Raw genomic sequence first — 60948 nt, 5'->3', positions numbered from 1 at the left:
ATATAATGCATGTTAACCTTAAGTTTCTATATAATTTGATGCAATCTGCATACTACTAACACTAGTCACACGGTCTATTTGTAAAATATGAAATTTACAAAATTTAAAATAAGAGTTGACCCATCATGTGTGAGTAGAAGATGTTGGAAATACGGTTTGGGTCACCCATGTGGATCAATCCAGATTCATTAGACTTAAAATTAGAACCAAGAATAACCGTATGAAAAATCATGTACATTACCAAAAAGTGAAAAAAATCCAAAGCTTATGTACATTGATCAAACGATATAACTACATAAAGATGTACAACTCTTCTTAATAGTTACATGCATGAAGTGATGCAACTTTTGACCAAAATGTGCCATAACTTATAAATAGCCAAGTTTTATCTTCAATATAAAAGTAAGAAAAACACATACAAAAGTGTTGTGCAAGTGATTGTATATTGGCATTACTCTTGACTCTTTAGAATACTCTTTTTTTATTTATTTGTAGAGCAATTGGTTGACGCAAATAAGTTGCACATCTAGACTGTGAATTAATCGATATAGTTCATATTATTCATGTGATTATATGGTAGACTAATGAAAAAAATATAGTGAAGATCTTAAGGTTGCATAACATGGGTTAGGATCCATATACATGAATTCATGTGTTGGGTCTTTATAATTTTTCTTCAAAATAAAAAGTACAAAAAAAAAATACTAACATGATATCTAAGAATGAAATAAAAATGATTTCACAATTTAGAAGGTTTCCTTATTTTTTTCCTTTTCAAAAAATTCTCCATTATACATAGAGAGGTATTATTTTAGTTAACAATTAATAAAATTAATAAAAATATTTTAAAATTTAAATAATAAAATTCAAATTTTAAAAATTCATTATGAATATCAAAAATAAAAATGATTGATATATTAAACTAAAGATTAAAAAGAGAGAAATAATATTAATGAGTGAAAAAAAAAAGAAAATAAAAAACTTTAATCATTATTGATTATATTAGAACAAACTTTTAATTTGACTCATCCAAATTCTAACTTGTAGTTAAAATAAAATTATTACTTTGAATTAAGACATTACAAATTTAAATAGAAAAATAGTTCAATAAAATATAAAAATTTTTAATTTTAGGGATCAATTTAATTTTAAATCTATAATATCATATTAAAAAATTATTTTTCACAAAGTTAGGGGCCATGGCCCTGGCCTTCCCCCTTTGTAGTTGCAGTAATTTGTTTCGCTTTATTTTTTATTTATAATTTAACTAATCATAAAAAATTATAAATTTTAACTAAATATGATAATATTAAATTTTTTGTATCATTTTTTTAAATACTTCATAATATTCCAAATAAAAAGAATAAATTTTGATGGCTAAAAGTCGCTTAAAATTTTACTTGAAAAAACACTAAATCACATAATAATTTTTTTTTTTAATCTTTTATTCAGAATATAAAATTTTATAAAAATTTAATTTTAATTAAAATTTTTAATTAATTCTCATATTTCGAATAGAAGAATTTAATATTTTTAATTTAATAAATTTTTTATTTAAAAAAAAATAAAATTCATGTGTGAGAATGATTTTTAATTTTTTTATAAATAATTTATTTCAAATAAACTATGATATTATCCAAAACTATTAAATGCACATGTGTAAATTGACACACCTTACGTGTTTTGGAGTTGCTTAAGAATGACTTAAAGGAGCACTTTTCTTCAAACTTAATCAAGTAATTACACAAAAATAAATAAATAAATAATATAAAAAGTCAATCAAGATAATACTAACAAGAAAAGAGAGAAACCAACTCCACCAACAAGAACCATAAATAAGTCCTCGAGCAATCAATTGTGACTTGAAAGCAAAGCAAAGGCAGTTGGTTACTTTTGAAGCTCTTTATAGTTTATATATCCTTCTGATCTATTCACTTCCACACAAAAGAAAGCTATAATCAAGAAAATGGTGCAAGTAAAGGCCATATTCACTGTCTTTGTCCTTTGTTGCTTTCTGGTTTTCACTTCTGCAATAAGAATTCATTCGGGTCCTGTAGTTGCTGGAAGAAATCAAGCTAAACAATCACATCAAATCACATGGCAGAGAATGAATCATGGAAGCTTTCGTGGGCCTAGAAAACACATCGTAAACCCATCAATAAAGCATCCATTTCAGGTTCCTCAGATGCCCGTATAGGTTTTCCCTTTATTATTTCTTAGCGGTGATATTGTCTTGATCTGGGTTTCTTTCCTTTTGTTCGTTTTTCTTTTTTTTTTTTTTTGGCATATTTTTTAATGTTTTATGTAATAAGCTAAAGTCAAAGTTTAAGATCTTCAGAACTAAGATGTTTGAAATTCAAATTCTCTATCTATTAGGAGCTTATGCAAATTTGGTTGACCAATCTAAAGCTAATCTACCAAACAAAAAAATTATTATTTAATTATTCTATTTTAGAAAAGTTAACTATTTAATTTTTTTATTTTAAAAAATATATTAATTAATTTATTTTTATTTCAGTTTACTCTTTAATCTTTCTTATTATTTTTTAGTGTTAGTGTAAATTTCATTCGTTCTACAAATAAAATTATATAATCGTCTGTTTTTAAAATTTTGAATTATTTAATCATTATAAACTTAATTTTTTTCTCTTTAAATATATTGACTAATAAAAAATTTGATTTAAATTAAATAAAAAGATTAAAGGGTAAATAGATTAAAAATATAGAATAATTAATTTTTTTAAAATAAAAAATTAAATAATTAATGATTTTAATACAATTAATTATTAGAATTCAAATATAAAATCACACGATCTTACATGATAGATGATTATGCAGTTGGGATCAAATTTGTTAAATTGGAAAAATTTTAAAATACATGATCATTAGTTATGGTGACTTACATGTGAATTTCATTATAATTAATGACTACTATATATCTGTTACATATATAATAATTGTATTGAATAAATTCAATACAAATTTCATTAAATAAATTATTATAATATATTTATTATATATACAATAATTACATTGAATAAATTCTTCTCAAATTAGGTTTTTTATTATTATTTTTTTCTGCTGTAAGTGGCAATGCTAAACCACTTCACCTGATTGCCTCTTGGGTTTGGTCCCCCATTTTAACCCACCCCTTTAATTAAAATTTTGGGGTTTGCCATTGTTTCTTTAATTACATCCTATAGAAAATTTATCAACAATCATCCTTAGATAATAAAAATAATTTTTATTTTATGAATAAAAAAAAGTAAACTACAAATAAAATATTTAAAAACAAAAATAGTCATAAAAAAACTCCTAAAAATATTAATATGTAGGCAGTAAGAGAAAAAAATAATTTAAAGACAATTTTATCATGTCTCAATTATATTTTTCTAAATTATATATATATATATATATATATATATATATATATATATATATATTATTTTAAATATATATTTTAATTGTAGCTTTTTTGAGAGAATATTTTTATTATAATTTGATTTTATAAATATAAAAGATTTCTTTATTTGTAAAAATATACAATTTGCTACATTGGTAATTTTTTTTTCTTAATATTAGTAAATAATGTTAAAATTTAATAGTTTGTGCAACCACATGACAAATTGCAGCTCTTTAACTTGTATCAGAGATGGCCTACATTGATTTCACTTGCTATAAAAGCACAAAACTTACCACAATTCATCCATTCTGCAGATCATTACAAATCCATTGTTCTGTTCCAGTAAACAAGAATAACAAGTTTACTTTTAGATAATAACAAGCAGTTTTTTATTTAAAAATATATTCATATTTTCATAATTAAAAAAATTAATTATTATAAAATATATTTAAAAATATCTAACTTTTCAAATTTTTAATGTTTTATTTTTTATTTATTTTCTATTAATATTATTAATTTTTGTTATTATAAATGATTATTGTTCTAAATAATTATTTATTTTTAATTGTGAAAATATTATATTATAATTTTGGTGATAAATTATAATCCAAGTTGAACTTGGAAATACTCAAGTTTCAATTCACTGAATTTAGATATTCATCCCCATCTATCTGAATTTCAAATCCTACTTTAATTGGACTTGCTCTATGATAGAAACCTACCATTCAAATAAGAGTCTTACTTAATGTCTATACAAGGGGCTAAAGCCTTCATACTCAGATTCGTTGTTCTCTATAATCAATTTTATATTTTACTCAGTTCCAATTACTAATTTAGCCATCGGGTGTTCTCTTTTTTCTTGCAATCTTGCAGGTCTATACCCGCAAGAAAAATCTAAGAACAACATCCCTCAGTAGTATCATATATTACATAAGCGATACTAGAAAACCATGAAACAGATTTCTAAATAAGTCAATGCCAAGGACATACTTTATTCGCAAGAGAGCTGTTAAATTTACTTATTAAAAAAAATTGTGGGCAATATCCATTTTTCTTTCCATAAATCATGTGGAAAATACACATATCTAAATGGTTGATAATCCAGGATATAAAATAAAAGAAGTGAGAAGTGAAATTATATATGGAAATTGTGTCAAGCTGCATATTCCAATCAGAAATCAATACCAGGTTTTAGATCCCAGATGCATTACATTCTTCAAGTAGTTTTATCAAATTATGTTCAGGAGCACTGATGGACGGTAGGATCAATCTATTGCTCTGGATTGGCCGCGGCTTTGTCCCAGGAGACTCAGATTCAAGGGCCCCACCTTCTTTCATAACAGGCAAGTCAGCTCTCCTCCTCACAGTTGCAGATACTCGCTCCTTCCATAGTCTTCCATCCTGACATTTGAAGAAGATGATACCAAAATTTATAAAACATGGCAGCAGTAACCTAAAAGAATCGAGCATGTGCAATGAAAAGTGGAAGTCTTTTATATCAGCAACAAATTCATCCACAAAAATACCCCATGACGCAAAAGTGAATACAGAATCCACTCCATTGGTTCTCTCTGTAATATTCTCATTGGATATTTAATTTTCCAATTGCTGCCAGTTCTCACTTAAGCCATGACTGGCTTATTTCACCCGAGTACTGTTAGGCGAGAACTTTATGTTGGACACAGAAGAAATCACCCTAAAAAAACCATAATGATAGGCAGCATTTTCCTTTTGTAGCAAGTCATTCAGTTAATCCTAAATGAAAGTATGATGATAATCCACAAGCTAGTTCAAATAATTACTCCCACAGGAGGCCAAGCATAATGAAAAATATTGAACAGCTCGTGTGGATGTTTCCCTGTGTAGCACGGAAACAGAAACAGAAACAGAAACGCAAAATGCGAAAATGGACCTAAGAAAATGCAAAAATGGACACAAGAAAACGGTATTTTAAAAAATATAAAAAACGGAAACGTAGGAAAAATGCGTAAATATAAAAATTATAGGGGTAGATTTATAAATATAAAATATATTTATATAAATATTATTTAAGATCTAATAAAATAATACAATTTTAAATAATTAAAAATATATCTAAAATTAATAATATTTATATTTTTTAAAAGGTCTCATCTTTTTATTAATAAATTAATTAAAAATATGTATTCTATTTTTCAAGACATTTCATAGCCACATGTAACATTATAACAAAAAAATGAAAAATAAGAAAAGCATAACCTTACTCTGCCTAACCCCACTTAAATATTGCGAAGAAAAAAGCAGTCACAAATCCCAAAGCTTCATTTACTTGTGCATCCCTCCTCCTCCTCCTCCTCCTCCTCCTTGTTCTTCTTCTTCTTTTTTCTTCTATCTGCGACTTTGGTCCAGCGTTTCTTAAGAGGAAAAGCATGTCCACCTTTCTCTATTTCCAAACATAGCCCCGACACATTTCTTTCTCGTGTCCTGCCGTTTCCATTTCAGATACGTTTTAACAGGGAAACTTCAATCCATGCCGTTTCCATGCTTCACAAGTGTTTCCAGCATTGTACTTCAAAGAATATGTTGAAAAATCCACATACCATTATAAGTCTTCTACGATTTATGTTATGTTTAATTATCAGCAAGTATTTAATGTGGTGTGCTGTTACTAGATTTAGCATACTATGAGCAATTTACTTATAAGGAAAAACCCATTTTCAAGCCCCTAAGCTTTTATATTGTCTATTCAACCTCTGTTTTTCAATTGTATGCTACTAAGCCCATAAACTTTTCAATTTAAGAACACAGAGTACTTATTTAACAGCCAAAAATTCATTAAAAAGAGAGAAAGAGAGAGAGAGATCTTTCTTTTCTAACCTCAATAATTTCTACAATGAAAAAGTAGTTTTTAATATTTTAAAACATTGTTAACAATTTTTTTCATTTTTTTTTTAATTTATGCCAATAAATAAGTAACTAATGTTCTTAAATCTGAAATTTCACATGTTCAATAGCACACGATCAAAGGAAAGAGGCCCAATAGACAAAGTTCAAGGGTCTGGAAATGGGTTTTGCCTACTTCGAATGAGAAAACCATGAAAATCAGCTTTACTGTGAGTATAACAAATTGCTAACTAGCTGAATATGTTAAGAAAATTATGCTTGGCATAATAAGTTTTTCTTTTATTTATGTTGGTTTAATTGTCAATTGATACAGCAGTATTTTGATTCCTAGATTCAGTTTCAATAAACTATTTTTTTCTTAGAATGAAAGAACATCACCAACTCCGCCTAAGTAGTTTGCGCTTAGCCGGTCCCAAACCCGGATAAAGGAGAACGGTTGCAGTAGGTGACAACCAACATAAAAATTTCGTCACATTTTATGATATGGATTCAAATGATATAAACGTTGGGGCGTCCTTTGCTTACAACACGCTACATCGGAGCCCGGGTGCAGTGAGAAATATGCAAGGGTGTAGGGCGTTCACCGAAAGCGACGCGCCATGCCAGCACCCGGGTGTGGTGTTAAATGAGCAAGGGTTCCCACATGGGTGTGGGTAAAGAAGTTAGTCCATAGGACAGATAGTAGAACAGATAGTGGAACAGAACACAAGATAGACATAGAGAACAATAGAAGATATTATAGAAGGAGATCAATTAGGAAAGAACAAGATAAGATGAGAATCAGGATTGATATTTGGAATGTTGGATCACTTAGAGGAAAATTAATGGAGCTTGTGGATACATTGAAAAGGAGAAGGGTAAATATTGCTTGCATTCAGGAGACTAAATGGGTAGGAGAGAAAAGCAAGGAAGTAGGTCATTAAGGGTACAAACTGTGGTTTACTGGAAAGGGGAGAAACACGAACGGAGTGGGCATAATCATAGACAAGATATTTAAAGATACTGTAATAGCTGTGAAAACAGTAGGAGATAGAATTATACCAGTAAAGCTAGTACTAGAAGGAGAAACAATAAATGTAGTTAATACTTATGCCCCACAAATAGGACTAGATACTGAGAGTAAACAAAGGTTCTAGGAAGATATGGATGATTTAATGAAAAGCATACCGAATGAAGAGAATGTTTTCATTGGTGGAGATTTGAATGGACATGTAGGAAGTGATAGGCAAGGTTATGAGAATGTTCATGGAGGTTTTGGCTTTGGCAGCCGAAATGAGGAGGGAAAAAACATCCTGAATTTTGCTATGGCATACGACTTAATACTAGCAAATACCTACTTTATAAAAAGAAAGTCACATTTAGTGACTTTCAAAAGTGGACAACATAGAAGTCAAATTGACTTCCTCTTAACCAGGAAGACAAATAGAGCTCTATGCAAGGATTGCAAGGTCATTCCAGGAGAGGCTTTAAAAAGTCAACATTAGTTAGTGATCTTGGAAGTCAAGTTTAGGAACAATTCAAATAAAGTCAGAAGAAATAGTATAGCTCGAACAAAGTGGTGAAAGTTCAAAGGAGTAAAGCAAGTGAAGTTCAAAAATGAGCTTCTCGAGTCTAAAGCATGGAAGTTGGATATGGAGACAAATGGTATGTGGATACAGATGGCATCAAAGATTAGAGAAGTAACTAAAAAGTACTTGAAAAGTCTAGAAGACATGGACCACTCTCAAAAGAGAGATGGTAGTGGAATGAGAAAGTACAAAAGGCAGTGAAGAGAAAGAGGGAATGATACAAGAAATTACCTAAGTGTGATAATAATGAGGCATATGAACAGTACAAGATAGCAAAGAAAGAGATAAAAAAGGCATTTTGTCAAGCAAGAGCGCAGGCCTTTGAAAAGTTATATGAGAAACTTGGAACTAAAGAAGGGGAGAAAGATATTTATAGATTAGCAAGGAGGAGAGAAAAGAAATGTCAAGATCCCAATCAAGTTAGGAGCATTAAGGATAAAGAAGGAAAAGTATTGGTAAAAGATGAGGATATTAAAGAAAAATGGAGAAATTATTTTGAGGATCTCTTTAATAATAGTCAAAATGGTAATAGCGTAAATATAGACTACAAAGCAATAAAAAAGAATGTGAATTATACTAGAAGGATTATATCTTTAGAAGTAAAGGAAGCACTTAAGAGAATGAAAGTGGGTAAAGTCTATGGACCCGATGGAATACCAATTGAAGTCTCGAAGTGTTTGGGAGATATGGGAGTGGCATGGTTAACTACATTGTTTAATAAGATTCTAAACTCAGAGAAAATACCTGATGAGTGGAGAAGGAGTATTTTAGTACCTATTTTTAAAAATAAGAGAGACATACAGAGTTGCTCAAATTATAGGAGAATTAAACTCATGAGTCATACTATGAAGTTGTGGGAGAGAGTTGTGGAACATCGACTACGTCATGGTACTTCTATCTCTCCCAATCAATTTGGCTTCATGCCCGATCGTTCAACTATGGAAGCGATCTTTCTCATTAGAAACTTGATGGAGAAATATAGAGATGTGAAAAAAGATCTACACATGATTTTTATTGATTTGGAGAAGGCTTATGATAGTGTTCCAAAAAGATGTCTTATGGAGAGTATTAGAACAAAAGATGGTATCTATTAGATACATACAAGTGTTAAAGATATGTATGAAAGAGCAACTACTATTGTGCGCACAGTGGGAGGGGACACAAGAAATTTTCTTATCTCAGTTGGATTACACCAAGGTTCAGCTGTAAGCCCTTACCTTTTTACATTAGTTTTAGATGAATTGATGAAATATATATAAGAGAGTATCTCTTGGTGCATAATGTTTGCGGATGATATAGCTCTGATAGATGAGACGCGAGAAGGAATCAATAGAAAGCTAGAGTTTTGCAGAAGTACTCTAGAATCAAAGGGCTTTAAGTTAAGTAGAACGAAAACAGAATACATGCATTGCAAGTTCAGTGAAGGTCGAACTAGTGATAGGGAAGGAGTTAGTTTGGATGGAGTGGTACTGTCCCAAAGTAATCACTTTAAATATCTCGGCTTAGTCCTTCAAGTAAATGGAGGATGTGAGGAGGATCTTAGTCATAGGATTAAAGCCGGATAATTGAAGTGAAAACGTGCCACGGGAGTTTTATGTAATCGCAAGATTCCCAATAAGTTGAAAGGAAAATTTTACCGTACAGCCATATGACCGGCCATGTCATATGGTAGTGAGTGTTGGGCACTGAATGAGTCGTATGTGTCTAAGATAAGAGTTGCGGATATGAGAATGTTAAGGTGGATGAGTAGCCATACTAGACTAGATAAAATCCGTAACGAAAGTATTAAAGAAAAGGTAGAAGTAGTGCCAATTGAGGATAAATTGAGAGAAGGGAGATTGAGGTGGTTTGGTCATGTGAAGCGTAGACATACAGAGGCTCCAGTTAGATAAGTAGAACACATTAGGTTAGAGGATAGAAAGAAAAGAAGGGGTAGACCTAAACTGACTTAGAGGATAGTACAACATGACTTAGAAGCATTACACATTTCCGAGGATTTAACCCAAAATCGTTTAGAGTGGAGAAAGAGAATCCATATAGCCGATCCTAAATTTTTGGGATAAAGGCTTAGTTGAGTTGAGTTGAGTAGAATGAAAGAACATCACCTTGATGCATCACTGTGCCAAACACAAACAAATTAGTTGCGGATTGCTAGTTCCCCATATAACATCTAAGAAGTAGCTCAGAATCGCTAGCTCAAGGGAAGCTCACGAGCAAGGATTTATTTCAATAAGAATACTTTTTCATACATGTGCATGAGTCATAATCTTCCAAGTGTTTTGTGAATGACTGAAATCAAGTTGTTTACTAGACCTTTATTTCTCTTTCTAGTTAGCTTCTCCTCTTTCTTATTCCTCTTTCCTCCCTTTTCTCTTCTTGAATCCTCAGCAGTATATTGCCATACAAAATCCATTATTGATTCCCTAACAAAAATCATATTATGTCCTTACCATTTGACATACTAAGCTGAAATCTGTTTATCCTAGACTTTCCTCACCCAACCTTCTTAGCAGGAGTACAACAACTCTAAAGGTTGAGATTCTGTTCATCCTAGCCCTTCATCACTCAACCTTCCTAACATGACACCCTTAATCTCAGAGTTTCCAGGGCTGTCCTGCATCAAAGTGATATAACCTCTGTAATGCAGCTACATTGATGACAGAAGTGTTTTCATTTAAAATTGCTGCATGTACATATTTTAAGAATTAAAACCTGAATAACAATTTGACCATAGGTAGGATTTGCCATATTTTACTACTGTTGCTTTCATATAACCTCCTCCTCCTCCTCCTCCTCCTCCTTTTAACTATGTGATAAGTTAGTAGTGGAAGGAGCAAAAAGAGGGGGAAAACTTAAAATGACATAGAAGGAAGTAATATAAAAAAAAAAAAAAATTACAATTTTTGGTGTCCTCTTCATTAATTATGTGATAAGTTAGTGATGGAGCGAAAGAGGAAAGAGGAAACATAATATTCTTCTTCTTTAACTATGTGATAAGTTAGTAGTGGAAGCATTGAGAAAGGAAAGGGAAAACCTAAAATGACATAGAAGGAAGTAATTCTTCTTCTTCTTTAGCTATGTGATAAGTTAGTGGTGTAAGGAGCGAGAATGGAAAGGAAAAACCTAAATGACATGCAGTGAAGTAATATCAAAAGATTAATAATTTTTGGATATTAATGCGGAATTGATATCAAATCAAGTTGAATGACGCAAAAAGATCCATATAATCAACCCTAATTAGTTTGAAATTAAGACTTAGTAGCTGTTTGTTAATTTGTTGTATATCAGCACGCCAAACGCATGTTCATAATATATATGCAACTTGAACACCATAAGTTGAAAAAGAAATAATAATTAAAACCTAAAGATGTAAACTTGTGCAAAGAAGTAAAGAGAACCTAATCTTCAATTTGTTGTTGAATGCTCTATCCCCTCAAATGCATCACGTTTCCTCTCTATTCCACATGAAAAAAAAGCACTGCCTGATGGACCTTCATAGGTAGTCAAAAAGGAAGTATAGAGGGGAAGAGGAGGATTATAAAAAGAAGCAACTAGGAAGGAGACCCTTGATGTTTGGATAACAAAGAAAAGCAAGAATAGCATCCAACAGATTTTTGTTCCTAAAAGGACTAGAAGGGCTGCTCAAACTTGTTTTTATTTATTGGAAGAAAGGACAAAATAAGCTTTCAACCATTTCTATACTTTCCCTTCCCAATCTCTCCAATTTGGTAGGATTAGGAATTGAAGAATCCATTGAAAGGAGCTTGTTCTTTTCCTTTCCTTCCAACCAATCAAACGATTGAATCCTTCATCTCACATCTTTCCTTTTCCCTTTTCCTTTCCATTCATTCTTCTGCCCAACCAAACATACTGTTAGGCGTGATGCATCACTAAAATCAGCAGTCAGTCCATTACCTTATAACATAAACTTAAACTTCACTAAAATTAGTTGTCCTCAAGAAGAAAAATCTACTATTGCTATGATGTTGCCACAGAATTTTACCATATGATCACTTGAATCACTTGATACCACCTGTAATATGGGATGATGATAATAGTGATGATAATAATAATGCAATCAAATTATTCACGAGACAAACAGATTGGATTTCGTATATGCATATGAAGTAACCAGAAATCTGCAATAAAACCTTTATCAACCTATTTGTGAAGAAATAGAGGGAAAAGGGGGAGGAAGGCAGGGCAGATCAATCTCTTTCAACCCGTAGAAATAGATTAGAACAGTAATAGAATAAAACGCCAATATGGTACATACAACACAAAATTCATAAACTATAGACATAAACAAATCAGTAATCAGTAATCAAGCTTACATTAAGTATTGAAGGTTCAGGTAGTGGGCACTGAATTGGTTGATCACTGTCGAAAGGCTCAGTTGGGTGCTCAACTGGCTTAAACTCTACTGCTACTTCAATCCCATGAGGAGCAGAAGCAGTGCCAGTGGCTGCCCTGGTAAGGTCTGCATTTGGAGGCAATACTTCCCTCTCATCCTGCACCATGTAAAGCCATTCATTAAGCAAATACATGTACAAATTAACAATTAGCATCCTAGAACAGATACATCAAATCCATTGAAAAAATGGTCACAAAATAAGAAATTGGAGAGGGGACCTAAAAATGAAAAAGGAAGAAGAAGAAAAAAAGGCAAAATATGACCATGGCAATCAGAAGACCAAAAGTCTGAGATCAGGCAATCCTCCGCTGGACATAATAAAATGCTCCAGTGTAAATCAAATAAATTTAAGAATAACCAAATACATAGTATAGCTAATCACCAAATCAAATCCAGCCTCAAAAGGTATACCCTGTTTGGAATCTAGAATTTTACAATAATTCAATTTAATTAATTTCCTTTTTTTTCGTCAATTTTTATGTTTGGAAACATAATAAGTGAAAGATTCAATTTCATTTTAAAAGAAATAGAAAGTGTGAGAATTGAATTGTTTTCTTGCAAATTATTTTACCATAGAGCAGAAGAGACAAAGTCAAGCCATGCAAGAAGTTTTCGACATAAAATTCACCACTATTGAAGATAAAGATTATAGAGATTCAAACAGTAACAGTTACCAATTGCATATAAAAAACAAAGAGGAAGAAAAAAGAACTGAGCAAAACCATAGCAATTTGTTCAATTTCTTCAAATAGTAGAAACAGACACAAAGGGTTCTTACAAGAGCACTCTGGGTTCGCCTATGCCCAACTCTACCAACAGAAAATCTTGAGAAAATACCCACCATTCTTTGGATGCAAAAGGGTATTCCAATCTCAGTTTTTGCTGTACAATAACAGATCGCAGTCTCTATTAATCTTTCTCTCTCTCTCAAAAACTATGAACATAAGCCCCAGAAAAGAGCTAATGAAACCACTGTCTTGATTGTCAATTATGAATTAGATTCTCTCTCTCTCCATAGATAAAAACAAAACAAGAAGAAGATGATAAGGTGGCTTAGGCTTGCTTGGCGTAATGGGTTTTGTCTGCTGTAGAGAATCTGAGTTGTCTTTTTGTAGTGAAATGTATGCTTTGGAGTCAGAAATCGATTAAAAAAGATTGTGCGAGAATCAACGAAAAAGATTTATTATTGAGAACCCATGTGGAAGAAACAAATCCAAGGCTTCAGATGGATCATAAAGAGACTGCCTTTGGAGACACTGTTGCGGTCCACTGACTTTTGGATCCACACAGCCATGCCCATCGACCTAGTGGGCGGAGCTGACATCACGCTCCACAATTGGTTGTCATACTTGTACGCCCCGCTTGTTTTTCTTCTGGGAAATGGTTAAAGGATGAATTTGACGTACATTTAATGGAGCCGTTCACTTATTGAATTAAACCATCGGTCGATCAATCCAATTCAACTCAAACATATTTTTTGGTTGCAATCCTAATTTCACGTTGGGTTGGTTAATTTTATTCAAATAATTAGTTTTTTAGTGGATTGGGAGAATTATTTTTTTAACCCGACTCTTAATTTCTAATCGATAACTTCTTTGCAATTTTTTAACTTCCACTATCAAAAGAAATTTTGCCTCGCATCTCTAAATCGCTTAGGGCTTTGTTCAAAGAAAGAAAAAATGGGATCCCAAAGATTCTTCATGTGTTGTTTAAGAATAGACTTTTCATTCTCGTTCTAGTTAGGCGAGACAGTGATGAGTTCACGTGGTTGCATGTAATATATTTTAAGGTTTATTGTGGATCTGAATTATGCAGTCGGGTTCTCAAATTGATATGAGATGTGCTATTTCGAGTTGCTAGGTCAGATTGAGACTAGATGGATTTTCAATTTCTTTTTTTCTTTACAATTTTGATTTTCTTTTTGATTATTCATTTATGCCATTGATTATTGGTGGCTCCCTTTGTTTGGCTGTTTGTTTTGAATAGTTTGCTCACTACTTTGTTTTGGTGGGTGTTTGGGCTTTTTCTCTGTTTTAAAATTTGGAGGTGTCCTTTTCCCTGAGTTTTAGACGTCTCTTCTTACTCTTATGGTGTTTACTCTTAGGTCTGATTGTAACATTGAATTTTTTGTGGGATGTTGGTTTCGTTTGCCATGACTTTGGCTATTTTGGAAGGCTCTCGCCTAGTGCTCTTCTGCCCTAGTGATCTTAATTGAGAATAACTGCTTTGGTTGGCCTCTATTAGCAAGCATTGGAGCTAGCTCAACTAGCTTTTGTTCTGTTTGTTTTTTATCAGTTTTTTTTTTTTTTTTTTTTTTTTTTGGGTTTTGTTGGACTATTAATTTTGTTGCTCTTTGGTTATACTTTTGCGAGGTTTCTCCTCTTTGCATTTTCTTTACTAAATTCCTTCCTAGATATTAAAAATAAAAACCTTAAACTTCAATTAGTTGACTTGACCAACCCGACCACTAATTCATTAAATTTGTTGTCGTGTTGGATTGAATATTTTAATAATTTACATTCACTAATCATCTTTTGGTTTGAATCAGTTTGAGGCAAATTTTAATTTAAATCGTCCCATGAACAACAATAATATTTAATATGAATAAATGAGTTTCTAATAATATGAAATGCCTTATTTATTTTTAATGTTTTTTGGAGGCAAAGTTTCCCTCTATTTTACACTCTTCCTTTCTTCTACAATTTTTCTCCAACTATATTTATTGATTTTTTAGCAAATAATAATAATAATAATAATAATAATTATTATTATGTTTTTATTTTTTAAGAAAAATAAATAAATAAAACTTTAAACACACACATATATATATACAATGCTAAAATCATTTCTTATTAGACTAATTAAATATATGTTGTGGTTAGTTAGGGTTAATGTGATTTACGTCTATATAAAAATTAAGAATATATATAAAGTCATATATCTTAGGCAAAATATATATTTAAATTTCTGAACTTTACTTCATATTAATATTAAACCTCTATACTTTGCGTTCTATATTTTAAACCTTTAAACTTGTAAATTTGTTGATATCATACATTTTTTAAATATCCATTTGCACGTGTAGTTCATTTGCGGTGTGTGGCGAGTTGAAAAGAAAAAATAATATGATTAGGAGAGAGAAGGAAAAAAATACTTGTAATTTTATTAAAGCAAAAGGATAAATTGTACATCCATAATTAAAAGGAGAAACAAGAGTTAATTTTTTGTTGTTGTTATTTTGTTTACTTCTACCTTTCGACCTCATTTTGTTTCTTTCTCTTCTATTTCCAAACCCTAGAAAGAGACACACACAAAATTGCAGAGTTTCAAATAGAAAAATCAATAAGAATTGAAATTCATTTCAAATTTGAGTGAAAAATCAATAGAATCAATCAAAAAGAGAAAAAATCGATCGTATTTCTAATGCAATTTTCTTTTTTCCCATTTCAGTATCCATTTTTTCTTAGAAATTTAGCTTTTCCTTGATTTATACATAAGGGAAAAGGATAAAAGAACCCATCAAATGATTTTGAATCCATATCTCTTCTTTTATGCTTGCATTGCAGAAGGACACACAATCATTTTGATGTTTTCAATTTGGGTAATAACAAGCAAAAGATCAAGCAAATTTTGGAGGAAGCATGTTTGGGTGATTTCAATATTGGATTTTGTTATTTGTTTTGTTTTGTTTGGGATTGGTTTTGGGTTACAGAGATCAAAAGATTGAAGGGTGTAAAGTGTTTACTATTTGCTGAGTTGGATTTCCATTTACTCTCAATTTAAAAATGGTATAATGTCAACAAATTTAAAAATTCAAGGACTTAAAATGTAGAATGTAAAGTATAGGGACTTTAATATGCGTTTTGCCTATATCTTATGGCACATTAGAGTCTCATTCTAAAAGTAAAATTTTATATATATATATATATAGAGAGAGAGAGAGAGAGAGAGAGAGAGAGTTAGCGTATATTGATCATATACATATAGTACATAGAGTTAGCCACCTAAATTTAATATTGAACTAATTTACCTCTTAAATTTAAAATTGAACCAATTTCATACTTAAACTTTTAAATTTAAATTAATTAAACACATTGCAGAGGGTGGAAAAATGCATGAAATGCACATATTGCCAACTTAGAAAAATAGCTTATGAGTTGTCGTCTACGTCAATAAAAATGTGTTAAATTGGTTCATTTTTTAAATTCAGGAGGCAAATTGGCCCAATGTTCAATTTAGGGGGTAAATTAACTTTTCTGTGAAAGTTCAAGGGGAAAAATATGCTTTTGGCCAAGATCATATATAAGGGCATATTGCATTTCATATAATTTGAAACCAAAATGAAAATATCATATGCAAGGGTAGATTTAAGAATTAGCTAAAACACCAAATCAAGCTCAAACTCAAACATGATTTAAGAATTTATTTCTAGAAAAGTAAGGAGATTTAAGCATTTCATTGTCTATGACAACTTGCCTTGAGATTTATGTGATAGTATCTAAATATGAATTTATAAATGCTACGATAAAGTTTATGCATTTATATTGAAGTAATCCCACCAAGGCAGCTCCTATGATCCAATTTCATAAGAAATTATTTAATTCTAAGCAATTCCCATCTAATTCCCTCTTCAACTTCTTTTGGACAGCCTAATAACTCTTAAATCTTCTGATAGACTCGAAAGTCTATACTTGGACTTAGTCTGCTGCTTAAGTTTTTTATTTGCTGCAATATTATTCATTTATTAATTGTCATTTAATAAGTCAAATTAGTGCTTGATTCTCTCAGCAGATCATGGCTAATATATTTCAGGTAGTGCCGTTGGTGGCCTTAGAAATAGGATCAAGTTGTTTCATTCTTTTTCTATTTAAACCTTTTGTATTTGCAGCAGTAATTATGAATGAAAAATTATCAATTAAGAGAAAATCTCTTTGGTTCATTCTCACCATAAGTCGAATACCATCTTGGCTTTGACTGGGACCTATCAGTGGTATCAGAGCCCTTTTATGCTAATTATCTTATTCCTTTTCTCTTTTTATGGCAACCAACAAAGAGAGAATCGAAAATCTGGAAGTTGGCTTAGGCCAGCTCCAAGACAACCTATCAAAAATAGAACGGGGACTTAGTGAGGAATTGCAGCAAATTAAAGCAACCATCACTAAATTCTCTGAGCTTTCTCTTCCTAGCAAAGACGCGTCCAGCAGTGCAAGTGACCGGAGTATCCAAAATCGCACTCACCAGGATGGCGCTAGAGAAGGAGGGCGACCATTGTATTCTACGAAATTGGCAAAATTGGAATTCCCAAAATATTCCGGAGACGACCCAACCGAATGGTTCACAAGAGTGCATCAATTCTTTGAATATCAAGGCACCCCAGATTCGGAGAAGGTGTCCTTGGCTTCTTATCACCTTCGTGGGGAAGCGAATGAATGGTGGCAGTGGCTTCGCAGAACTCACACGGAAGCAGGGACAACTGTAACGTGGGAAGTATTCTCTGAGGAATTGTGGTCTCGTTTCGGGCCCACCGATTCTGAGGATTTTGACGAATCATTATCCAAAATCCGTCAAACAGGAGACTTACGTGACTATCAACGAGAGTTTGAGAGACTGGGAAACAGAGTTAGGGGTTGGACTCAAAAAGCACTTGTGGGGACTTTCATGGGAGGTCTTAATTCCGAGATCTCTGAGGGAATCAGAATGTTCAAACCGAAGACGTTGAAGGACGCCATCAGTTTGGCTCGGATGAAGGATGAGCAGTTGCTACGTCAAAAAGCAATTCGCCCATCTTTTCAGATGAGTTCTTCTTCACCAACAAAAATTAAGCCATCCACGCCGGTAAAACGTCTTACTTGGGAAGAGATGCAGAAACGACGAACGCAGGGACTATGTTTCAACTGTGACGAAAAGTTTACCCCTGGGCATAAATGTGTAACGCCCCAACTGCTTTTATTGGATGGTGGACTTGAAAACGAAGAAGATGATGATGGCGGTGGACCGGAAAAGTCACTAAAATTGCAGAGAAGTCTCCAGTTTTGACGTTTTGATTCCTTTCTTTGAACCTTGAGGACAAGGTTCTTTTGGGAAGAGGGGAGTAATGATAGACTCGAAAGTCTATACTTGGACTTAGTCTGCTGCTTAAGTTTTTTATTTGCTGCAATATTATTCATTTATTAATTGTCATTTAATAAGTCAAATTAGTGCTTGATTCTCTCAGCAGATCATGGCTAATATATTTCAGGTAGTGCCGTTGGTGGCCTTAGAAATAGGATCAAGTTGTTTCATTCTTTTTCTATTTAAACCTTTTGTATTTGCAGCAGTAATTATGAATGAAAAATTATCAATTAAGAGAAAATCTCTTTAGTTCATTCTCACCATAAGTAGAATACCATCTTGGCTTTGACTGGGACCTATCATCTTCTAATACAATTCTTATTGCTGGTGTTTGCAGAAATTCCACAAAGGACATCTTATTTCACCATTCCAAATCACCCTCAAGGAGATTTTGTAACACCCCCGTTGTATAGCCTGGTATATTTCACTGTTCCAGTGACCGGTGTCGGTCCGGACAATTAATGGGATTAGGGCCACACTTAAGACAATTTGAGAAGCCATAAACATAAATAATTAGTAATGTTTAATTAGTTAACTACAAATAAGAAAAACAGAACATAAGAGGTTAAACGAGCCGAGAGTCACAGCGATGAGTGACCCCCTCGGGAACGACTGTGAAGTCATTTTAAACTCAAATTTCGAACCGTAAAAAGTGACGCTGCTTATGAACACAGTGGAAAAGAGAAAATCACGAAAAAGAACTGTTAAGCCAGTCAAATAATTAGGTCAGGGAGCCGGAAGAAATATTGGATTATTTACAAACCGGGATGAACCGGCGAGGGGCAATTTGGTCAATTGACCCCGAGAGCTGACTCCTGACCTAACTGTCGAATAAAATCGGAGAAAAGAAAATTTCGGAATCGAGAATTAAATTAAAGAACTAATAGAAAAAAAAAAAAAAGAAAGAAGATGGAAAAGTCAAAGTGATGACATCATGCATGATGTCATAAAGGCTTAATTGATTTATTTTATTAATTTGGGAATTTTGGTCTTCCTAAGACATAAAAGAAAAGAAAAGAAAAGAAAAAAAAATATAATAAAGTCATCTTCTTCATAAAAAACGTGACTCTCTCTCCCTCACCCTCTCACTCACCCAAAACCTCCATTAAAGCTTAATTTTGAGCTTGAAAATCATAAGATTTCACCATAGAAAAATTAGCCACCATAGTTAAAGCTTATCTAGGCAACTTGAGAAGAGGATTGAGCAAGAAAGAAAGAAGGAAAATTTGAAGGAAAGGAGGAAGAAAATTGCTACACAAAGGTTAGTATGCTAAACTCTTCATTTATCCATTCAAATGCACATGTGATGGTTGAAAGTGAGCTTAGAACTTGATTAAATGAAACAAACATGGGAGAATGACCATTGCTGAAATTTGGCCTGGTTGGGAGGAGTATGGTTTGCATGAATATGATGCAATTGAATGAGTTTAGAAACTTTACATAGTTAAATGATTAACATTTAAACCATTAGAACTAGTTAAAGGCATGAAAATGATGAGTTAGGGTTTTCAATGCTAGGGTTTATGAACCAAAATTTGGAGAAATACATAAATGGCATGTTTAATCTATTGTGAAGTGAAATAATGGTCAATTATGACCAAATAACTTGTGTGGGAATGATAGGAAACTAAGTTAAATTCGTAGGTCAATGGTCATGCTGCTGGCAGCATGACCAAACCCACTTTGAAGGACCAAAACTCAAATTTTACAAGTCCAATTGATATGCCACCAATTGGAGATGAAAATAGACATAAAAGAGCACAATTTTCATTAAGGAACCATAGCCAAAAACTGACCAAAACTTGGTGAAACAATTGACCAAAGTGAGTTGATAGCAGGCTGCCACTGCACTAAACTAACCAAATGAACAGTAACTGTTCATTTGGTCATAACTCGAGCTAGGTAGGTCAAATTGACCTGAAATTTTACCAGCAATTAGATATGATATAGACCTAAAACTTTCATGAAGAACACCAACCCAAATTAGGCCATTAACTCATTCAAATCATTGAGCAAATTTAAATTTACTGTACTGAGATTCTGCAGAATTTTCATTGAGCAGCAATGTTTGGATGGCTATAACTCTCTCTAGAAAACTCAGATTTAGGCGATTCTTGAACCGATGGAAAGCTAAGACATAGTACAACATTTCATATGAAGAAAGTGAGACCAAATTATGAACTTAACTTGATCAAATTATTAACCAAAGTTGGACCAAAAATCTGCTAGCACCAAAATCTTAGTATGAACAGTACACGTGAACAGTAAACTTATTTTGCCCATAACTTGAGCTACAAAACTCCGATTGAGGTGATCCAAAAATGAGAATACACTTAAGACAATAAGGAACATTTTCTATGAAGGAAGTTTTGTCAAATTCCAACAGTAGATCGACCAATGGAACAGTGCAACTTCAGAGAACCAAAACCGAAAATTGGAAATTTTGCCAAAATGACCTAAGCTTTGAGAAAATGACCAAAACCAACAAGTTTAATGACCAAAATGTGGTATGTGGGTGAAGTTAGAGTTCCTATACCTAGTAAGCCTTAAAAAGTCAACTATTTGACTGGAATAGTGCAGTGAATAGTAACCCGAAACATAAAATTTCGAGAACGTCGAATTTAAAACGTTAGAGCTAAGTTTATTTTGGATTTATTTTAAGTTCTAGTACTGAAACATTGTAAAATTGCGTGTTTCAGTGGAAAAGAATACCGGGACAGAACCCGAGGAGTCGAGTCAAGGCCAACAGGCGACTCGTTTGAGGTTTGTGCACAACATATACTTTTATAATCATCTTTTGCATATCGTTTTGAATAATATGAAATATTGGATTATGGCATTTTTATGATGTTTGATCTAAATTATTGAAAGTTATTATGTATATTTGAAAAGACAATGTTTAGCAAATTGTTAAGATAAGTTTTGAAACCACAGTGTCATGACCACATATTTGAACACCTCACTAGCACGACTAGTGGGGGTAATTAGTTTTGAATTTTGATTCCTTCTCTGGAGAAGTGTTGAGGTGTGCCAGTAGAAGAGGATGTGAATGGATATCCATATATTTGAGCTAGCTAGCCTTGTGATATGATTTCTCTTTAGTCTCTGGCTATTGAGATTCTATTTGTTTCGAATGGCGTGATCTAACTGTGGGTTTTATGAAATGTGTTTTGATACTTTGAAATGAACTTGGTTTACATGTAAAATCTTACAATGCATGATTGTATTTAATTTTCATGTTTAGCCAAATTTTTGAATGAATGTGCTTTAAGTTTTGCATAAAGATTATTTTAGTATATTGTGCACCACTGAGTCCTAGTACTCGTGATAGCTTTATTCTTTGTCGCAGATCTGAGACTAGAGGAGCAGCAGAGTCTTGAGGTGTGAGAAGCTACCACTAAAGTTTTGGGTATAATTTATACCCTAATCTGTAAATATTTCTTTTGATGTATATATTGCACATAAATGTATGGACATGTACATGGGTCTTGGCGACTTGTACAAAGTTTGTATAAAAGTTGTAATAAATTTTAATTTGGACTTTTTGAATGTAAATTTTAGTATGATGAATATATAAATTGTTTATCATGGATGGAATATGAATAAATGATATTGATGGACAGTATTTTGAGAATTTTTGAACTTGTGAATTTTGAGAAATTGGTTGAGATTGAGTATGAATTTGAAGCAGTGGTTAGATAATTATTGGAAGTGCTTTTATTTCAGGTATTTGAAGAACGGTTTTCTCAAAATACAGAGGAAACTCTGTCAAAATTTTTATAAGATTTGCGGAAAACTAAAATGGCCAAAAATATTAATTAGTTTTAATTTCAACTAAATGATTTAAATACTTATTAGAAATGCTCACCACTTGTCAAAGATAAGAAAATTGTTTTAAAATCCCTTGTAGGGTACTTAATGAGTTATCGGTAGGTGAAGTTCGGTAGTTCATTAGGTATTCTACGGGATCATGTTATGCCTTACAGAGGGGTAAGGTGTGACATGTTTTAGTGGTATCAGAGCAAATTTTTGAAGTATGTTTTAACATATAAATTTGTGTCTTTTCTTTGTTAAGTACAACTGCTCAATGTCCATAATTGTTACATACAGTGCATTACATCATGAATATGAACTAACGGGGGGAAATCTCCATGTGTTACTTGTTCAGAAGATACCCTAACTTCGGCCTGAAATGGAAGAAGGGGATCGCTCAGTCGAGCAGTCTGTTAAAGCTGAGGCACAAGGAGAATGTAACATCCTCCCGGTAGCAACTCCCTACATTCTACTGTTCCGGTGATCGGTGTCGGTCCGGACAGCTAGAACGTCCGAAAAAATATTTAAACTAAAGTGAGGGACCAAAATTAACTCAAATATTAATAAGAAAAATATAGTAAAAATTTTAGAAATAAAATACAACCAAGTTAAATGAGCCGGTGCCCAAGCGATTGGTAACCAGAGGGAAGTTGCGGTTCTCGCAACGAGGAGCCCTAGACCCGGGGGAAAAATTATAAAATAATTTTTGAGACTCCAGAGAAGGGTCATTGAGGTTCCTATGGCATTAGAATGCCAAGAAAATATTTAGAAAAATTTTTCAATCGGTACAGACAATTTTGACCCGTTAAGCCAAACGGAGGGCATTTTGGTCATTTCGCCTTCAGAGACGATTTTTGGCCGACTTGTCTAGTTAAGTAAATAATTATTATGGTCTAAAATATGAATAAATATTGCTAAAAATTAAATTGAAATGTGGTAGAAAAGAAAAGAAAAGAAAAATCAAAAATTAAGCAAATTATGACATATTATGATGTCACTCACTTACTTCCAACCAATCACAATTAAACCACCTATTAATTAATAAATAAAAAGAGATAAATATGGCCAAAAACAAAAGAAATCAGCAGCCCTTCTTCTCCTTAGAAAAACGTTTTACACCCCCTCCCCTCTTCCTCCATTAAATCTCAACCAAAGCTCCATTTTCACCCTTATTTCACCACAAACTCTCCTAAGTCCTTTCACTAAAAACTTGTCTATACCTCTTGGGAAGTGTTTGGCAGCCAAGAAGAAGAAAGAAAGTGAAGATTGGGACTTAGAAAAATCTGCCTACAAGAGGTTAAAGTGAGGTTAGTGCACATATACACCTAAAGCTCTTTATTTCTATGTTAAAGACTTGAAATAAGTAAGGATTTGTAACTAAAATGAATAAAAACTATGTGTATCTATGCCATCAATTTTGGCGGCCCTAAGGAAGGGATGAGAGTGATTGTTTTGATGGACTTTAAGTGGACTAAAGATCATGATTAAAGAATATATGCATGTGATAATGAATTAGTGAGTTAAACTAAGGTAATATGGGTGAAACTTGAACTTGGGCTAGGGTTTGGAAGTGAAAATTTTGATTTGGCTTATGAAATGGTTAAAGAACATTCTAATGGTCAATTAGTGACCATTTGAGGTATGTTGACCATAATTTGAGGTGCATTAGAGTGTTACAAACTGAAATGGTAGGCTGCCTTGTGAGTGCAGCAGGGTGGCTGGAATTGTAGTCCACTTGGACAGCCATCTCTTTGGCTGTGTTGGTCCAATTGGTGTTTGGCCAATTGGACATGAAACTAGGCTTATAATGACACATTTTTTCTGAAGAAACCATGCCCAAAAGACCAAAGCAAGAGGACCAAAACTTGGCCCCAATCCGGATCCCCGCACAAAGACCTGCAGAAATGACCAAATGAACAGTAACTGTTCATTTGGCCATAACTCACTGTAGATTTGGTCAATTGACCTGAAATTTTTACAGCAACAAGATATGATATAGACAAACAACTTTCATGAAGAACATTACCCCAAATTATGCCATTAACCCATTAAAATTATTGGGCAAAGTTAAGTTATCAAACCTGCAACTCTGCAGATTTTCACTTGAGCAGTAATGTTTGGATGGCTATAACTCTCTCTAGAAAACTCGGATTTAGGCGATTCTTGAACCAATGAAAACCTAAGGCATAGTAGAACATTTCATATGAAGAAAGTTAGACCAAATTATGAACTTAACTTGATCAAATTACTGACCAAAGTTGGACCAAAATCTGCCAAAACCCAAAAGTGCAGCATGAACAGTGCACGTGAACAGTAAACTTATTTTGGCCATAACTTGAGCTAAAAAACTCCAAATGGAGTGATTCAAAAAAGGAAATTCAACTAGACAAAATAAGGAACAACTTTCATGTTTACCATTTCCTCAAATTCCTACTGCAATAGTGCCCAATAGAATAGTAAAGTTGAGTTAGCAAAATTGAAAATTTTGCTTCTCTTGGTTTAAGCTTAGAAATGGTATTAATGCTTAATGCCAACAAGTTTTAAATGAAAAATGTGGTATGTTTGAAGTGCCAAAGTCAATGTACATATTTTCTATGCAAAAGTCAACATTTTTGTTGACCAATGAGGTGAATAGTGTCACCAAAACCAAAAATTGGCAATTTTGCCAAAATGACCTAAGCTTTGAGAAAGTGACCAAAACCAACAAGTTTTGAATACAAAATGTGGTATGTTAGGAGTATTAAAACCAATGTACCTATTGTTTATGCAAAAGTCAACATTTTAGTTGACTAATGAAATGAATAGTGACACCAAAACTTGAAATTCAAAATTTGAAATTAGAAATGCATCTAGGGGACTTTAAATTGCAATTGGCAATTAACACTAGCAAATGTAAAACTCAAAATGTGGGATCTTGGTGTAATAAGAATTAATATATTCATTAAGTATAAAAAGGTCAACATTGTGGTTGACTAGTAAGGTGAATAGTAATCAAAATGATTAGTAAATTAAGATGAAGACCTAGAACCAATTCTAAGCTTAAATGCTTAGGATTGTATGACAAATATAAACTATGCATCCTAGTCAAAATTGTTAAAAAGAAATTTAGGCCATAACTTTGAAATCCATGAAATATTCATGGATTACTTGAAACATGAAAAATAAGTCACCTAATTGATGTGAATAGATAGTTAGAGCACATATGCTCATCACAAATGGAATTCATAAAATATTAGAAACTCAACTTGAAATATAAAATTTATAATTACATAAGTAGATTCTTGAATGTATAAATGAGAAAGGAAAAATGTTTTGAATACAATGGTACATGTGAACCATTGTTTAGAATTGTGATCAATATGAATAACATAATGAATGGACAAATAAACCGTATTAATGTATGAATGAGACATTAGTTCTCATTATTGTAAAGAGGAGAAGTATTTTGAATACAATGGTATAAAAGGATAATTGATGTGAATTGTGATCATATAAATGATCAAATGAATGTATGAATTATGATTGAAATTTATCATGAAATAATGAAGTCATAAAGCACAATATATTAATATTTTAAAATATTAAATGCCCTAGTATACCTAACAAGATTTGTTTGGATAGTTTGGCATGCCAATAGGGTATTGTTTTAGCAGTACTGCGAAAGGAAAGGCTTTATGCCTGTATTCATGGCTTTATGCCCGTATTCATGGCTTTTATGCCCGTATTCATGGCTTTTATGCCAATTATGTGATATCATGGCTTTTTAGCCATACTGACTGCATACGTGGTTGACGCTCAAGGCCCCATGGTATGACGGCCCGAGGCACCGCGGTGTCGGTGCCAACGACCCGTTATCGATTCACTGCGTCTAGTATAGGTTACTTGGGCGATCAATTAAAGTATTACTCAATTCAGCACTAAGTTAAGTTAAGTATAATGAAAATCCAAAGACAATTAAATTAAGTATTGAATGAATAAGCAAAAGAGATTAGCAAAAGAAACATAACAAAAATATAAATTGCGTAACCGCATGCACTTGAAATACAATACAGATAGAATAAATTATATACCTGCTAGTATTACTGAAAAGTTATAAACTAAGCACTTCCAAAGAGGAACAAACTAGTATATAAGATCGTTGATACTAGAAATACCATACCAAATTAAATTGATTCTTGAGTATCTGAATTATCATTTATTTCTTTCTTTACTTGTATATATTATTTCGATTATATTATTGCACTACTAAGCAGAAATGCTTAGCGCGATGGAATTGCTTCCTCGCAGTAATCAAGGTAAAACCAAAGAGATCGTCGATCGAGATTTTTGGAGTCCAGATCTGCGAAGTGTCGAAGAGTTCAAGATTGTCACCTCCTCAAGAATGCATGTAGATAGGGCTCATTTTATACATGTTATGTATATTGTTCATTCCTAGCACATTGTAAATTATTTGTATATCTTGTACAAAATAAACTCATGTAATTAACCTATGAATTATGGAAGCTATTCAAAGTAAGTATTTTAGTATGTGAATTGAATTTGAGTTATAATGAGATTATACTTGTGAATATTGAGATATTGAAAATCTAATGAGATTTCTGAGAAATCTGGAATCGTATTGAGATACATTATGTTTGAAAATTTTTGAGGCTATTAAGTTTGAGAAATTGAGTATATATTGAAATTGTCTTTGGTGTTCGTAAGAATCGTTAGTCCAAATTACAAAGACACTTTGTCGGATTATCGTTAAAATTTTTGAAATTTCCAACTTAGTTAGATTTTGATAAAAGTAAAAATAGCCTAAATCTTCAATAAAGTTTTTGAATAAATAAATCAAGGACTGTAATGAAATCAGATAAAATAGAGTGCTCCGGCACACTGAGTGGCATAACTTGCTCGGCTACACTGTAGTCGGGTAAGGGGTGTCACAGAGAAGCCCCAGCTTTGCAGAATGTCAGTGGGTCAGCAGCACCAGCCCCACAAATGCCGCAGTTCCCTGCACAGTTTGCACAGCAGATGGCTGCGATGTTTCAACAAATGGTCAGGGTATGCCCGCTCAAGCTCCACCCCAACCACTGTGGCACAACCATTGCCTCGGCCAGCAGTTTGATAAATTGCTAAAGTATGGGGTCTGCAGAATTTAAGGGTACATGGACCCTTTAGAGGCAGAGCAATGGCTTGAAAGAATGGACAGAGTGTTTAAAAATTGCACCGCCTGATGAATTAAAGTTTGAATATTCGTGGTCGCTACTATAAGGGGATGCGTATGATTGGTGGAAGACCATCCCCACGGCTTGGTGAACCACGATCTTGACACAGGATGATTTCATCAGAGAGTTCAGACAGAAATACATCCCAGATGCATATATTGATCAGAAACTGCAAGAATTTTTGAGTTTGAAATAAGGGAACCGAACTGTAGCAGAGTATGAGAGAGATTTCTCAAGGCTAAGCCACTATGCTGGAAGCTTAGTCTCCACCCCCAGAGATAGATGCAAGAGGTTTGAGTCCGGGCTAAGGCAGAGTCTGAGAATGCAAGTTGTGGGTTTCAGACATCAGAATTTTGCTGAATTGATATCACAAGCCTTGGAATTAGAAAGGATAGAATCAGAAGGGGCAGTGAGGAAGGGTTCACAAGAGAAATCAGAAAAAGACAAGGGGGAAAAATCAGTTGAACAGAGTTCTGGTGCTACCTCTGGAAAGAGAAAGAAGTTTAGTGGACCCAGCAGGGGTCGGGGTGGAAGATTTAGTAGAGGCAGATTTTTCGACAGAGACCCCTAGGTCCGGCCAGCTGTGGGTTCACACCGCTCACCCGTGAGACTTGTGGCAAGATTCATGGGGGGGAGTGTTATTGGGCCACTGGAGCCTGTTTTAACTGCGGAGGCAAGGGTCATTTAGCAAGAGACTGTACTAGTGCTCCGAGATATGGTCCAACTCCTACTACTGCCGGGGAATCTATTCAGTCCCGCTCCCGCAGGTTCACGATGCTGGTAGAGGAAGAGGCAGAGGTAGAGGCACTGCTTCAGGCAGTCAGGGCACAATTGGTCAGTCAGGACAAGGAAGTGCTTCAACCAGAATCTACGCAATGAGACAGCGTGAAGAGGCTGAGACTTCTGATGTGGTAGCTGGTACATTCTCTATCTCTGATAAAGAAGTATTTGTATTGTTTGATCCGGGTTCAACCCATTCATATATTAGTGCTAGCATAGTTAGTTCACTTACTGTTTCATGTGTGCAAATGGGTTTTGAAGTGCTAGTAACTAGTCCATTAGGACAAGAAGTCCAGGTCAACAGAATTTATAGAGACTGTCCTTTGGTGATCCAAGGACATGTTTTCCTGTCAGACTTGATTGAAATGCCCTTCAGAGAGTATGATATTATCTTGGGCATGGATTGGTTAGCCAGGCATCATGCTATGATTGATCAGAGATCAAGATACCACTTTTGGTCTCCTCTGCAGACGGTGATGTGGTAATACACGGGGAGAGGCATTTACTGCCATCAAACATCATTTCGGCTGCACTAGCCAGAAGAATGATCAGAAAGGGGTGTGAAGCATACTTGGCACATGTGATAGACACCCAGGTGGGGAGTCCAGCACTAAGGGACATCCCTACGGTATGTGACTTTCCGGATGTATTTCCTGATGAGTTGCCAGGATTACCTCCAGAAAGAGAGGTGCAGTTTGAGATTGATGTTATACCTGGTGTGGACCCAATCTCCATAACACCATATAGAATGGCACCAGCAGAATTGAAAGAGTTGAAAGTGCAATTGCAAGAATTGCTTGACAAGGGCTTCATCCGCCCTAGTGTGTCACCTTGGGGAGCGCCAGTGTTGTTTGTAAAGAAGAAAGATGGCACTCTCCGCTTGTGTATTGATTATCGGCAGTTGAATAAGGTGACAATAAAGAATAGATATCCATTACCCCGCATTGATGACTTGTTTGATCAGTTGAGGGGTGCAGCTGTGTTCTCCAAAATTGACCTGAGATCAGGTTATTATCAGCTGAAGGTACAAGAGCAAAGTATTCCTAAAACTGCCTTCAGAACCCGCTATGGCCATTATGAGTTCCTAGTTATGCCATTTGGGTTAACTAATGCTCCGGCTGCTTTTATGGATCTGATGAACACTATCTTCAGACCATACCTCGACCAGTTTGTTGTGGTATTCATTGATGATATCTTGGTCTACTCGAGGAATGCAGAAGAGCATGATAGACATTTGCGGATTGTACTGCAGACTTTGAGGGAGAAACAACTATATGCCAAATTGTCGAAGTGTGAATTTTGGCTGAAGGAAATATCTTTCTTGGGGCATATAGTATCAGAAGAGGGCATCAAGGTAGATCCAAGTAAGATTGAAGCTGTCCTTAATTGGAGGCCACCCAGAAATGTCACAGAGATTCGCAGTTTTCTGGGTTTAGCTGGATACTACCGTAGATTTGTGAAGGGATTCTCCATGTTGGCATCTCCATTGACCAAGCTGCTTTGAAAAGATGCAAAATTTCAGTGGACGGATAAATGCCAGCAGAGTTTTGATGAATTGAAGAGATGTTTGACTGAAGCTCCAATCCTAACTTTACCCACACCGGGTAAAGAATATACGCTGATTCACGATGCTTCTCACAACGGGTTAGGTTGTGTGTTGATGCAAGATCGAAATGTCATTGCCTATGCATCACGCCAGCTAAAACCGCATGAGAGGAATTATTCGACATATGATTTGGAGCTTGCAGCCATTGTGTTTGCTCTTAAGATCTGGAGACATTATTTGTATGGGGAGAAATGTTACATCTACACAGATCATAAGAGTTTGAAGTATTTGGGCACCCGTAAAGAGTGAATTTGAGACAGAGGAGATGGTTAGAGTTGATAAAAGACTATGATTGTCCGATAGACTATCACCGTGGAAAGCTAATGTTGTGGTCGATGCCATAAGTCGCAAGACTATGGCAAGTCTACGTTACTCCTTTGTCTTTGGTACATGAGTTAAGATCATTGCATGCCACTTAGGGATTAGTGATGATGGGCAGACAGGTTGCATGGCATGTACAAAAGTGTTGATTGATCAGATTAGAATGGTCGCTCGTAATGATCGAAGTATCGTAAATTGTTGGAAGAAGTCAGCAGGCAAGAAACCGTAATTCTCAATCGAGATGATGGTCTCTTTGCTACACCAGGCGTAATATGTGTTCCTAATGATGTTGAATTGAGGAAGATCATTTTGAAGGAAGCACATGAGTCTCCTTTGCCATGCATCTGGTGGCACAAAAATGTATAGAGGGCTAAAGGAGCATTCTTGGTGGATGGGTATGAAAAGGAATGTGGCGAGTTTATATCCAAATGCCTAACTTGTCGGCAAGTAAAGGCGAGCATCAAGTACCACTGGTTGTTACATCCACTACCAATACCAGAGTGGAAATGGGAGAGAATAACGATGGATTTTGTGATGGGACTTCCAAGGACACGAAGAGTCATGATGCGCTTTGGGTCATTGTTGATGATTGACTAAATCGCTCATTTTCTCACAAATCGAATGGACTACAGTTTAGAAAGATTGGCCAAGTTATACATCGATGAGATTATGAGATTGCATGGAGTGCCAGTATCCATCGTGTCAGACAGAGATCCTAGGTTCACTTCTAGATTCTGGGGTAGTCTTCAGAGAGCCCTAGGAACTAGATTGAACTTCAAGATCGCATTCCACCCACGCATGCATGGCCAGTCTGAGAGGGTAATTCAGATATTGGAGGACATGCTACGGGCTTGTGTGATTGAGTTCGAGGGTAGTTGGGATACACACTTGCCTTTGATTGAGTTTGCTTACAACAACAGCTACCAATCAAGCATTGGGATGCCTCCATATGAAGCTTTGTATGGCAGGAAATGTAGAACCCCGTTGTGTTGGGATGACGTGGGTGAAAGAAAGATGATTGGACCCGAAATTGTTCAACAAACTGAAGAGAAAATCAGGGTGATTCGAGATCGACTTAAGACTGCATCAGACCGTCAGAAGTCCTATATTGATTTGAAAAGAAGGGATATTGAGTATGCAGTGGGTGAGAAGGTTTTCCTCAAAGTTTCTCCTTGGAAGAGAATTATGAGATTCGGCAGAAAGGGGAAACTGAGTCCTCGTTTTATCGGGCCATATGAGGTTCTAGAAAGAGTGGGTCCTTTGGCATATCAGTTGGCACTACCTCCAGAGTTGGAGAAGATACATAATGTCTTCCATGTGTCTATGTTGAGGAGGTACCGATCAGACCCATCTCATGTACTACCAGTAGAAGAAATAGAAGTAAATCCAGACCACACATATGAAGAAGAACCCATAAAGATTCTGGCTTATGAGGTGAAGCAGCTACGGAATAAGCAGATACCGTTGGTAAAAGTGCTGTGGAACCATCATTCGGGCCAAGAAGCTACTTGGGAACGAGAGGAGGACATGAGGAGACAACACCCACACTGCTCGAGAGATTGATACTGTAAAAATTTGAGACGAAATTTATTTAAGGGGGAGAATTGTAACACCCCGTTGTATAGCTCCGGTATATTTCATCATTCGATGGCCGGTGTCGGTCCGGACAATTAATGGGATTAGGGCCACACTTAAGACAATTTGAGAAGCCATAAACATAAATAATTAGTAATGTTTAACTAGTTAACTACAAATAAGAAAAACAGAACAAAAGAGGTTAAACGAGCTGAGAGTCACAGCGATGAGTGACCCTGAACGCATCGTGAAGTCATTTTAAACTCAAATTTGAACCGTAAAAGTGACGCTTATGAACACAAAGTGGAAAAGAGAAAATCACGAAAAAGAACTGTTAAGCTACCAAATAATTAGGTCGTGAGCCGGAAGAAATATTGGATTATTTACAAACCGGATGAACGGCGAGGGGCAATTTGGTCAATTGACCAGAGAGTCGACTCTGACCTAATCGTCGAATAAACTCGGAGAAAAGAAAATTTCGGAATCGAGAATTAAATTAAAGAACTAATAGAAAAAAAAAAAGAAAGAAGATGGAAAAGTCAAAGTGATGACATCATGCATGATGTCATAAAGGCTTAATTGATTTATTTTATTAATTTGGGAATTTTGGTCTTCCTAAGACATAAAAGAAAAGAAAAGAAAAGAAAAAATATAATAAAGTCATCTTCTTCATAAAAAACGTGACTCTCTCTCCCTCACCCTCTCCCTCACCCAAAACCTCCATTAAAGCTCAATTTTGAGCTTAAAAATCATAAGATTTTACCATAGAAAAATTAGCCACCATAGTTAAAGCTTATCTAGGCAACTTGAGAAGAGGATTGAGCAAGAAAGAAAGAAGGAAAATTTGAAGGAAAGGAGGAAGAAAATTGCTACACAAAGGTTAGTATGCTAAACTCTTCATTTATCCATTCAAATGCACATGTGATGGTTGAAAGTGAGCTTAGAACTTGATTAAATGAAACAAACATGGGAGAATGACCATTGCTGAAATTTGGCCTGGTTGGGAGGAGTATGGTTTGCATGAATATGATGCAATTGAATGAGTTTAGAAACTTTACATAGTTAAATGATTAACATTTAAACCATTAGAACTAGTTAAAGGCATGAAAATGATGAGTTAGGGTTTTCAATGCTAGGGTTTATGAACCAAAATTTGGAGAAATACATAAATGGCATGTTTAATCTATTGTGAAGTGAAATAATGGTCAATTATGACCAAATAACTTGTGTGGGAATGATAGGAAACTAAGTTAAATTCGTAGGTCAATGGTCATGCTGCTGGCAGCATGACCAAACCCACTTTGAAGGACCAAAACTCAAAATTTACAAGTCCAATTGATATGCCACCAATTGGAGATGAAAATAGACATAAAAGAGCACAATTTTCATTAAGGAACCATAGCCAAAAACTGACCAAAACTTGGTGAAACAATTGACCAAAGTGAGTTGATAGCAGGCTGCCACTGCACTAAACTGACCAAATGAATAACTGTTCATTTGGTCCTAACTCGAGCTAGGTAGGTCAAATTGACCTGAAATTTTACCAGCAATTAGATATGATATAGACCTAAAACTTTCATGAAGAACACCAACCCAAATTAGGCCATTAACTCATTCAAATCATTGAGCAAAGTTAAATTTACTGTACTGAGATTCTGCAGAATTTTCATTGAGCAGCAATGTTTGGATGGCTATAACTCTCTCTAGAAAACTCGGATTTAGGCGATTCTTGAACCGATGGAAACCTAAGACATAGTACAACATTTCATATGAAGAAAGTGAGACCAAATTATGAACTTAACTTGATCAAATTATTAACCAAAGTTGGACCAAAATCACAAAGACCAAACTCTCAGTATGAACAGTACACGTGAACAGTAAACTTATTTTGGCCATAACTTGAGCTACAAAACTTTGATTGAGGTGATCCAAAAATGAGAATACACTTAAGACAATAAGGAACATTTTCTATGAAGGAAGTTTTGTCAAATTCCAACAGTAGATCGACCAATGGAACAGTGCAACTTCGGAGAACCAAAACCGAAAATTGGCAATTTTGCCAAAATGACCTAAGCTTTGAGAAAATGACCAAAACCAACAAGTTTAATGACCAAAATGTGGTATGTGGGTGAAGTTAGAGTTCCCATACCTAGTAAGCCTTAAAAAGTCAACTATTTGACTGGAATAGTGCAGTGAATAGTAACCCGAAACATAAAATTTCGAGAACGTCGAATTTAAAACGTTAGAGCTAAGTTTATTTTGGATTTATTTTAAGTTCTAGTACTGAAACATTGTAAAATTGCGTGTTTCAGTGGAAAAGAATACCGGGACAGAACCCGAGGAGTCGAGTCAAGGCCAACAGGCGACTCGTTTGAGGTTTGTGCACAACATATACTTTTATAATCATCTTTTGCATATCGTTTTGAATAATATGAAATATTGGATTATGGCATTTTTATGATGTTTGATCTAAATTATTGAAAGTTATTATGTATATTTGAAAAGACAATATTTAGCAAATTGTTAAGATAAGTTTTGAAACCACAGTGTCATGACCACATATTTGAACACCTCACTAGCACGACTAGTGGGGGTAATTAGTTTTGAATTTTGATTCCTTCTTTGGAGAAGTGTTGAGGTGTGCCAATAGAAGAGGATGTAAATGGATATCCATATATTTGAGCTAGCTAGCCTTGTGATATGATTTCTCTTTAGTCTCTGGCTATTGAGATTCTATTTGTTTCGAATGGCGTGATCTAACTGTGAGTTTTATGAAATGTGTTTTGATACTTTGAAATAAACTTGGTTTACATGTAAAATCTTACAATGCATGATTGTATTTAATTTTCATGTTTAGCCAAATTTTTGAATGAATGTGCTTTAAGTTTTGCATAAAGATTATTTTAGTATATTGTGCACCACTGAGTCCTAGTACTCGTGATAGCTTTATTCTTTGTCGTGAATCTGAGAGACTAGAGGAGCAGCGAGTCATTGAGGTGTGAGAAGCTACCAGCCTAAAGTTTTCGGGTATAATTTATACCCTAACTGTAAATATTTTTTTTGATGTATATATTGCACATAAATGTATGGACATGTACATGGGTCTTGAGCAGCTTGTACAAAATTTGTATAAAAGTTGTAATAAATTTTAATTTGGACTTTTTGAATGTAAATTTTAGTATGATGAATATATAAATTGTTTATCTTGAATGGAATATGAATAAATGATATTGATGGACAGTATTTTGAGAATTTTTGAACTTGTGAATTTTGAGAAATTGGTTGAGATTGAGTATGAATTTGAAACAGTGGTTAGATAATTATTGGAAGTGCTTTTATTTCAGGTATTTGAAGAACGGTTTTCTCAAAATACAGAGGAAACTCTATCAAAATTTTTATAAGATTTGCGGAAAACTAAAATGGCCAAAAATATTAATTAGTTTTAATTTCAACTAAAAGTTTTAAATACTTATTAGAAATTCTCACCACTTGTCAAAGATAATAAAATTGTTTTAAAATCCCTTGTAGGGTACTTAATGAGTTATCGGTAGGTGAAGTTCGGTAGTTCATTAGGTATTCTACGGGATCATGTTATGCCTTACAGAGGGGTAAGGTGTGACAGATTTACTAATAATTTTGTTGTAAATCATATTAAGCACAATATGGCTACTGAAATCTAAAACCTCATCATCATACAAGAAAAAAAAAATTCTTTTCTTGTCATCTAATTAAGCAACAAGTAGGCCTCAAACATCAAACATGTCCAATGGAACAATAAATCACAATAATAAATACATAATAAAATAACAAGAACACATAATTAAAGCATAGAAAGCCACAAAAACACATGCCTTTGCGCACTAATGACCAAATAATTGAAAGAAGATCAATACATTTTGTTGCACAGAAGCTCCATTTGCAATCCGTTGGGAAAAATTAGATTTTGGAATTGACTTGGTTTGCTAGTAAAGCGGGGGAGGAGATAGAGAGGGCAGTTTAATTGAAGGGGCTATGGGTTCTTATGTTTGCAGAAAACTAAGTTGAGTCGTATGAACTCAAGGCATGGTAGAGAGGGAAAAACAAGTTTGGGTGAATTAAATCGTCGAAGTGGAGGGACAAAAGGGGTGGGTTTATGGTGGAATTTGAGAGTAAGAGTGGAGAAGAAGAGTATAAAAGCCTCTATATGACCTCTCTTTGTGTTTTTTGATGGAAAGGTTTTAGATGTAAAGCTTTTGGGGAGAGAGAGAGAGAGAGAGAGAGAGAAGGAGCAAGAGGAGTAGGAGGAGGAGGAGGAGGACTACAGAGGTGGGGTTAGTGAGGAGAGAGAAATTATTGCTTTTTTCTTTTTTTTTGTCCACGTTTGCACCCTTTTCTCCATTAACACGTGCATCAGCATGTGAAATACACCCAATAGTAGACTCAACAAAAATATGTTAAATTTGTTTAATTTTTTAAGTTGAGGGGGCAAATTGATTCAGTACTAAATTGAGGGGGCAAATTGACTTTTTATAAAAGTTTAGGGGACGAAATATGTTTTTGGCCATTTTGGGTCCATTGTAATAGCTATCATTTAAATGATTAAATTGAATATATATTTTAATCGATTAAATTAGTTGAGCATTTGACATATTATATTAATCATGCATTAGTCAACTAAGTATTTAATGAAGTAAATTGAATCAATTGATATGCGTAATGTCATATTGATCATATATATTTGAGTCAATTGAATCAATTTTAGTATGCGACATCCCACACTGATTATATATTTTAGTTAATTAAGTTTTTAATTATGTCAATTGAATTAATCGATTGTGTGCAATGTCACATTAATTATGTATATTTGAGTTAATTATGATAATTATTATTAATTAATTCAATTAAATCAATTTGATTATGTGACATGTTACATTGATCATATATTTTAATTATTTAAATTTTTAATTGTATCAATTGAATTAATTGATTATATGCAATGTCTCATTAATCATACATATCTGATCAATTACAAAAATAATAATAATAATAATAAATTTATGCATTTCTCATTCTATTATAGCACATGATAGCATGACGCATTTAAATAATGAAATCAAGACAAAAAAAAATGAAGGTATAATTAGATTACATTGTAATAATGATAAATGAGAAATTTTTATTTGTAATAGTCACAATGTCCAATGTAAATATTGGATTTAAAATTAAATTAAATTAATTTTAAAAATATATTAAAATTGTTAAATTTAAATTTATTGATTTAAATTGGACTATAATTAGCTAGATATTTAACTTGTTTAATTTCGAATCAAAATCAAAATTTTTTATTTAAAAAGTTAAAAGAATTGGCCATTAAATTTTAAAATCAAACAACTATAAAATTAAAACCAAGCCAAAATCAAAATGAAAGAGACTCTTGAATCTAATTTTGACACTCCTAATCTTAAAATTGAAAATGCACTCCCAACATATAAATTTACATGTTGAGTCCTATAGTATAAAATTCCTATAATATATATAGTTACATATACATATATATATATTGAGTATTGTTTGCTTAGAAAATAATTTGGTTGGCTAACAGTTTAGGAAGTGCGAGCATGCTAGATACTGAATATATCAGCCGTGCGCTTTCTCACTTCTATTAAACTGTTGTGAGAACTTAAGTAGACAAAACATAACTTTGTTAAAGATCTCACATAGATCGAATAGTCAAGTAAATAGAAGTTGTATTGATTGCTAAAAAAATTGAGTACAAAGCTTGAAAATTAAATATAAGACTTGAAAAACTAAAAGATAGATAAAATAAATGATAAATAAACTATTGGAATTTGTTGTTCTTGTCCACATGTCCAAATAGTTTATACAACTGCTATTCATGATCTCACCAATTTTTAGTAACCTCCTCTGCAACAGATAACTTCTATCATAACTTCTCCCGTCAGTTGATTAACCTCCTTTTAATAATTATCTTAATAACCATTAAAATAATTAATAATATTTACTTCATGCCTCTTAATTAAATTAATACAATAAAATGAATTAAATTAATTTTACAAAAATTTAAGTTAATTAATCATAGCCCTAAAAATAATTAATGAGTTGATTAAATTATTTTTAGTGCAAAAATTACCTCTCGCGTATTGATCGGCCAATTAGGCCATTCTAATGTAGACAATTAATCTCCTCGGGACGTTGAATTTTACTCGCTCCTCTGCTCGTGGAATTTACCTATAGGTTACTACTTCCTCTGCTAAGAATTTAAATACAAATAAAATTCAAACTTTATGAAGTTTCCTAATCCGCATAGAATTTCCATCAAAGTCAAATCAACTTTTTACCTTCCTAAATAATTATGACTTTCCCACATAAAGAGAAATTCTCTCTTTCATCATTTACTGTCTCTTCCATTTACCACAACTCTTTTCTCTTCCCCATTTCCTCCCAAATGGTGGGACCAGTGGGAGGAATTCAACATCAAGTGTTGATTATGTACTCCTTCAGTAACTCTTGTAAAATGAATGAATGAAATGCACCTAGGAATGCCCTGATTCAATTCTTGGTGGCTAAGAATTGAATTCCTTAGAAATCCATGATCATACCATATTTACTGTTTATCTGTAACACCCCAAAATTTTAAATTTTGTTATTTTATGAGTATTATTAATATTTTAATTTTATTTAAATTTTAAGAAATTATTTGAGATTTTTCGGATTTTAAAAATCGGGTTCGATTTTCCGAAAATATAAACTTTGATGATTTTTAAAAATTAATTTAAAGACCACATGGAAAAACTAAAAATATATTTGCAGTCTACAAATTTTTCTGAGTTTTCTAGAATTTTTTCGAAATTTTTGGACCTTGTTTTCGGTCCCGAGGCAGAGTAAAAAATTTAAAATTTTGTATTCCGAATCGAACCGGCCGAATCGAACCAGATCGGATCGGACCGGTCGAATCGGACTGGTCTTCTTCTTTTTCTTCCTCCTCCTCGCACGCGTCCGACCCCTCTCCCCTTTTCTCTCTTTTTCTCTCTCCTCCCTCCTCCCCTTGCCGCGCCGCCGCCTCCCCTGCCATCCCAGCTCGCCGGCGCGCCGCCTCACCCCTCCCCCAAAACCGGCCGCTGCCTGGAACGCCGAAAAACGGTGCCCGAAGTGGAGAGACGCGCGCGCGCGACCGTTCGTCTTCCCGACCAAAATTCGGCCGATCTGGCCACCAATCGGACCGGGTTTTGTGTCTAAACTCATCTACTCATTGGGAGCTTTCCATAGATACCAAGAACACCGAAATCCATCAAGCGGTTTGTCCAATTTTTGCCGGGGAAGTTTTAGCCCATTTTGAATTTTGGGCTAGATTTCTCACAAACCGTAAACCCCACGAGAAAACCGAGAGTACCAGAGCGCTCCACTCGTCGAGAGCTTCGCGGCGACATAAATTTTGAATTTTTCCGACACCGTTTTTCGGTGGGTCTCACAGAACTTCGCAGTGTTTTTCCGAGCATTAAATGAGCTTAGAAAATTCTGAAAAATTTATGTACTAACCCCCGTGTTATGGCCTTCGTGTAGGTATCTTCAATTCGCGAAAATTCGACAGTTGTCCGGGTCTGTGAATTTCTGGCTAGACAGACTGGCTACCAGAAAAAAATCTTCGAATTGAATCGAGGTTTTGGGTACCCTACCATTGTCAAACGTCCCGAGCACGTCCCCGAAGTCGGAATCGGCAAAGTTAAACCCGAACCTTGCTTTTTCGTAATTTTCTAGTGCTTAAATAGGATTAAAAATTCATAAAATATTCGTAGTAGCTCAGAAAATTATGATTCTTTTTGCAATAGCCTAATAATATTGCTAAGAACCGCGGGGCAAAGTTTTAGAATTTTTAGAGCTTATTTGGGCAGTTTTTGCAAAATGATCAATTATAAGGACTAAATTGAAATTTTACATATTGTGATGGATGACTGATTTGATGGGCCCAGGAGGGGCTGTGTGATGTGATTGAGTTGTGGATATATGGATTGTGAATATAGAAGTGTGTTTTGAGCCCTTTTGCAGGTTGGGTAGGTCCTAGGTATAGGGGAGACTCTACCGGATTTTCGGCACGACTTAGGACGTATTTGGTCTTTTCATGATTTGTATTGAGTCGATTGTGTTAAATAATTGTAATGTAATTGTCAGGTGAGCCGGGACAGCTTTCTTCCTCCGTCCAGCCACCACAGTGACTGTTGTCAAGTCTGTGAGTAAAATATTAATTTTAATTGTAATTTCACTATTATTATATATTCAAGCATGCCCATGCATCACTTATATGTATATATCTATGTAGATAAACTTTAGGCACGGTTTATGTTGCATTCATAACTGTGAAAGTGCCATGTATGTTGTGGTAATTTGGAGCAGTGTGCATGCGTTGGCGTGCGTGTGATGTGGTATGGACTATGGATAGGACGGGTAGACACGGCTTGAGATCTTCGCTGGGACCCGGTCCTTCGGGGTAGACACGGCTTGAGTTCTTCGCTGGGACCCCGATTTGGTTATTAAGTGGAAGTCCGAGTTGAGTTCTTCGCTGGCACAGTTGGAATTAAGAGAGCTGTATAGGGGATCAGCTCCCATATATATTATGATTGATATTACTGGGTGCGTGAGTGCTCCAAATTACCTTTTTGATGTTATGATGTGAAATTATTGCTGGTGTTACATTTCACTCTACAGGGTGCATTAGTTTTTAGATAGTTATCGAGATTATGGTTAAAATTGATATTTTACTCTCTGAGTCGAACGCTCACTCCTGTTCAATATTTTTTCAGGCTACAGGAGGATTTTATTGTGGTTAACCTGCTTTTCTCCTTCGCAGGTTGTTTATCAATATTTGTGTAATTTTATTTACTCCTAGAATTTTCGCATGTGTTAGAAATGTTTAAATGATTCGGGTCTGTAATATAAATTGTTATGTAGACCTGTAAAATTTTTATATGCATGTTTGATGGACTGGATGAGGGAGCTGAGCTCCCATTTATCTTTATGCTGATATGAGTATGTGGAGGGTGAGCTGAGCTCCGCAATTGATGATATATTTTGTTTACAGGTCGAGTGAGTCAAAAACTCCCCGTTGAAAGGTCCACTTTATGGCCGGACTCTGTCCGGTTGATTTCTTGAAATTGGGCCCAAATGGGACTTAGAGTTGGGTTAATGAACAATTAGGCTTACTACGGGCCTCAGGGGCTTTAAGCTGGCCTAGGTCCTAGTGCCGGTCCGGCCCATAAGTTGGGTCATGACATTATCTGTTAATGTATGAGATGTATGAGAATGTATGCAAGTATATGATAAATGCATACTAAATGGATAATGTGAAAAGTGAGACCTTAATAGTAATTAGGATAACCACAAAATCTTCCAAACAAATGATTAAATTGGAAATGATTTAATTAAAGTAATTATAACATGGGCCCTCCATTGAAGTAATTATTTTAAGAAATTTAAAATACTTGCATAAGATGCAATTAATTTAAGAGATTTTCTTAAGAATAATTGTTAAGCATGAGATGTTATAAATATGTAAATGGTTGGTGGCTAATATTGGATTTATCTGAGGACATTAAAATTATTTGCATAATTACTGGCTCAATGAGATCAACTTAACTAATGCAAGATAAGTCAATATTGGATGTACCTGAGATTTTGAGTATTAGGGGCTAGCTAAAGGATTAAACCTCACATGAGATGTGATGGGTAAGGAGTTGCTCACTTATTGTACCTAGTATATCTTCATTCCCAAAAACTTAAACTCAACATCATTCTCCTTCTATAACCATAAACTCATAAAAACTCAAACTTTTCTTTCCTTCCCTCTCTCTCTCTCTTTTTTTTTTTTTTTTTTTTTTTCTCTTTGGCGCACCATCACCTCCATTATTCGTTTCTTACGTTTGCCATTGTACCATGACTGACATCGGCTCTCCTTTAGTCGTACTTGCCGTCGCTCAGCATCCACCACCGGCAAACCTCTTCGCCGATAGCTTTCAGTTCATCTTCAACAATTCCCATGTTGTTTCGGTCCATACTTGACATATACTAGGTACATTTTCATCTCCTCTTTTCGATTTTATGCTTTCTTTGAACCAAACCTTGGCACTAATAGCCATTTTTCAATAATATGGGTGAGTATTGTCTGTGTATTTTGATTTGAATGAGATTTGAAAGAATTTAAGAAGGGTTGGAGAAATTGCAAGTACTGTGAGTTTTGTTTATTCGGATAATAAATTGGTACCTTTATGCTATCTAAGTTTTATTTGTACACTTGGGGCATGTTAAATAATTTGCTTGCATTATGTTTGTCCTCAAATTTTGCACTGTAAAAATGTCATCCATTAGTAATATCTCCCCTGACTACCTTTATTCCGGGACCTAATACTTCTTCAGCCCTGAGAGTTTTCTCACCTCCCAACTTTTCAATGTTTAGCATTAACCCTTTTTCCATAGTAGTTAGAGGTAAATTTTCCACTGCACCTAAACTTACATTAATGCTGCATCCCGATCGAATTGTGCTATTTGTTGCTCTTATGCTTCTGTGTTTCCCTATAGGTTGTGTTTGTTGCTTTTTCAAAGATTGGCCTTTATTTTAGCAGGTCAAGTTTCTGTCCATTCCCGATGCAGGGGAAACTCTGCCAAAATTTTCTCTGACCAGGTGCTGTTATTGCTTCTGCTGATGCTACCTCAAGTTGTTCTCCTTCTTCATTCAGTAGCTCTTCGAGTGCTGGTCCTTGTACAACTGGTTCATCTGTGACAATAAGTATTCTCATCCCATTTGCATCTCTTTTGACCACTTTCCATGGTGTTTCCTAGTTGTCTTTAACTCCTCTTTAATTCTTCCTCTGCAGGACCTGGATGTGGCCAATGTCAGCATTAGTCCTTTGCATACCACTACTGTTTTCCTGATTTTCGTTTTCCCCCTAGCCAAATTGATGAGATATTTAATTAGAACACCCTAAAAATTATTCTTAAACCGAGGAGATTAAGTATTGGCCAAGATACACAATTGGATAGGCTGAGTGAATTGACAGGTTATCTCTTATATACTTAGGCCCCTGGCATAAGATCGTTATCCAGAAATTAATTTACTTGACTTGCTTTGCACCTCCATTCTGGCCTAAACTCATATCAAGTTCTCTTCGACTCTGGTCTCACACCTATGTAGCACGGAAACGGAAACGCGGACACGGGGAAACGCGGAAACGGACACCGGGAAACGCGTAAATATAAAAAATATAGGGATATATTTATAAATAAATAATATATATATATATATATATATATATATATATATTTGAAAGTTTTAGTTATAACAAATTTAAATATTAAAATAAAAAAAAATAATGAAATTAATTAATTAATTAATTTATTTATTTATTTATATATTTATAATTATAAATAATTGAAATAATAAATATATAGAATAATAAAATTAATATTAAAATGCTGAAAATAAAAGCTTGAGAGTTTTAATACATTGAAAATTGAAAAAAAAAAAAGATTAAAAAAAAATCAAACAGAAGATTCGGGCAAGGAGCACTGGAGCAGAGCCATGAAGAAGGAGCAGCGCCATCAGGGGCAAGGGAGGCTGATTGGCAGAGCAGCATCGGACGGGGAAGGAAGCTCCCATCGCCGGCACGCTGCTCACCACCAGGTACTCCTCCTTCTTCTCCTCTTCTTCTTCTTCTTCTTCTTCTTCTTCTTCTTTTTTCTTTGCCTTCTCCTTTCTTCCCGGAGGTGCGACTTTTTTTGTTTTTTTTTTTAAAGAAACGCGTGTCCGGCGAAGGAAACGCATTTCTGATTTCAAGGAATTACGGAAACGGCCCGGAGACGTTTCCTCGCCGTGTCCTAACGTTTCCGGCAAGGAAACGTTTCCGGAACGGGGAAACGCTCCTGCCTCCCGTTTCCGTGCAACCTAGTCTCACACCTGCAACTCCTTCATCCTGCCAATGGGACCAATGTCCATTAGACTTAAAGATATTTACATGTTAAACAATCTACCAATAACTAAGACTGATGCTCCAGCTTGATCACAAAACCTAACCCAAAATATCAACACAAGGGGAAGTTCACTTCTTCAATACCTTGATTTCAGCTAGGACAAGTACCATTATCGTTGTTTATATTATTTTCATCTGGTGCCTCTTTTCCAAGTAGTTGTTCTGCTCTGCATCTGGTCGGCCTTCTATTAAGCTCCTCCCACTAGCCCTTTTTATAGCTATAGGAGGTGAGTGCAACCTGGTGAGTATGTTACTTGGTTCTCTCCATCAGGCTTTGGCTTAGATGATTCTTGATGCCTCTCTGAGTAAAGTGAATGGGAGCTTTTGGGTGGTTCAGCTATGGCTTTTCCCATACTTTCCTTAATTATCAAGTTCTCCTCTAACTCCTCTGATCAAGATCTTTGGGTCTCGAGTCATGTCCCTTGCCTATGACTGGAGTACAGAGCAAGTGTGTTACAGTTCTTTCTTACCCCCTCTCCTAGAGGCTTTGATGATTTCACACCCTTTAATTCTCCAGAGGACCTTGCCACACTATAACTACCTCAGTGGTTGAGCCGGAGTAATGTGCCATCGAGTGAGACCGATGTCTGCACTGGGCCTCTTTCATTGCCGTGAGGCCTTTGCACTCCGGTACTATTTATACTACTCTATTAAGGGTGACACATCCAGGACTAAAGCTTTACATGCCTTATGTTTGGTCTCGGTAGTTCGATCTAATTCAAGGTATTCCTCCCCTATCCCTACCTTCAACCCAATTGGCAAGCCCAATATCTCTTTTCCTCATGATCATATTATTCTCCAGTCTTATAGTGACTCCAGGCTCTATAAGACTGCACAATTGTGCTTGGTGCCTTCCCTTGCTTCTACTGCTCTCACTTTTCATAGCTGATGGACCCGTAGATTTCAAGAATCTATAAGAGTTTAGATTCCACTAGTAACTCTTCCATACTTAACCTCTTTTTTTTTTTTCCTTTTCCCTTTTTTGTTCTCTAACTTAATGCCTCTTCATAGGTGCTTCACTTGTTTCTTGTGCTCTCAAGAAATAAAAGGTGGCTCCTTCACATACTTCCCCTCCTACTGCCAAGAAAGTAAAGTCCACCGCACTAAAGTTCAGGCCTAAGGTCCAAGGCACATTGCCTTCTACTTCTCAATAGAAGCACTACGACAAAATTGAGTTTTGCGGGAAAAAATTCACCACTAAAACTCTATTTTTCACCACTGAAAGCTTTAGCAACGAATATTAAAATCGCCACTAGTTTGCCACAAGTACTGCATCACAAAACATTTTTAGCTGCGAAATAAGATTTTGCCAAAAAAAAAAGTGATTTCGCCACAAAAAAATATTACATTTCTATCATTCCAATATAAAATTACAGGTGCTCCATAAACAAATTATTTAACTACAAATAAACTTTCCCCTTCATCTAAGTAGTCATATGATAGTCAACTATAACAAGAATAAACCATATGAAATTTTGTATTGATTAATCAGCCAAATGGCTACTAGTTGCAAGTTAAAGAAAGTCCTTGCCTCAGGTGCAAGATTATACCAACTTCAAGAACTTGCAGATTTGAGGACATTATGACTTAAGGACTAGGCAATTTGGATGCTGGAGAAGATGATCTACATTCACACCTGAACAAAGAATTAATGGATTGTTAGTGTAGAGCTTAGTTAATCCAATTTTTTGCATTTTTGAGAAGCGGGCTTTCAAGGCCATTTTAGTTCAATGAGTTTAAAGAATCAGCAAAAATACTAGAAAAATAAAAACTAAATATCCAATGAAAAAAGCAGGGAGAAAATTCACTCCGTGGATCATATCTTCAATAGTTTCCAACTACCAAAGAAAACTTGGTACAAAGGGAAGTCCAACACACTGCAGAAGATTGTAAAAAACAAGTGAAACTGAAAGAGATAAGAACTTGCAAGATGCAGCTTGTCAATGCATGTAAAAAGATATTGCAGCAGAAATTAGACTTTCAAAGGAATGATGTTTAGCAAAAAATTAAAAAAAAAAAAAAAACTTGAGAAGTAAATCGCTCAACCTGAGAGTCCAATAAATTTGCAAGTGGCACTATCAAATGGACTTCCATCCTGGCTACAGATTGCAGGGACAACTATCAGGAGAAGATTTCCAAAGTTTCCTGATTGAAAAAGCATCAAAGCACAGAGAGCCATGAGGATTTGAATCTATATGTATGAGAAATAGAATAGATGCAAGAAAAAATGCCTCCAATTGAGCTACCTGATGAACATGTAGCAATAGCAAGCCCTTCAAGATGAGGCTGGGGTTTCAGATTCTTAACTAGTATCCACCTAAGAATTCCTCAATTTAAGCAGGTAGTCCAATGTTAACAAGCATAAACCACCTGAAAATTACAAACAATATGATTAAATTTAAATATACTTTCTACCTTAACAACATATTTATAGTGCTTAAAAAAGAAAGATTCTATCCAAGCTGACAAGATAAGGTTGATACCTAATTATCTATGTAACAATTAGGAAGATTCAAGCCACATCAAAAAAATAAAAGCAATGTGCATATTCATAAGTGAGAAACGACATCTTGGCCTCGAGAACAACTAAACCAGAAAATTATAGTTACATAAGCTACCCATCACCCTATTTATTGAAAGAACGATAGTAAGGTCAGCCTCTGTTTCACATTACATAAAGATGGTTTATCCTACAAGTATTGAAATAGTAATGCACTTCCAATTTCTAAGAAACTGGTCAGCCCATATATGGTTCACATGTATACTAAAGTCAAAGAAATGCTATTCTTACTTTCTCTACATAAACCTTGATGAAGTAAGCAACCAATAAAATCTTTTATTATATTAACCCACATAGCAGAATACTACTTTTTATTGTATTAACCTTCAGCATATAGGCAATAATTTAGTGTGTGTGTGTGTATGTGTGTGTGTATTGTTACACTAAAAGCCATTGGCAGCCTAGCCCAAACTTCAAAGTTCACATGATCCCCTGCATCATATTGCCCCCCCACCAAGTCCACCTGCACCGAATAACAACCAGTTAATAAGACAATTGAGCTAGTAATCCACTAGTTACCTGTAAACTTGTTCATTAGGCTACTTAATTAGGTTTAATCGAGTCAATTTTATAGTAAAATATAAAATACATGTAATTTTTTACTTGTCAATTTATAATTTTAATCCTAAACTGAACAACTTTTAAAGTAAGCCAAGGTCCATCAAAGGACCAACATAGAGGCTTTGATTCTATAACCAGTTCCGACTACTTCCAGTTCACCAAGCAAATGAGAAGTAAATCCTCAACCTTGAAAGGAAGTAAATCCTCCATCTTTAGGCAAGTCAGAAGTCCAGAGGGGTAAATAATATTTTACTATAAGGACAATTACCTTTTTAAAAATTCAAATTCTTTTAAAATGGCTAATTCAGTCCCTCAATTAACTTGCAAAAGAATTGACAACAATTTAAAACCACCCTAAAAATAAAGAGAATTAAGAATTCAACAATGCTTAACAAGGGCTAGAACTGCACATATTAAAAATCCAAAACAGTTTCAGGTAGTAAAGACTTTTATTGTTATGTAATATGCTGCTCGATTAAGAAACCCAAGAAAAGTAAATAGTAGGTGCAGCAATTTAGAGAATTGAGAATTGCTCACACTTCAATGCCAACTTTGGCCCTAAGCAGCAAAACATCATTCAGCCATTCAATTGTATTTGGGACTCCAAGATTACTAGGACGCATGAGAATTCAACTACTTCTCAGCCTAATCACCAAAAAAAATAAAAAAATATTAAAACAAAAACACAATTCCACTCTCAATTAGCATAAGAAAACTTAGCTTTGAAGAGAGAGTTTTGACCATGCAAGAAGCACAGAGCTAAGGCGCCTTAGTGTAACACCATAAAAGGGGGGAGCGATTTATGGTGTATTTTGTCGAACCTGAAGAAATTATCAACCATCCATCCAAAGAGCTGCTTGCTCATTCGTAACATTCAACAATGAATTCACTCTATCAACCACAATGGAAAACCTAATTAAAAATAACAACTCAAAACCCATCAATTTTTACGAGCTAAAGAACCCATCATTCTCGTTCTGTTCGGATTTATTGATAATATTTCTGCACATTTGCAGAGAAGGCTTGGCTGTGATAGAAGTACATCCTTTTATTTATAAAGGGAATTTGGAGAAATTAGAGTAGAATTTGGGATGGGTTCTGATATCAGGAAAAACAAGCTTTAAACTCCGCGCAATGCTGCGGATTTTTTTTTTTATATATATATTTATCATGTTAATATAATTAATAAGTAAAAATATTTATATTAAAAATATATTTCATTCTTTTTTATAATAATTTAAAACATTATTCTTATATTTTATAAATAATATTAATAATTATTAAATTATTTAATAAATTCAATTAAAATAAAATTTTAATATATTAGTCATGTATATATTGTTTTGTTTAATACTAACAAATATTAATAATATAATATTTATTATTTATTATAATATATTAAATAAAATATAATTTAATAATAAAAAATATTTAATTGTGGTGTCTAATTGTAAAAGAAGATAATAGTAATACCGGTTAAAAAAAATTAATTAACATATTTTAATAAAAATATTCAATATTCTTACAATAATAGGTTTAATATATAAAAATAAAATATATTGATATTATTTTAAAATATTTTTTAATAATTAAAAATAAATTAAATATATTATAAACAACATTAGAATTTAAGAGCAAAATAAATTTAATTATTTTTTACTTATAAATCAAATTTACAAATTTAATAAACTAACAATTTCAAATAAATATTATGAAAAAGTCTATAAATATTATGTTTTAAATATTTTTTAGATAGTAATAACAATAATTACCATATTATAAAAAAAATGAATGTCAATCAAAATCTTACAATTTAAAAGTAGTGTTTATAGTAAAAAAATGAAAATAAAAAGGTGCAAGAAATATTGCTAAAATTGATAAGAATTTGTTATTAAAATTTCTTTATAATGAGATAGAAGTCTAATTTTCTAGAATATAATAACATATAAAGAAAATTAATTTTATTATAAAATAAAATCATATTAAAATTGGTTTAATAATAATAATAATAATGTAAATTTAATGATTAAATATTCAAATAATTCAAAAATAGCTAAAATGACAATAAAAGAAAAATAAAATACTAAAAATATAATTTAAATTCATATATAAATACTTACGTATTTTAAAAATTAAAATAAATAAATGTAAAATTGAAATAATTAAATAAAATATCTAAACAAAAATTTGAGGGAGATTCGTACATTTCTTCTAATTTAAAATATTAAAGTAATTAAAAAAAATAACATGTCAAAAGATTTTTTAAGATATATCATGTGAAAAAAAAAATCTTTAATTTTAAAAATAATATAAAAATTGTAAAAATAAAAAACCGAAATAATTATAATATTGTTATTAGAATAACAAATTACACTCTATTATACACATAATTATTTCAGTGAAAATAATAATAATAATAATAATAATAATAATTTAAAATTAATTAAAATTAAAATAAAATTTTGAAATGTTTAAAATAATTTGAATATATATATATATAAGTAAAAAATTAAAAGAAAATAAAACAGAGGACGATTATTTATTATTAAATTAAATTTATGTTTATCATTTAATCATGGTTGTTTATGTTTATAAAATAAAAAGAGCATAGAATAGATGAACTTATGAAAATTTAGCTTACGCGGCTTTTTCAAGCCGTATATGAATACTTGAAATCATCTAGTTAGGCAAATTACGAAGAAAAAGCAACTGAGCAAATTAAAAATTGTAGGAAAAAAAGGGTAGAAAGGAACTTTTACTGTTCCTTAGAAACAGTAAAAGTGGCATGGCTTTTAGTATGGTATAATAATGGACCTAGGAAGTGAACTAAAGAGGAAACAAGAGTAAAGAGAACTATTGCCTTGATAATGGAGACTTGTCGTGGAGAGGAGACGATTAGGGACGGTAACAGGTAGGATACCCATAAAAATTACAATATTCGAATTTGAATCTGATTAATATTCTTGAAATTTGAACTCGTTCCAAACTCGATTAAAATTTATTCTCAATTATCCAAACCCGTCCCAAACCCGATTGTTATTACTCGAAAAATATCCGAACCCGTTTAATTTTATATATTTAATTAATAATTTATATAAAAATGATTTTTATTAATAATTTATATTTTAAAATTTTAATAATTTCATAAAATATTTTAATTTTATTTTATATAAAATAAAATATATAAAAATTTATAAATATTATTAAAAAAATATATTTTTTATATTTAATTAAATATTTATATAAACGGGTTCCGATAACAGATATCCAATATATAAAATCTAAACCCCACCCGAACCCGTCACTGGTATTAAATTTCAAACTCGAACCCATCTCAAACCCGATTATATACTACCCAAACCCGTCCTATTAGGGTTCGGTTGGATCGGATACCCGCAAAAACTCGACCCGTTGCCATCCCTAGAGACGATGGAGGGTGCGAGACATCACAAGCATCGAGAGTAAGATTAACATGGACAAGTAGAGGCAAGAGGAAGTGGAACACAAGAGAAGAAAAAATTTTTATGGTCTGCACAGAAAGAAGAGATATAAGGAAGATAACAATTTTTTGTTAATATTTTCTTATTTTTGCAAAATTTGGGCGTGCTGTCAATGCACTTTTTTTTCCCTACTTTACTATAGTGAATTTTAATTTTCGCTGTAAATAACATATATTTTATGTTGAAATTTTATTTTGCCATAATACAAGGAAATTATAATGATTTTAGTGGTGAAAATAAATTCCCCACTAAATTTTTGCCACAAAAAGTGTAATTTGTTATAATGAAGAGAGATCCTCGTGCATTTGTCTCTCCCAAGCGCTAAGGATGTACAACTCCAAAAAGATCCCAAGATCTCTACATTGAGTCCTATTGTGATTTTTGTTGCCTCTGATTTTGATTGCACTGACTCTTCTAATCTCAATGGCACTTCTACTACGGATATTTCCTCTTTGTAGTATACTGCTTCTAATGATGGTGGGAAAGCTAGTGCATCTAACCTTGAATAGAGAGGAGATACTGAGTTTCAAATTTTTTATCCTTTGTGTATTAGCATATTGTTTTATCGTACTAAACTTTCCTTTTGCACGCAGGTTCCAGATCCTTAGGTCGTAATGACATCATTGACCATGGTATGTAACATCCCAAGAATTTTAAACTCTAAATAGTACTATTTTCGATCTATGAATAATATTATTCAAAGCCAACTTGAGGACTAAAAATGATATAGAAATTAATTAAAATAAGCAGAATAAAAACCGAAGTGACCATAGGGTTATAGACTTAATCGATATTATTGAAAAAGATGGAGTATAACCTAATGAAGGGCATTTTGGTCAATTCACTTGAAGAGTTGACTTTTGACAGAAATCTCAATTAAATTAAGCAAGATTGATGTATCGGAGTGAGATTTAATTAACTGAAAGGAGTACGAAAATTTAATGAGGACGTAGATGGAATTGTTGTATTGTAATAATTAGAATTAGAATTATAATTATATTCATTTAGATAGTTATGTAACAAATAAGACAAGAATATTAATTAAGGGGACACCTCATTAATACACCTCACTGCCACCATCATCGTATCTCTATCATCTTCTTCTTCCCATCTCTTTGTCGTCAATCTCTCTCTCTTTTCCTCCATTAAAGCTTCATTTTTCAAGCTTTAAACTCATGAATTCCTCTATAATTTTTATAGAAAATTAAGAGAAAACCTTGTATCAAGCCTTTATTTGAAGAAATCAAGCAAGGATTCTAAGAAATTTGAAAGATTAGTGAAGAAGAATGATTGACCAATTGAGGTAAATTATGATTTAAGCTTAGTTAGTTGTGAATTAATAGAATTCAAGTTTGATTGTGGAGATTACTATGAATATTGATTTAAATTATGGATGTTATTAAAGGAAGGGATTTTGGTTTGGGAGAACAAGAAGGAGAGTCAAGGTTTTGTTGAATTGAAGGCTAATTGAGATTGATTAGGACTTATAATTAAGGTTACTGCTAAGAAATTCCATAAATTTTGAAAGCTATTTCTAATTAAGTTAGGGTTTTATACAATTAGGGTTTTCATTGTATGAAGCCTATTTAATACTATTATGCTTGTATTATGATTATTTGATGTGTATTTATTGAGAAACATTAATGATATGGTGAAGAAATTAAATGAATTTGTATTGTGCATTAAGTGTGAATCTAGACAGCTTGAGTCCAATGGAATTAAATGCTTCTAACTTGAGCTACATAATTCCAATTGATGTGAAACTAAAGGTAAATTAAAGATAAGACAATATACTAAAATTTTCATGAAGAATGCTTGATATGAAACTGGCTGGAAGATACCTGAATTGTGGCAAAAAATTGGCAATACAAAACTAAAATCTTGAAAAATGACCAAATAAACAGTATGCACTAAATTGAGCATAACTCACTCTACAAAACTCCAAATTGAGTAATTCTTAAACCTGTGTAATTCTGAGACATAGGTGAACAATTAATATGTAGACTATGATGCTAAATTATGATTACAACCTATCCAAATTTGCTTGACAAAGTGAATTTAGAAATCTGCTTAGATTCTGAAAGTGACCTGAAAACTGAGATTTGGTTACCGAAACAGTTTTGGCAAAATGGCCATAAGTCAAGTTACACAAATGCAAATTGAATAATTCCAAAGCCAAAACAAACATAAGGCATAGATCTACAATTCTCATGGAGAAGCTATGGCCTAATTCCTACTATACCTTAGCCAAATTTATTAAAGAAGTTGAGGTACCAAATCTGAAATTTATGAAATATAAGCATAATTGTTTTAAAATGTGAATTGTGATTAATGCCAATGGCATGTTAAGTATGAATAGCATGTGAAATTGTGTTTGGGACCTATGTTCCCATGATAAATGAGATGATGACAGAATGATGAAAGAATGATAATGAAATGATAAACTAATGAGAACCTTGAATTGCTAATGATAATAAATTGGCTTGAGTATGCCTAGACGATAGTGTGACACCCCTTACCCGTCTACAGTGTAGCCGAGAAAGTTATGCCACTCAGTGTGCCGGAGCACCAATTTATGTTTCTATTACAATTTATCCCTTTTTATTCATTTATTTTCAATTTTGATAAATCTGAATTTTTCCGCAAATTTTATAGAAAATTTAAAAACACTTCTAATATAATTTCTAGATCCAAACTCCATTATACACATTTCAAGTCAATCTCAAAATCTCAATCTCAAATCACAATACTATTTTCAAAAACTTTTCTGTTCACTTCATCACTTGAAGCATATTCACAAATAATTCTCAACATTTCAGTTATCAACATACATTATGTAAAAAATTTCAATAATATGAAATTTCATATATTTACATTAATACATAATTACAGGAGTTTATAGTTACAATCCAAACTAATAAAAAATACAAAATACAAAAGGGCCACCCATAGTCCTAATATCCTACCATATGCAGTGTAGATGTGAGGTGACTAAGACTCACCGTCGATGTCAGTGGTGACAATATAAAATAAAATAAAATAAATAAAATAAAATAAAATAAAATGAATATGTAGAATGTGTGTTTACATTTTTGGTAGACTTAACTTCTAATATTATTTGTATTATTATTCGATTAAAATTTGGTAAAGTTTATAATCATTGCCCGAGTAACCTATATCAGTCAACTGGATTGGATAAACGGGTAAACTGGCACTGGGTACTAAGTATCTCGGACCATCACCATTGTGTCTCGTTAAAACCCAAGTATGTCAACTCAAATAACATAGCCAAAGGCTATTATGTCACAGAGTGGCATGGGAAGCTATGAAACACATAATGGTATAAAGCCATATGTAGTACTGCTAACAGAACCCTATTGGCATGCCAAGCTATCCAAACCAATCTTGTTAGGTATACTAGGGCATTTTACACTTTCAAGTTTCACAATTTTTGGAATTTAAGTTTTAGTATTACTATTCCATTCATTGGTTAACAAAAATGTTGACTTTTGCATAGGCAATAGGTACATTGGTTCTAATATCATCAACATACCACATTTTGCATTCAAAATTTGTTGGTATTGGTTGCCAATACCATTTCTAAGCTTAATGTTAGTTGGGCAGAATTTTCAGTTTTTATGCTTTGTCTTTACTATTCCATTGGTCAATTTTGTAGTGGGAATTTGGCAAACTGATCAACATGAAAGTTGTTTCTTATTTTGTCTAGTTGCATTTCCTTTTTTAAATCACTCCATTTGTAGTTTTGTAACTCAAGTTATGGTCCAAAAACCACAACTGGCCGGATTGAAATTTTGTCCAGAATTTCTAGACTGACCATATATACAGTGTAATGAACAGTGACTGTAACTCACCTTTTGAATATGTTCTGGTCATAATTTGGGTTATATTTCTTCATGAAAGTTGTTTGTCAATATCTCAGCTTATTGCTGGTAAAACTTTAGGTCAATTGGACCTTTCTACACTGATTTATGGCCAAATGACCAAATACTATTCATTTAGTCATTTTGCCCAGGCAGACTGCAGGTCACCCGGATTAGGGCAAGCTTTTGGTCCACTTTTTTTAGTTTTATGGGCATAATTTCTTCATCAAAGTTGTGCCATTATGTGTCTAGTTTCATGTACAATTGGCCTTGCACCAATTGAACCTCTATAATTCAAGTTATGGCTGCTCAAACCTACTGGACTCATGTCCAATTCTGTACGTCACCAAGGGCAGCCACACCAAACTCAAATCCCATCACTCAACACACTTCATTTTTTATTTAAATAGAAGTAAATGGTCACTAATTGACCATTAATACCTATTTTCATCATCACATGGTCAAAGTCCCATTTCTCCACCCCAAACCCTAGCTCAACATTTCAAACCATGCATTAAGATTGTATTTCATCAATCCACTTACAAGATGCACATTAAGGGTAGCCATAATAACCTTTTAACTTCATTAAACTCATCACAAACAAACCCTAACCATGGCTGCTGAAAATTTAGGGTTTACATACAAATGGTACTCCATCAATTTCCTTATCATTTGCACTCATTCATAAGTATTAAATATGAATTTAAAGTGAAATTTAAGTTTAAGTCACTAACCTCTTAGGGAGCTAATCCAAAGCTTATAAGAACTCTTTCTTTTTAATTCTTTTTGCTACTAAAAGCTTCACCAAGATGAAAGAGCAAGTTTTTGTGTTGACAATTAGGGTTTTTGGTGGAAGAAAGCTAGGGAAAATCAAACTTGAAAAAGCTTGTTCATGGTGGTTATGAGAGTATGGGTGACGGCAAGAAGGAAATGAAGAAGAGAGGTTCCTATTTCATTTCATTTTCCAGCCCATTTTAACTCTTTTAAATAAAGTTATGCCATGTGTCAACTTTGGATTGGGTGGGAGAACTTTAATGACATCATTATGATGTCATAAGTCCATTTTCCTTCATTTTCTCTTCATTTCTTGTCTATTTAATTGCAATTAAATTTTTAACAACATTTATTCATATTTTATGTTATATAAACTATTTATTTAACTGGACAAGTTGATCAAAAATCATCTCTGAAGATGAAATGACCAAAATGCCCTCCGTTTGGCTTAACGGGCCCAAATTGTCTGTACCGATTGAAAAATTTTTCTAAGTATTTTTTTGGCATTCTAATGCCATAAGAACCTTTATGACCCTTCTCTGGAGTCCCAAAAATTATTTTATAAATTTTCCCCCTGGTCTAGGGCTCCTAGTTGCGAGAACCGCAACTTCTCACTAGGTTACCTATCGCTAGGGCACCGGCTCATTTAACTTGGTGGTATTTTATTTCTAAAATTTTTTCTAAATTTTTCTTATTAATATTTTAGTTAATTTTGGTTCGTCACTTTAGTTTAAATATTTTTTTGGGCATTCTAGCTGTCCAGACCGACATTGGTCACCAGAATAATAGACTGTACGAACTAGCTAAAGTGAGGATGTTACAACTCTTCCCCTCTAAGAAAAAATTTCGTCCTTGAAATTTACTTGATGCAAACAGTTGAGGGAATTATTGCCTCATCGTCTCTTCACTTTCCCAAGTTGCCTCTTCAGTGTTGTGGTGCTTCCAAAGTACTTTCACTAGCGGAATTTGTTTATTTCTCAGTTCCTTCACTTCCCGAGCTAGAATCTGTATAGGTTCTTCTGTATATGTCAAGTCTGGTTGGATTTCAATTTCTTCCATGGAAATGACATGTGAAGGGTCTGAGTGATATCTCCTCAGCATAGAAACATGGAATACATTGTGAATTTTATCCAGTTCTGTTGGTAAAGCTAGCCGATAGGCCACTGGTCCCACACGTTCAATGACTTCATATGGGCCAATGAACCTAGGGCCCATTTCTCCCAAACCTCAGTACTTTCTTCCACGGTGAGACTTTGAGAAACACTTTATCGCCAACTACATACTCTATCTCTTTTCTCTTTAAGTCGGCATAAGATTTTTGTCTATCTGAGGCAACCTTCAGGTTAGCTTTGATTATCTTCACTTTCTCCTCAGTCTGTTTCACCAGGTCTGGTCCTACCAGCTTATCTTCACCCAATTCAGTCCAACACACTGGGGTTTTATATTTCCTCCCATACAGTGCTTCATACGAAGCCATTTGAATGCTAGCTTGGTAGCTATTGTTATATGCAAATTCTGCCAGTGGGAGGTATCTATCCCAACTCCCCTCAAACTCAATGACACAACTCCTTAGCATATCTTCCAGGATCTATCACATAATTCACATTGTTACTATCATTTCAATTTATTAATTATAAAAATTTAATTAGTTCTTAGGTTTACCTAGATTAATCGTTCTGACTATCCATCTGTTTGGGGATGAAAAGCCGTGTTAAAACGGAGTTGTGTGCCCAAGGCTTCTTGCAACTTTTTCTAGAATCTCGATGTAAACCTTGGGTCTCGATCAGATATGATGGAAAGTGGGATTCCATGTAGTCTAACTATCTCACTGATATACAATTCTGCTAGCTTCTCCAGTGAGTAGTCAGTCTTAACTGGCAGAAAATGTGCTGACTTCGTCAATCTATCCACTACCACCCACACTGCATCATGCTTCCTTTGGGTGAGAGGTAGACCACTAACAAAATCCAAAGTGACTCGATCCCATTTCCATTCAGGTATGCTTATAGGCTGTAGCAATCCTGATGGAACTTGATGTTCTGCTTTAACTTGCTAACATATCAAACATTTAGTCACATAGTCAACTATATCCCTCTTCATACCAGGCCACAAATAATGAGGCTTCAAATCATTATACATTTTTGTGCTTACCGGGTGCATAGCATAAGTACTAGTGTGTGCTTCTTTCAGAATACTAGTCTTCAGTTCCCCATCATCTAGTACACACACTCTTCCTCTATAGTACAGACACCCATCTGCTTTCACCTCATAATCAGTTTCTTTCCCCTCTGGAATTTTACCCACAATGGCCATTAATTTTTCATCTTCCCTCTTCCCATCTTGTATCTGCTGTAGCAGGGTTGGCCTCACTTGCAACTCAACCAAAATAGCTCCATCTTGAGATAAGGACAGACAGGCATTTAGTGATCTTAAAGCTGTGATGGACTTCCTGCTTAAAGCATCAGCAACTACATTTGCCTGCCCAGGATGATAATCTATTACACAATCATAGTCCTTTAGGAACTCAATCCATCGCCTCTATCTAAGATTGAGCTCCTTCTAGGTTGGCAAATATTTTAGGCTCTTGTGGTCTGTATAGATGTAGCATTTTTCACCATATAAATAATGCCTCTATATCTTCAGTGCGAAGATAATTACTGCTAACTCCAGATCATGAGTAGGGTGGTTCTGTTCATGTGGCCTTAACTGCCTGGAAGCATAAGCGACCACTTTCCCCTCTTGCATCAATACACACCCTAGCCCATTATGTGAGGCATCATTGTAGACCACAAAGTCTTTTCCCAACACTGGCTGTGTTAACACCGGTGCTTCTATCAACATAGCCTTCAGCCTCTCAAAATTGGCTTGGCACTTGTCGTTTCAGCCAAATTTCACATTCTTGTGCAACAACTTAGTCATTGGGGCAGCTATAAGAGAGAACCCCTTCACAAATCTTCTGTAATACCCAGCTAGTCCCAAGAAACTTCTGACCTTAGTTGTATTTCTGGGAGGCTTCCATTCCATCACTGCTTCTATCTTTTTGGGATCTACTCTAATCCCCTCAGCTGATACTATGTGTCCAAGGAAAGAGATTTCACTCATCCAAAAGTCACACTTGGACAGCTTAGCATACAGCTTCTTTTCTCGCAGGGTTTGCAGAACAATCCTCAAATGTTCATCATGTTCTTCCCTGGTCTTGGAATACACCAGAATATCATCAATAAAGACCACTACAAACCGATCTAAATATGGATGGAAGATACGGTTCATAAGGTCCATAAATGCTGCTGGCGCATTTGTCAAACCAAACGGCATCACTAAAAATTCATAATGCTCATACCGGGTTCTGAATGCAGTTTTTGACACATCTACATCCTTTACCCTCAACTGATGATACCCTGATCTGAGATTAATTTTTGAAAATACACCGACTCTCTTCAACTGATCAAATAGATCGTCAATTCTGGGCAATGGATATTTATTCTTCATAATTATTTGTTCAACTGCCGGTAATCAATACACAATCTCAAGGTTCCATCCTTCTTCTTCACAAATAGCACCGGAGCTCCCCATGGTGACACACTGGGGCGTATAAACCCCTTATCAAGTAACTCTTGCAACTGAGTTTTCAACTCCCTTAATTCAGTGGGTGCCATCCTATAAGGAGCAATTGAAATGGGTGCTGTACCCGGCATTACCTCAATAGCAAACTCGACTTCCCTTTCTGGTGGTAAACCAGGCAACTCTTCAGGAAACACATCTGGGAAGTCTATCACTGTGGGTATATCACACAGGTTTGGCTTAGCCTGCCTAGTATCAACCACGTGTGCTAGGTAAGCTTCACAACCTGTTCTCATCGATCTTCTTGCAACTGTGGCTGAGATAACATTGGACACGAAATCTGTCCTTTCACCCATAACAATGATCTTATTACCCTCAGAAGTTCTCAGAGAAATCCTCTTCAATTTGCAGTCAACTATTGCCTGATGACGTGACAACCAGTCCATTCCCAAAATCACGTCAAACTCATGGAAGGGCAATTCAATTAGGTCTGTCGAGAATTCATACCCCTGAATCCTCAACGGGCAACCTTTATACACCTTATTCACTACCACACTGTGGCCTAGTGGATTTGTGATCAGAATGTCTTGATCACTCTCCTCTACTGGAACTCCCCTCTCTATGGGCAGTTTGATGCAAATGTAGGAATGAGTGGATCCTGGATCCACCAATACATGCACAGAAGTGTTGTAGAGGGAAAACGTACCCCTGATGACATCCGGGGCATCTTGCTCCTCCTGAGCTCTGATGGCATAGGCCCTGGCAGGTACTCTAGTATCTGGCATCTCAACTGACTCGGATGCAGGCCTCAGTGATGGACCAGCTACCTCAGGTTTACCGGGCTTCCTACCCCTTTGTGGTGCAGGAGTAGGTTTGTCAGTTTGTGTTGGAGCAACTGTATTAGTCTTCTTCGGACAATTCTTGATCTGGTGTTCTGTAGATCCACACCGTAAGCATGCACCAGTCACTCACCAACAATCCCCCTTATGCCACTTCTGATAGTACTGACAGGCAGAAGATGCCGGGGCTGGTCCCCTGAACACCGTCCTTGGAGAGCTACCTACTGATGGTGTGGACTGGCCTCTTTTAGGTGTGAACTGCAGTCTGGGCCCCTGAGACTGACCTTGACCCTGTGGTGGTCCTAAACTCTGAGCAGGAGGACCCTTACTCTTCTTACTGGGAGCAGAAAATGTACTGGACTGACCCGGACCCCTCTTCTGCTGTCTTTCCCTTCTATTTTGTTCATTGATTCTGACCCTTTCCACTTTTGATGCTACATCTGCTAGTTTAGCAAAATCCGTGATCTCCAGTGCTGTGATCATGACTTTGATGTTGTCATTGAGCCTTTCTTCAAACCGTCTGCACCTCTCTGCCTCTGTAGGGACTATCTCCCTCCCATATCTGCTCAGTCTGACAAACTCACGCTCATACTCAGCCACTGATAACTGTCTCTGTCATAGACTGATAAATTCCCTTCTTCACTCTTCTAAATGCACTTTGCTAACATATTTCTTCCTAAACTCTGTGAGGAAGAATTTCCAGGTGATCTGTTCAGGTTGCACCTCACTAGTTACTGTGTCACACCATTGATATGCATCATTCTGAAGTAGGGACACAGCACCCTCCAGGTTCTGTTCGGGGGTGCAGTTAAGCTGTTTTAGCACTCTGATGGTTCTATCCAACTAGTTTTCTACGGCCATGGGATCATCCTCACTCTTCCCAAAGAAGTCCATAGCCCCATGCTTTCGCAGTTTCTCCAGATGAGATTTCTGTGGTGCTGGTGGAGGTTGTGGCTGTGGTTGTGGTGGTGGTATTGCCCTCATCATTTGCCGATAGAATTCGGTCATTTGCTGGAATAGAGCAAACTGAGGTTGGGCAGGTGCCTCAGCTGTTGGTGGAGCAGATTCTCCCCTGCCCCCAGATTCAGCTCTGGGTGGAGCACGACTCTCTACTTTTTCTTCAACTGCTCTTTCCGAAGCAGGATCCATATCCTATTCAAAATAAGAAAACAAACAGATATGCATCAGTGTCACCTCAATACTTACAAATGCAATGCAATGGTATGCACTCTATCTAGGCCCAGAAACGCCAAAACCAGGTTCTGATACCACTAAATGTGACACCCCTTACCCGTCTATAGTGTAGTCGAGTAAGTTATGCCACTCAGTGTGCCGGAGCACCAATTTATGTTTCTATTACAATTTATCCCTTTTTATTCATTTATTTTCAATTTTGATAAATCTGAATTTTTCCGCAAATTTTATAGAAATTTCGGCAGAGTGCCGGCTGTAAATTGGAAAAACAGTTCTTCTGAACCTGTTTAAAAACACTTCCAATATAATTTCTAGATCCAAACTCCATTATACACATTTCAAGTCAATCTCAAAATCTCAATCTCAAATCACAATACTAT

General features: G+C 34.4%; 1 protein-coding gene and 2 long non-coding RNA genes across 7 annotated transcripts; 1 reads left to right on the top strand and 2 right to left on the bottom strand.

The window, feature by feature from the left end:
- Nucleotides 1–4435: 4435 nt before the first annotated feature.
- LOC110666733 (uncharacterized) lies at nucleotides 4436–13655 on the bottom strand. Of its 3 annotated transcripts, XM_058140760.1 has the most exons (4): nucleotides 13263–13647; nucleotides 13047–13227; nucleotides 12189–12365; nucleotides 4436–4804 (listed from the first exon to the last, which is right to left on the bottom strand). In XM_058140760.1, exons 2-4 carry the CDS (start codon nucleotides 13110–13112, stop codon nucleotides 4595–4597), a joined length of 453 nt encoding a protein of 150 aa, XP_057996743.1. In that variant the 5' UTR covers nucleotides 13113–13227; nucleotides 13263–13647; the 3' UTR covers nucleotides 4436–4594. The 3 variants fall into 3 exon arrangements, with proteins under 3 accessions (XP_057996743.1, XP_021683022.2, XP_021683021.2); XM_021827330.2 differs by having other exon boundaries at nucleotides 13110–13655; XM_021827329.2 differs by having other exon boundaries at nucleotides 13047–13647.
- A 27931-nt stretch (nucleotides 13656–41586) lies between these two features.
- Nucleotides 41587–42808, top strand: LOC110666744 (uncharacterized). The gene is made up of 2 exons (XR_009146129.1): nucleotides 41587–41744; nucleotides 42292–42808. It is a non-coding gene; the product is annotated as an uncharacterized LOC110666744 (long non-coding RNA).
- Nucleotides 42809–45030: 2222 nt separating this feature from the next.
- On the bottom strand, nucleotides 45031–47963 carry LOC110666731 (uncharacterized). 3 transcript variants are annotated; one of them, XR_009146128.1, is made up of 5 exons: nucleotides 47561–47963; nucleotides 46641–47464; nucleotides 45945–46068; nucleotides 45745–45843; nucleotides 45031–45575 (listed from the first exon to the last, which is right to left on the bottom strand). It is a non-coding gene; the product is annotated as an uncharacterized LOC110666731 (long non-coding RNA). The 3 variants fall into 3 exon arrangements; XR_009146127.1 differs by having other exon boundaries at nucleotides 45945–46721; nucleotides 47357–47464; XR_009146126.1 differs by having other exon boundaries at nucleotides 45945–47464.
- Nucleotides 47964–60948: the final 12985 nt, after the last annotated feature.

This window comes from Hevea brasiliensis, chromosome 18 (genome assembly GCF_030052815.1).
Source record: "Hevea brasiliensis isolate MT/VB/25A 57/8 chromosome 18, ASM3005281v1, whole genome shotgun sequence".
NCBI lineage: Eukaryota > Viridiplantae > Streptophyta > Magnoliopsida > Malpighiales > Euphorbiaceae > Hevea > Hevea brasiliensis.
This window is presented reverse-complemented; position numbering and strand designations above follow the sequence as displayed.

Excerpts from the sequence above, each read along its gene's own strand:
- LOC110666733 (XM_021827329.2), bottom strand. The coding sequence starts at position 13,112 with ATGGTGGGTATTTTCTCAAGATTTTCTGTTGGTAGAGTTGGGCATAGG. Across the intron at positions 12,366-13,046 it reads GGCGAACCCAGAGTGCTCTT|GATGAGAGGGAAGTATTGCC; the intron begins GTAAGAACCCTT and ends TACATGGTGCAG. Across the intron at positions 4,805-12,188 it reads CTGAACCTTCAATACTTAAT|GATGGAAGACTATGGAAGGA; the intron begins GTAAGCTTGATT and ends TTCAAATGTCAG.